General features: G+C 41.6%; 1 protein-coding gene across 1 annotated transcript; it reads right to left on the minus strand.

Moving 5' to 3' along the window:
* Positions 1-11,794: 11,794 nt before the first annotated feature.
* On the minus strand, positions 11,795-60,223 carry Fer1 (48 related 1). Its single transcript, XM_067149608.2, has 2 exons — positions 59,728-60,223; positions 11,795-11,961 (listed from the first exon to the last, which is right to left on the minus strand). Exons 1-2 carry the CDS (start codon positions 60,221-60,223, stop codon positions 11,795-11,797), a joined length of 663 nt encoding a protein of 220 aa, XP_067005709.1.
* Between the last annotated feature and the right edge of the window lie 11,866 nt (positions 60,224-72,089).

Genomic DNA, 72,089 nt, shown 5'->3' on the forward strand with positions numbered 1-72,089 from the left:
GCCTTGAAATCATATAGCCACGTCCTTTTAGCATGTAACTATGTTAATGTGTCGTGCCTCGTGACCGGGTGTAATGAAGAGGAGAATCAATTTATAAAACTAGACAACAGTTCAGTAATATTAATGTCTTAAATACCGAACTGGATTGCGAATGTACTCTGATCTCGTCGTTCTACCAGTATGTTCCCACCAGTGTAGCGTAACGGGATGTGGTTAGGCGTTCGCCTAGCAAACGACGAAATGTACCAGCGGTGGTTCGAATCGTCCATCCTACAAATATTTTTGCATCGGTATCATGTTTGAATACGTAACACAGGCCCACGTTGGCCACATTCAAACAGTAGAATTATGCTGTTATTCATTTTGTGCCCTGCGCATACTCCGCTGGTTAGGGATTGAATGTACTGTAATCTCTGCTATCATTTGGCATGTTTTCCACAGAGGAATACGTTGACATCCTCCTCATTTATGGGGAAGCAAGGCAAAACGCGTGCGAGACACTACATCTGTACCAGGAACGGTATCCCGACAGGCGACACCCGGTTGCTACGACATTCCGCCGTGTTGAAAGGCGCTTAAGGACAACAGGCGTGATTTCCAACCAGCCACCAGTCCTCGATAGGCCCGTTACATCGGGTGAAACAGAAGAGGCCGTTCTGGAGGCAGCTCGTAATTATTCACACATCAGTACAAGGACGATTGCAGGACGGGTGAACACCAGCCAGCCGTCCGTCTGGCGAATACTCTATGAACATAAATTTCTTGGGCGATCGCGTTTCCACAATAATGGGAACGTCAATCGCCACAACATGTACTATTGGAGTCCGGACAATCCTCACTGGGCGTGACAGGCGCCCGCCAAGTACGATGAGGAGTGAAGGTTTGGTGTGGAATCTCTGATTGGACCTTATTTCTTTGAGGGCCATTGGACGGGCCCGCGCTACTTGCACTTTCTGCGTCATGAGCTCCCACTGCTGCCGGAGGATGTGCCCTTGCACGATCGCTTGACGATGTGGTTGCAACAAGATGGAGCTCCACCACATTCGACTTTGCCCGTTCGTATCCATCTGAACGAGGAACTGCCAGGGAAATTGATAGGACGAGGAGAACTTGTTTCTTGGCCCGCCAGATCACCGGATTTAACGCCGTTAGATTCCTTCTTGTGGGGACATTTGCAGAACGTCGCTTACACTCAAGCGCCAGAAAACCCCGACCAGCTCCGGCAACTCATCACGGATGACTGCCGAGCAATTACACCTGGAATACTTCAGCGCGCAAGACGATCTATTGGACACATGGCCCGAATGTGCATAAACCAAAACGGTCACATCGAGCATTTGCTGCGATAAAACATTGTCAAGGCAGTTGTGTTCATATTATTTCCGGTCTGTGTGTGTTCGTCCTGCTAACTGACCAGCCCTTCTTAGGGCCACAAACACATTCATTCACACACAATTTGCATGAGAGTGAGTATTGAACTTAGATTGCGAGCGGTACGTATTAAACGAATATTTCAAAAATTATATAATCTTCCCCCCGGACTCGAACCTCCCACCTGACATGGAAGCCCACCACGCCTTCACCGACCACACTACGGTTCCGTACGGCACACTGGACAGCTTATAGCAAGTATTAGGTTTACTGCGGTCACAGTATCAATTTAGTGTTTCGCCGGCGTGTTAGGTTCATATGATCTAGAAAGCACACGCATGTCTTCCAGTGTTTAATACGAGTACAACATTACGGTGTCCTATCAAGGTGAGGCGGTAAATACCAAGATATCCGGTTGTGTTGTCTGAGCATACCGGCAGGGCCGATGTTTTGAGGGTTGCATAAAACTACATTCGAAGGGGCGGCTGAATCACGCTGTATAACACTATTAACGTCCAGGACAAAGTAACAAACTTAAAAAACTGCGATTTAGGAACTGGATTGAAATAGTTAATAAGTTTAATTGTAATGTTTAATTCATTAATAGATAAATAGTAATAGGGAGAAGATCGCATGTATCAAAATACAGTTTGGATTACAATAAATGATTACCCCTCCACATTAGCAGGTGATCCGAAACTGGGGGATGGGAGTATTCTGTTCTATTCTATACCCATCTAATGTTCCCCTTTGCATTATTAAGGCTCGTTTTCGAACGCATAGCAGTAGGCTGGTATTAGGTACAACAGTACTACACTCACTGTCGACATAACGACAATGTCTCGTTTACGTGAACGAATTCGATCCACGAAATGTCACTGTATTTTTTGTCCCAAATGGAAGATAATAATTGCTTTTACTCAAAGAAAGTATAAAATCTGCGGTAAATTAAGAAAAAGTACGAAATATTTTACTTGTAGAGAATAGTATGGATACATACTTTACTACCTTACAACTATTTTTTCCGCTACGTCGCGGCGCTTCCGTATGTGTTTTGTTTGTCTAACACTTTCGTGTGTGATGTCTTTGCTCACTGAAGTTGTTTGAATTAATTACGTGTCTTTTATTATGTTGCTCATTCGTTTTGAACCCTAACTCATTCATTATCATTGGTCCAGGGATCATGCTATTTTGCTGTTTGAACTGCCCACGCTAGTCATATGGACAAGGATAATGAGAATTCACAGACATACCACTCCCATTCGTTGGTGCTAGCCCCGGACCTCAAGATAGAAACAGAAGACGGCACGCGCAGTGGAATGCAACTTAAGGGAGTCCTGTCTACAGCCTGTAAGTACGTATACATATTTCTCTACTACCGACGGTATTTGTTAATTTACCGCAGATTTTACACTTTATTTATTTGAGTGAAAGCAATTATTATCTTCCACTTGGGGCAAATATTACTATGACATTCAGTGGATCGGATTCGTTCACATAACCGATGTCTGCTGTTTTAGCAACGACGAATACACAGACATAATTTGAATCTATGGAGAGTGTGGTCGGAACGCAGCCGAAGCTCGCAGGCTGGAGTTTCCAAAGAGCCGCCTGCCTTCTATACACATATTTTGAAGAACAGAGTTGCAATTAAGAGGTAATGGATCGTTCAAGACCCATATGAGCAACCCATTGGTGGACTGGAATGTCTGTAAGTGTATATGTATTAAAAACAGCATTCGCAAATACTTCCGTCCGTTCTATTGGACCGATTTGCTTATTATTTTATTATCTACGGAATTACCTGCCAGTGAATCACGAGACATTTATAGGTCTCTAAGTTCAGCCAACTTTGAGCAATCATAAAATCAAATCATTAAATGATTACTCCAATAATTGCAGGCAAAGGCCTACCCTAACGTGCAATACATTCTGTAGTTAGCAGGTTACTAAGCGACTAACACTTTCATTAATATTCTGATATATTATGTGATTTCCATCCTTAGTAATGTTATTGCATGCAGCCATGCTTGATTACTACCTGTCAAGCCAGAGAGCATACACTTCCTCTGATCATGGAAGAATACTATTTCCTGCTAGATACTCTTTGATTCTCTGACCTTCTCCAACTTGTAAATATACTCAACAGTTTGCAGACCGTTCCTAATAACTTACATGCTGCTAAGAGAAAGCAATCTACGTACTTACAGACGGGAAGGTATCGAGTCGATTAGCCTTCTGTATGGCCAGTAATAAAGCGCAGGGACAAACTCTTGAAAAAGTGGGTGTCTACTTACCCGAATCAGTTTTCAGCCACAGCCAGTTGGATGTTGTACTATCTCTGGCAAAATCGTTTGACAGTGTTAACCCTTTGGATGCCGACCCATAATAGGTCATCATATACATAGAATGCCAAGCATTTTTCAATGGATTTTGCATCACTGTATAACATATTTTATTTACTTCTCAGTTTAAATGATATGGAGGTAAAATTTGGTATGTGAGCTTGATATACTCCAAGGAATATAAACATGTGACTTGCATTTCAAAAAACAAAATTTCGTGGAGTAATGTGCACAAAAAAGAATAATTATTTTTTATTAAAAAAAAGAAAAATATACTTTGAAATTAATTAGCACATTATACACTAAACCCAAAGTGACTAAGTGAAGATATTTAATCTTACTCATATCTGGGATCACATATGCCAATTTATGTTGTTAATGTAGGTCTACTAATCAATTTATAAACTAATTTCCAAGAACATTGAACATGTGGAGAGAAAGACACGAACAGTGTAACCTGTCAACGATTGAATATTTTATGAATTTTGGGAGAGTAATAGTTATTATTTGAGAGAACTGTGTCTAATAGCAGTATTTGTTACTAAAGAACAGTTCAGAAGATCAGAACAACATACAAAATCAACTAATAGTGTCAGAAATGAAAGTGTAAAAAAACAGATTGAAATATTCTATGAGCGGAGCATCAGACTGAGGTAGGCCTACGTGTTTAGGCCCTGGGATTTGATAGAAATTGTGGGGATGGACAACATTACTTTCAGGGAATATGCAATCAGTCCAAGAATCATCTAATTCACTGTCACTGTCATTTTCATTAGCACTGTCACTATAACTATTTGACATTGCACCAAATGTTGTAAGCCCATTAGCCAATGGCACGGCTCCATTATTCTCTGGTGCGCTACCTGAAGACCCCAAAAATATCATAATCAACACTTTCTATAAAATTAGAGTCGCTTACATCTTCAAAGCAATCCAAAAGTTCCTCAATTTCTTCTCTCCAATTAGGCCTACGTGACGACATGCCTTGTTGTGATAATTGTACTATTTACAACTTTACTACGACCTAAATAAATTGCTAGGTAATTATAACTGCAGTAGAAATAATAATAAACTTAATATATTACGATAAATAACTCAAATGCGTCAATTAGAACGTAAAATTGTTGAAAACAAGTCACAACAAGCGGACATAAAAAATAAAAAAAAACAAGGAGGCTGCCATATTGGATCATAGATGTCAAGCGCTCACAGATCATACACTCGCAATCGACGAGTAAACTAGCAAAACTGAAGCTGTGTCAGTGCTATCTAATGACATAAGAAGGAATTACAAACATTCTACCTTCTTTCTACTTGATTTGTGACGCAATCTAGCGCCTTACTACATAACTACACCAGTTATAAGAGGGTGCCGATGGAATCGGCATCCTGGCATTTTTCGTACAAAATGTAAGTGCCGATGCATCGGCATCTTGGCACTGTAAGAGTTAAGATCCAGATACGGCCGAAAGGTCGAAGCACACAGAATATTATATGGAAAGAAGTGTTAGAAATAACATTACGAACGAATGAGTACTGAATGTATTGTAACGGGCAGGTAAAACAATGTGACTGCGACAAGCATATCAAGACCTGTTTATAAGAAATGGTGTGGAGCAGCACGGGACCACCAGTGAGTTATTAAATTCCCTTTTCTGCATCTTTGGCGTGTTTACAAATGCACCCTGTTACAGGATGTGTGTAGTAAAATGACTCCTATTTTTTCACATCTGAGATACAGCACGTTGTAGCGCTCCTTTGAAAACCAGCGATTAGGCATCCCATTCATCATTAGTGCATGCGGGACACCTATACGTAGAATGTACCGGGTTGAAGGACCATCTGGTATATCTTGCTGTAGACTCTGATGTCACGAGGCAACGCTGTGTTTCAGCGTCTATTTGCTAAGATAAGGAAAGTGTTCTGTATTGTGTAGGGTCTCAGCATGGAAACTGATGGAATGAATTACCTGTTTGGAGTTTGGTGCAGGTTGGAACACAAATAACGAGAATGTGCAAGTAATTAAAATATCATAACTAGACAAAAGATTTTATTTTCAGGACAGTCGTTGAAGAAAGAATAATCGTTCATGTGGGCAAAGCCAGCAGAGAACTTGGCTGTCTCATTCCACACGCAAGCGCATTGCCACTGTACCCGATGACGTAGTTTGTAGCCCAAGAGAGGCTTATCTTTGAATAAACTGAACCATCCCTCTTGAAGTTCCTTCGTTGGTTTCTTCTGAAAAAGGAGTGTCATACTGTATATCATTTCCGACTCTGAGTTCCCTATAGTAATTTTTTGCTTATTTTGAACCACTTAAGATTTTTACCTCAAATATCTTACTAGTTGATTATAGCGATAGGTAGATTCTCACTTAAGCACAGGGAATATCGTGCAGTATGTTGTTATTGCCTGTGCGTCCCACTAACTACTTTTACGGTATTCGGAGACGCCGAGGTGCCGGAATTTAGTCCCTCAGAAGTTCTCTTACGTGCCAGTAAATCTACCTACACGAGGCTGTCGTATTTAGAGCACATCCAAATACCACTGGACTGAGCCAGGATCGAACCTGCCAAGTTGGAGTTGCAAGGGCAGCGTCTCAACCACTCCGCCCGGCCGAGCAGTATGTGTCCCGGCAAGTACGATGTTGCTTTTTTCATAATGGAGCTGTACCCATTAGCCTATATCCTGGCCAGGAAGTCGAAATATTTAAGATACGAGATTTCCACTTCCGGAGGTTCATATGGCCTTGCGGTGCACTCGGCCTACACCAAAAATAAGTACCAGGTTAATTTCTGGGGGCAAAATGCGGCCGGGCATAGAGCTGAACACTCTACCCCACCAATCAATCAATCAATCAATCAATCAATCAATCAATCAATCAATCAATCAATCAATCAATCAATCAATCAATCAATCAATCAATCAATCAATCACCACTGACCTACACTTAGGGCAGTAGCTCAGGTGGCAGATCCCCGAACGTTTTTACCTAGTCTTTTCTTTAAATTATTGCAAAGAATTTGGACATTTATTGAACATCTCCCTTGGTAAATTATTCCAACCGGGCGAAATGGTGGTGCGGTTAGGAGCACGCGGCTTTCAGCTTGCATCTGGGAGATAGTGGGTTCGAACTCCACTGTCGGCAGCTCTGAAGATGGTTTTCCGTGGTTTTCCATTTTCAAACCAGGAAAATATTGTGGCTGTACCGCTTCTTTTTCCACTCCTAGGCCTTTCCCTTCCCACTGTAGCTATAAAATCTATCTGTGTCGGCGCGACGTAAAACAAATTGTAAAAATTATATATATATATTCCAATCCCTAACTCCTCTTCCTATTAACGAATACTCAAACTTATTCATCTACTAATATCATTCCGCGCCAGCTCGGTACACACCCCTTAGTCGAGCAGTTCTTGTCCTTCCTCCCAGGTCTTTCCAGCCCAAACTTTGCACTTTGCACCTTGGCACTTGTTTGCCATCTTTAAAGATTTCGTAGCTCACAAATTCTTCTTTCACAAGGGTTTGCAGTAAGGATGTAAGGAAGAGGGCATATAAGTCTCTGGTATGACTATAACTAGAGTATGGTTTCAGTGTATGGGACCCCTCATCATCTATCTATTACTCACTGGGCCTTCATGGCCAGTGCGAAGGTGACTTTGCGTTTTTATACCCGTTATGTAATTGGTTATAGATAGCCACATTTAAAACTAACATACTCTTTGGTCGGAAATCACCCAGAACGAATTGAGCTGCTTTTCTTTGGATTTTTTCCAGTCTCGGATAAAATAATCCTGGTTAGGGTCCCATAACTGGAACCATACTCTAGTTTGGGTCTTACCAGAGTCGTGTATGCTCTCTCCTTTACATCCTTACTACAAACCGTGGTGAAGGAAGAATTAGTAAGCTACGACAAATTTAAAGATGGCAAACATAAAATTCTAGGTGCCAAGAGCCGAGGTTACGGATAGTGTTAGCCTTTACCTTCCATTCAGTATCAAGGCCTTCATGGCCAGTGCGAAGATGACTTTGCGTTTTATACTCGTTATGTAATTGATTACAGTATAGACAGGCACATTAGAAACGAGCATACTTCTATACTGTTCTCCTCAGTACCTCGTGTCTGACTGCGGAAATAAATGCATCGCTGAATGTGTCTGTCCACGATCAACTCTGTTCGTTACAGAAATGTTATCATACCTTAGTACCCTTGCCCCTGTATTTATTTAAGAATATGACACACATTACATTGCCCTTCATGTACTCCTTATTGCCATTCACCAAAGTAAAAGTGAACTCGTACCCTCATCCCGAGGTAGTGCAGCTCTTTTCAGGCACACCCCCTTTGGAGATGAGCTGCATGTACCATTTCGACCACATACCAGCTCTCCTGCCATTCTTAAATTTATGACAGTACCTGGAATCGAACCCGAGCCCCAGAGGACGGCAGCTAATAACACTAACCGTTACGCTACGGAGGCGGATATTCGCCACTATTTTCAACTATTCAAAGGATATTTGGGGTGTAAAACATCAGTTTACGGCCAGGTGTGGGATTTTTACTGCGATCTGAGAGCTAGTCCGAGGTTTATTCAGTCTTCATGAGGAAAACTGAGGAGCTATCTGATGATGAAACACAGAGGAATATTTAACCTATATTTTTTCAGTACAGTAACGAGTTTAAAATTCATGAACGCTTCTGTATTTAATGGCTATATATATTTTCCCAAAATGTTTATCATCATCATCATCATCTGTTTACTCTCCAGGCTCTGTTTTTCCCTCGGACTTAGCGAGGGATCCCACCTCTACCGCCTCAAGGGCAGTGTCCTGGAGCTTCAGACTCTTGGTCGGGGGATACAACTGGGGAGTATGATCAGTACCTCGCCCAGGCGGCCTCACCTGCTATGCTGAACAGGGGCCTTGTGGAGGGATGAGAAGATTGGAAGGGATAGGCAAGGAAGAGGGAAGGAAGCGGCCGTGGCCTTAAGTTAGGTACCATCCCGGCATTCGCCTGGAGGAGAAGTGGGAAACCACGGAAAACCACTTCGAGGATGGCTGAGGTGGGAATCGAACCCACCTCTACTCAGTTGACCTCCCGAGGCTGAGTGGATCCCGTTCCAGCCCTCGTACCACTTTTCAAATTTCGTGGCAGAGCCGGGAATCGAACCCGGGCCTCCGGGGGTGGCAGCTAATCACGCTAACCACTACACCACAGAGGCGGACCCCAAAATGTTTAATTTTGTTTTTTATATGATTTGAGGAATCTGGAGATGTCCGCTGCAATGGGCGAAACATGAAATTCTGTGTTTACTAAATTTTCTGTAGCGCGGCTGATTGACTCAGACAGTAGAGCCCTGGTTAGTTTTATGAACGCAAATTGGTGGATTACATCTCGACTGAGTCCGGTAGTTTTTTGAAAATGCTCAAGTCTCGACCGATAGTTTTACTGGTACGTAAATACTCTGGTTTCTTGAGGGATAAAATTCCGGAACATCTCTCCGAAAACTATAAACGTAATTAGTGGGATGTAAAACGATTAGAAAACAACTTATTTGCTTCAGCTCTTGTGTCTTGACTGTTTTGCTTATACAGGGTGTTTCTATATTCGCATTACAGACTTTAAGGGCTTGCAGCGGGGACCAAGACGGTTAAGTTTAGCATAGGAACTTGTGTCCGGTAACGTACCGTCTTCCCGGTACCTGTAAGAAACCACCACAGCATACGTTCAAATCTCCCGCATTGTCGGTGCCACTGACTGGAGTAATACGTCAGTGGACGCTCACGTGAGGTTCATACCTCTACAGGTTTTTTAGCATTTCATGTCATTCAGTTGAGTGTGTGATCCGCACCGAGACGTGTTGTACCTGCTGTTGTGCTTGTGATCTTGCAGCAGTAAGCTGCGCAATAGTAGATAGGTCGTGGTGACCCGATTACTTGGCCTGCACGTTCACCCGACTTGACACCGATATGGGGTCACATGGAAACGTGATTTACGAGAACACTGTGAAATTCGAGAAGACCTACTGACGCAGGTTATGGCTGCGGCGGATGTTGGAGGACCAGGGATTGGTGGCCGTGTGTACGAGAACATGATATGTAGGTACTGTGTCTGTGTTGACGTTGGTGGTCGTCACATCGAACCCCACCTGTAATTGGACCCAGACGACAACCAGCAGGAGTCGGACAGAGCGCCGAAAATGCAGGAGCTGTGAAAGTGTGTTGTGGTGGCTTGTTGCGCGTAGCGGAAAGACAGTACGTTTCTGCACACAAGTTCCTATGATAAACTTAATCGTGTTGGTCCCCACTGCAAGCCCTCATAGTCTGAAATGGGAATTTATAAACACCCTGTATTATACATTGTATACGTTCTTCTTATAATTAGGAAATAAAAATCGTGTGTTCTCTGAGGCTGACAAAAGCAGTAGCACTTGATTGATGCACTCGGTCATTAGGATTATGCAAATATTCATTTTTAACAAATAGGGCCCGGATGTTGATGCATTAATAGGTTAGAATGCAAACTTACTCGTGAGTGTTACAAGTTTATTCTAACCCGATTAACAATCATGTTATGAGGTTTGCATAATCATTAGGAGCTCCTTGGAACACCCTGAAAGTTATGTTATTCTCGTTATATTAGGGGAGAACGGGCTAGACCACACATCCTACTCGACAAATTAGTTTGCATTCTAACCTATTAATCCATCAACATCTGGGCCCTATTAATAAAGAATTTATTATAAAGGTTCCACCCAATTCAACATGTCATTCTTTGTTTAATAGTGCGTGTTTTTATTTCTTGTTTAATGATGTTTTTTACAGGTATGTTATAGCGTAATGTTTATATTTAAATTGTGTGTTCGAGAGACTGGATATTTCTTGTATGGTTGATTAGAAATATTTTTGAATGAATGAACTTCGTCAAAAATTCGTCAAAGAGACGAACGCTTATAATAAACAAAGCAAGTAACAATTACACATTTTTATATAGAATAATGAGCCTAATTATTTCAATATGCACAGAAATGTTTCAATGTGTATATCATGTTTATAATGCGTCGCTGTAATAATTAAAATATTTAATAGAATCTAGCTTAGATGACAAGAACTAGCTGGATTGAGAAGAAAACTAATGAAGCAGTGCTTAGAGAAATAAACACCCAGAGATATTTAATAACAACGATAAAAAGGAGAAGAGCATCAGTTTTGGTTACATTCTCCGGCATAATGACTTCATAAAGAACTTGTTCGAAGGCAAGGCGATGGGAAAGAAAGGCAGAGGGAAACCACGGAAGAAGATCATTGAAGAGGTAGTTGAGTTGATGGGATGCCAAGCTTATGGAGAGATGAAAAGGATCGCAGAGAGAAGAGATCAATGGTTGCAGCGACAAGGCAAAGCCTTCAGATAATGATGATGAGCTTAGGATGACCTCAAGAAGGCCGAAACATTTTCCAGATTTAGGTATGACATTTTAATTTGTGGAGGTCGGTTTTAAGTATTGAAAAGATGAAACATTTATAATAAATTATTTTGTAAGAATTACTTTTTGCATATTCTTAATGTCAATACGGAACCAACTATGAAATTCATAAGTCTTATAGGATATTTTAATAATAATATTTTCAATGTCTTATGCCCAGCGAGTTGGCTGCTTTCCGATTTTCACATCAGACAGATGCTGGGGTTGTGCTTTAAATTAAGACCACGGCCGCTTCCTGTCCAGTTACCAAAAACATATCCGAGTTCTTGCGAAAGAAAAATGCGTTATAACAGTAGCTCAGTTAGACAAATATGTCAAATATATTTGTATCGTGATCCTTTTACTGGCACTGCACTTATTCGTGAGTATCAGGTGCACCAGTGAAGTCACGCATCGTTGCCGACTCTTTTCCACAGCGCTTGTAAGAACGAGACAACCTGTTACTCTTCTGACTTTACATACTTATTACGCAACACTTAACATATTGACTAGAACAACCTCGTATTTACAAGTCTATGACAGGAATGTTTATCATATACGAAGACTAGAAACACACTTATATTGCGCACAGTCAATGTTCCTTTGTCTTGCTGACGTCAACCGTCCAGAGTAAAGGCTCCGCCGCCATGTCTCTGTTCGGTGTTCTTGCTGGCTCGAGGATCTTCCGGCGTCCATACCTTGGCGAACATGATCCCATTGCAGCCGTTCTCCTTGTTGCTCGACCAGGACAGAGAATGAGCCGTGAAGGGCGACCCGTAGCCACCTGGAACAAAGAAATGCGAGGACCATTCAGAAATTAAGTCTCCATGCTTTTTAAAAACGACACCACACAGTAGTTACATAAAAAGCTTTATTGGCACCCAATACCCCAATATATTTTGCTACATAACCACCACCAGAGCTGAGACATTTTTCATATCGTGGGCTCAACTTTCGTATGCCAGTGTCGTAGAAGTCCGCCACCTGGGAATGGAACGAGCGTGTGACATTCGTCTTCAGCTCTTCGTCCGTCTGAAAATGCTGACAGAAGCATAGGAATTTATTGAGGTGTAACAAAAGATGAAAATCACTGGGAGCAAGATCAGGACTATACGGTGGATGATCAAACACCTTCCAGAACAGTTGCTGAGCCGTATGTGGGCGAGCATTGCAACGGATCAGCAAAACACCTCCTCTGAGGATTACACGCCTCTTGTTTTGAATGGCCCATCGTAATTTCCGTAGAAACTTTAACACAGACCGAACCTCGCAGGTGGCGGGAGAAAGAATACGAGCCGCCATTTCGAGCCACTGCTGCTACGCTACTGACACCAGGCGGGACGTGTCCGGCCGGTATATGATTGCTACGCCATAGATTCCTCATATTTCCCGACTAAATGCTTATACTGTACAAGAAAAGAAATAGGGACTCTTAATTGCTGGATGGCCTACGTACGTGTCGAGAATAATTTATTTTAGGATAGTAACTGCTGAAGGCAGGTAAGTCATAGATGACGTTGGCTAGTGGTGTCAGAGGCAGCAATCCCGTAAGGCCGTAACCCGCACAACACAGTGAAAGGCAGGACACGTAGGTCGCATGTTGTGATAGCTGCGTTTACATCAGTATAAACCCAAAGAGTTTAACAAAATGTGCAATCAAAAGAATGGAAGCAAAATAAATAAAATAGCAATAATTCAAGGAGGAAGTTAGTTTCGTGTTTCCTGTATGTATTACATTTTTCATGGTCTATTTATTAAGCCAGGTTTACTTGTTTATCACCTGACTCTAAATAAAAGTAATGGCTTGTTAATTTCTGATTTCTGAAGCTCATGCACTTATTATTCACTTCACTACTAAATGAGAAATATCTTCTTTTGAATCTATTTAAAATAAAATATTCCTTTTACAGGAGAATGATCAATGTAATTTCAGTTTTTAAATACATACAAGTTCTCCCTTCCTGATCTCTCTTTCTGCTTGAATATGAACATTATCTATATATTTATTTATATGTGTCTGTAATATTTTGATGGGGTAACAATTTACACAATAAGGATAATTATTTTCACAGTTTTTCCTCAATTCGATTATATGAAATCTATTTAAATTCGAACGAGAATATAGTTTCTAATTTGACATACAATATGAACTGAATAACGTGCTTTCATATGTAAGTACCCGAAGGTTACAGTGTTCTGTGTGAATAGCACATCGGTGATATAGATATTTATTTTTATCTATTCGTAAATTTGAATATGATCATTATATTTATTTACACGAATCTGTAATATTTTCAGATAAACATATCTATGTCACTGGTGTGCTATTCACAGAGAACCTGGAACTGAGGAGAGAATAATCATTTATTGCAATCCAAATCATTTTTGATACATCCAAGATGTTCTTATTACAATTAATTTATCTTATTTCTTTCTTTCTTTCTTTCTTTCTTTCTTTCTTTCTTTCTTTCTTTCTTTCTTTCTTAATCTGTTTACTCTCCAGGACTGGTTTATCCCTCGGACTCAGCGAAGGATCTCACCTCTACCGCCTCAAGGGCAGTGTCATGGAGCTTGAGACTTTGGGTCGGGGTATAGAACTGGGGAGAATGACCAGTACCTCGCCCAGGTGGCCTCACCTGCTATGCTGAACAGGGGCCTTGGTGGAGGATGGGATGATTCGAAAGCATAGACAAGGAGGAGGAAAGGAAGCGGCCGTGGCCTTAAGTTAGGTACCATCCCGGCATTTGCCTGGAGGAGAAGTGGGAAACCACGGAAAACCACTTCGAGGATGGCTGAGGTAGGAATCGAACCCACCTGTACTCATTTCACCTCCGGAGGCTGAGTGGACCCCGTTCCAGCCCTCGTACCACTTTTCAAATTTCGTAGCAGAGCCGGAAATTGAACGCGGGCCTCTGGGGGTAGCAGCTAATCACCACTACACCACAGAGGCGGACTAATTTATCTTCTACTACATTAAATATTACAATTATGCCTAATCACTATTCACATCCAAACTCTAAATTGTTCGTCCTGCCGTTCCTCCTCAAGACCTTGAGCCTACAGCACACGATGAACCGGGTTAGTGTGCACAAAACCGCGAATGTAACACATCGTTCTACTGGGCAGAGAAGGTTTGTCAAAACGTTATTACTCACGAACACATGCGACTACATTTTTGTGTTTCTTTGGCATTCAGGTTTTCTTACCTTTCCAATTACAGGCAATCATACCACCGAGATATATGCAATTATGGTAATCCTCATTGACAGCAAACCAAATTACATAATATAAATTGTTAATCAGATACCGCCTAGTCCATTCAGTAGACTTGCAACTAATCATAACACCAAGAGGATATCACGACAAGTGGGAAACAGTGCACACGGAAGACGACCTTTTACGAGGATTAAAATTTTAACATTTTAATATTCATAACATCATTCCTACTTCAGTTTACATGTTTTTAACTACAATATGTAATGCCAATTTTAGCAGTCTACTGAAGATGATCCAATTAGGATAGAAACATGTATAGTCACAAATCTATAAGGTACTGAATAAGGAGGATACTGCTCAACAATAAATCATTGTTATAGTGATTTAAAGAATATTAGTTTAGCTATCAATACGGAAACGAAGAATTTATACGTTGTGGTCTTAATTGTAATTTTTAAATTATTTTATTCTTGTCCTCTACGTGAACAGTGTTCTATAGTCTAGGACGACGTGCATCTTATTAATTAGTATTAGTGCAAGTATTTTTGTCACGAGTCGGAACAGATTTATCCTTAGCTTACAATAGACATTATGAATTAACCAAATGACTGCATGAATGAATTGCATGATTGTATTGTATTCATGCATGCATAAATCAATAAACACTCCTATCTCCAAGTGACGGATAGCCACCAACTGCGGAGATAGCATTCATTAATGAATAAGTGATTGAATGATTGAATGGCGGAAAATTTATAACATTTTGATGTATTCTGTTTCAAGACTACGGATTTCTCATTCTATAATATTTTAGCATTATGGAGAGCTGGATATCTGTGAAACCAAGTTCCACATGAGTAACCCATATTATTGTCCTGACTAACTTGATGTTTCTTGTTAACTCCGCTTTGACTTGAAAGTGGTTGTATACCTTGTTAAACAATTGTGCATTTTCTTCCAAAATACGATAATTTTTTTTTTTGCTAGGGGCTTTACGTCGCACCGACACAGATAGGTCTTATGGCGACGATGGGATAGGAAAGGCCTAGGAGTTGGAAGGAAGCGGCCGTGGCCTTAATTAAGGTACAGCCCCAGCATTTGCCTGGTGTGAAAATGGGAAGCCACGGAAAACCATCTTCAGGGCGATAGTGGGAATCGAACCTAGTATCTCCCGGATGCAAGCTCACAGCCACGCGCCTCTACGCGCACGGCCAACTCGCCCGGTTACGATAAAATCCTCAGGAGCGTTCGTACCCACGTAAACATTACTCGCACAACAAAAGCACAAAATGTCATTTAAAGAGCTCTATTGTGTTCGTGAGCATCAAGGCGAGTACGGCTGTGCTAGAGGGACAAATAAATTAGTATCTGATTCCAATTGTTTACCTCCAGCGAGAATAAGAGTCCCTCCATCACCAATGTGCAGTATTAATTTCTGTGTATATTTCATTTTCTTGGAGCACGCTCTCCCACCCACGCGAGGGTACCCACCACACCCCCCAGAATTGATGAGCTGTATTCTCACTTCCGGTGTTATGTGTTATTCAATACTACAATTAGCGTCACACTTGGACACGATTTATGACTACTATTGAATGGCTCGTGAGGGGTGATTGGAGCTACCAGTAGCAGCCGTGCTGACGAAAAGTACTATTTTTGGACTTAGGATTTGTAACGGCAAATAATAATAATAATAATAATAATAATAATAATAATAATAATAATAATAATAATAATAATAATAATGTGAAGGAGAAGAAGAATGGATGATAGCAATTACAAAACAGATATTCAAGTACCTTTGGGAGGAAAGTCAACAACGATATGAATACAGTAGGTTAGAAAGAGTTGTAACACAGTCTAAGGCCGGCCGCAAATTGAGACGCAGGTCCGTGAGTTGACGCAGGGTGGCTCGCGTCCAATTCTTCACGGCAAAGTGAGTCACGGCGACAATCGTCGCAAGTTGGATCGCAGTTTCAGTACTCAGTGTCGCGTAGCCGAACGTTGCAACGATAATCAATTTTGAAGTAAGTTCCGAATGAAGGTATCTTGGGTTCGAACCTGAGTCGTAACTCGAGTCCAATAGAAGATTTGAATTAGAAGATGTCAAATTACAAGTCGAAGAATGATGATAATATTATTCAGCTGTCTAAGTACGTGATACTAACGTCTTAGTAGCTGTTAAGGTACTTATGATAACCTCTGAATAATAAGAAGGATTTTAAAGATATATAATAATTTCGTGTGGCTATTTCTAGCCGAGTGCAGCCCTTGTAAGGCAGACCCTCCGATGAGGGTGGGCGGCATCTGCCATGTGTAGGTAACTGCGTGTTATTGTAGTGGAGAATAGTATTATGTGTGGTGTGTGAGTTGCAGGGATATTGGGGACAGCACAAACACCCAGCCCCCGAGCCACTGGAATTAACCAATTAAGGTTAAAATCCCCGACCCGGCCGGGAATCGAACCCGGGATCCTCTGAACCGAAGGCCAGTACGCTGACCATTCAGCCAACGAGTCGGACATTTTAAAGATGAAAGGTACAGATGATTTAATAGATGTGAAGTTGAGTCCTCCGGCACACGAGCTACAGTACTGATACTCGTATACTGACAAATTTACATAGATTACATTGTAATTTATATACTCTCACAATCGAGAGTGTTTGGCCTCTGGCCTGACCTATTGACTGGTTACAATTAGATATCAACATGTTTATGAGTTTCCTTTTCTTAGAAAGGTGGACCGATGTGGTCATTAGGCTAAGTGAACAAACCGCTTAGGGTTAATATGTTAACAGGATGTAGTAGATAACGTAACTCTTTGACATGTATTGCCGATTTGGGTCATAACACAAATAAGGTATTTACTTCTCTGACATGTATTGTCAGTTTAAGTTGCACAAGAGATAAGGAAATGGAGTCTGGTGAATACCAAAATATTTCTTAATAATACGTACATCCGTATGGGAGAGTTTCTTGCGTGGCTACTCCACAGCAGTTTACTACGGAACTTCAGCTCTGGCTCACTAAAACTCAATTTTTGTTAAGGAAATAAGTTGTTTTCAATTTGCATATCTCAGTTTAGCCATTAAAAAAATGTATTTGTCACATGAATTTTTGTTGGAAACAAAACAATTATTTTTGCATTCTTCAGTAGATAAAACATTTAACTGCAATAAATTGGTATTTTGTTGCTTTATAATGTACATTATTTCTTCCTCAAAACGCAATATATAGTCTATGCTGGTTTAGACAAAAGATACATTTAATATGATTTTTCAAAAAGAATTTCTGAGTCAGCAAAATGGTTTAGCAACGGGAGTTTTAATAACAACCCTGTGGGTGGGGGGCGGTAGAATAACACCCACAGTATCCCCTGCCTGTCGTATGAGGCGACTAAAGGGGGCCCCTAAGGGCTCTGAACTTGGAAGCGTAGGTTGGCGACCATGGTGCCCTTAGCTGAGTCATGGCATTGCTTCCTCCTACTTGTGCCAGGCTCCCCACTTTTATCTATTCTATCCGACCTCCCTTGGTCAACTCTTGTTATTTTCATACTCCGACGGTATTATAGCACTCGAGGCCTAGGGAGTCTTTCATTTTCACGCCTTTCGTGGCCCTTGTCTTCCTTTGGCCAATACATTCATTCTTCGAAGTTTTGGATCCCTTCCATTCTTTCCTTCTGATTAGTGTTATATATAGAGGATGGCTTCCTTTAGCTCTTCGTTTTCAAGTAATCTTCGTGGCTTGTATCATACAGAACTTCGCGCACACGCACGGCTTGAGTTAGTTTTTCTTCCATTTCGAACTACAAAATACAATATGAACAACCGTGAATCTTGCAGGAAACTGCGGAAGAGAGACTGCGGTCCGCAGGGTCACCACGGGCAGCAACTGCGTCACGTCACCCTGCGTCACCTCACGGACCTTCGTCTCATTTTGCGGCCGGCCTAATGGTATAGTTCGTCCAGAGAATGAAAAAAGTGAAAGTAGAATGGGGGCCACATTTTTGAGACAAAATTCTGCAGGAAATTGGTAAGAGGTTTTCCCAGGATACACTTTCTGCTGCTGATTATGTTTCAGATATATTCATGAATTCAAAACTCCTCTGCAACTTCTCTAAATACAATACAATACAATACAATGGATTTATTTTGTCTGGCAAGATTAAGGCCATTAGGCCCTCTCTTCCATCTAACCAGAAAATACAGTTTCTACATGTGCAAAATTGAAATAAATACACTTACAATTGAAACATCTTGCAACTAGTAAACAATACACTATTATGATAAAAATAAAAAACTAGGAAAAAATAGGAGAATGATGATGATGATGGTGATGAAGATGATTATTTACACGATTATGACATGATTAGCTAATTCCTATTATCCTTGGTAATAACAGTGGGATTATATAAAGTCTATAGTTTGAGGAAGGCTAAATCTACAATATTTCCATAGCATTACTTAGTAGGTAGCGGTGACAAAGTTGCCTAAAACTAGCAGGTGAGGCTCCTCTGACAGAGACGGGTAGTGCCGAAGAAATAAAAAATGAGTGTGTGTATTGTATGGTGCGGTGAGGTGGAATAGATAAGAGTGTATCAGATTTTGACCGTGTTCCAAAACTGTGATTGGTTGAGAGGTGGTGAAATTGACTGTACAAGTAGGGAGGTGAGCATGAGGAGAGTATTCTACGAAGAAGGCATAAAGCATGAAGATTACGGCGCTGTTGGAGTTTTAGCCAACCGAGTTAATCGTAGGCAGGTGTAACATGGTCAAAGTAACGTAGGTCACATATATAGCGAACACAGGCGTTTTGCGCGTGTTGTAGTTTGTCGTTAAGAGTAGCAGTCAGGTCGATGTACACGGCGTCACAGTAGTCGAAATGAGGTAATACCAGAGTGCTAATGAGGCGTTCTTTTAATACTCGAGAAAATATGTTGCGGAATCTTCTAAGTGAGTTAAGTGTCGCAAATACTTTCCTGGAGATGCTGGTAACCTGCTGTTTCCAAGAAAGATGTTCGTCTATCATAACGCCGAGATCTTTGACAGATTCACTGAAATCAATGGGTGAATTTTGTAGGTAGAGTTTTAGTAAAATGAATTTGCTTATAATTTTTGAACAAAGCCGAAGATGTGAAATTATTATAGCTTGAGATTTTACGTTATTTAATCTAAGTCCATGCATGTCAGTCCAGTTACAGATTTCTTGTAAGTCTCTATTGAAATTTTTAATTTCATCGGTTAGTCTTTCCGGTTCACAGTGCAAATATAATTGTATACCGTCAGCGTACATGTGGTGTCTGCAGATGTTTACCGACGACGTAATATCATTGATATACACAGAAAATAGAAGCGGTCCTAGGACAGACCCCTGTGGAACACCAACCTCTAAGGATCGCCAGTATGAATATTCATTATGGTTATTTCTTACACACTGCAGACGACCGCAGAGATATGACGTAATAGGGATGAGGAAGCAATTGCTCATATAAATGGTCAGTGCTCTCCTGTCAAAATTATGCATAGGAATTGTGACAGTACTCTTCAGTCTTTCTCAAAAATTGACAGAATGGAAGGGTGTTGCAACGAGATGAAAGATTTGATAAAATTGTGTTTGTTCTTTCTGTGATTACTACACCGGTAGATCGAAGTTTGTCAACAATGAAACTTACCAAAATTACCTCAGGATGACTATGACCGGAGAACGTCTAAGTGACCCAGCAGTGATTTCAATATTGAGAAGTTGGAAAGTTACCCTGACGAGTTCACCTCACAGAAAGCACTCTGACTCCTATTCACCATACAGTGAGCATGTGAGTAGTAAAAATGTACTTCATAATGATTTTATATGTTCATCGTGCTTTTCAATTTCTAAAATTAGACATTTTTTTTTGGTAACTGACAAACCCTGAATAAAAAGAAGTTCATATCCACGTGAGAGCCGTCTGAAATATTTCTCCTATAACCGCCACTCACCTATACCTAAGGAAACAGATGCTGACAAATGTGAAAAGTACAAGACAATTCGTGTATTACCTCGAGTTCATAAAATTCGAACAGAAACAGAAAGTTACTTAAAAATGAAATCAGACAAAATCTATTTGGCTTCTAAATAAATGTGGGAACTCGTGAAGCAATTCTGACTCTTCATATGGTGTTAGAAGGACAAGTATATGGAAGTGTAAGTTCACGTTCATGAAATCAGTAGATTTGGAAAAGGCAGGTGGAAAAGTTCATTCTTACAGAAAGAGTTGTTTAAATACGAAGATAAATAAAACTTTAGTTATAATAATGTAGTAATATTAAAGAAAACCAACTCTACAGCAAAACAAAAAGGGAGTGAGACAGGATCGCAATTTGTTGTTTATATAGAGCAGGAAATCGAATAGAAATTTGGAAGTGGTGGCGTAATAGGCGAGTGACATTGTCACTGGCTTTCCACCAAGATGGCCGCGGTTCCAATCCTGGCCAATTCATTTATGAAATTAAAAGTATGTCCATGTGGTTCGGATCCTACGTTAAACTGTAGGTCTCATCGCTATGATCAAAACATCAGTAGTCACGTAAAACTTGGAGCTTGCTTAAAAGTTTAGAAAAGGAATCGCTGTTCTAGGAAAGAAAATCAAAATTCTGAGATTCGAGGATATGATGATGATGATGATGATGACGATGATGATTATTATGCTTGTTGTTTAAAGGGGCCCAACATCTAGGTTATCAGCCTAAATTAGATGTTAATGTTATTTTGTCAGAGTGATGATGGTGGTGGTGATTGTGGTGATTATTGTTTTAAGAAGAAGTACAACTAGGCAACCATCCTCTATAACACACACTAATAAGAAAAATGGAAGGGATCCGACACTTCGAAAAATGAAGATATCGGACAAAGAATGACAACGGCCACGAAAGGCGTGAAGAAGAAGGGCTCCCTAGGCCTCCATTCGTAATAGAGTCGGGGTGGGTAAAGAACAAGATTTGACCAAGAGAGATCAGATAGGACAGATGAAAGTGAGGAGCGTGGCACAGGTAAGTGGAAGCTATGCCAGAACTCAGCTGAGGGCCCCGTTGTCGCCAGCCCACGCTTCAAGAGCCACTGGGGCCCCTTTAATCACCTCTTATGACAGGTAGGTGATACCGTGGGTGTTATTATACCCCCGCCCACAAGTGGTTTATCAGCGTCTGTTGAAGATCTACATGTTACGTCTCGAAGAAGGAGTACAAGATGAAAATTTATCAGTTTAACACAAAAGTAATAGAAATCAATTCCGTTAAGTCAGGTGATGCAGGGAATATATGATTATGAAATGAAATTTTAAAGGTAGTACAATAAAACCTCGATAAGATGCTGTTCAGAGGATCTAAGAGGACCGCGTATTCAACGGGAAGAAACTAAGCAGAATAATTACATGATATGTATATTTCTCGTTGCAAAGTTGACTATATACTGATGTAACATGTTATTGAAATACAGTAGTTCAATAAAGTAGTGTACACCATTTTGCAAATACAGTATTTCATCCTCCTGACGTCTCGTCTAAGGTGATTGAATCAGCCGGGCTGAGTGGCTCAGACGGTTAAGGCGCTGGCCTTCTAACCCCAACTTGGCAGGTTCGATCCTGGCTCAGTCCGGTGGTATTTGAAGGTGCTCAAATACGACAGCCCCGTGTCGGTAGATTTACTGGCACGTAAGAGAACTCCTGCGGGACTAAATTCCGGCACCTCGGCGTCTCCGAGGACCTTAAAAAGTAGTTAGTGGGACGTAAAACAAATAATATTATTATTATTATTATTATTATTATTATTATTATTATTATTATTATTATTATTAATTGAATCACAGTTCTTTAAATATCGTTCTTAACGTAGACGATGGAATTTCTAACGAATCACTGAGCTGTTCCTTTATAACATTAGTTTTGTGCTTTAGCAAAACATGTCATTTTTGATAAGGAAAGCGCTTTCCTTTTCACACTCATAATGGCAGATATGGCTCAATGCACCGAACGCACCTGGAAGACAATCTAAGAACTGCCCACGTAAACCAGTAAGGCACGTGATGGAAAGGGTCCTTCTTTCACTTCCCAGTAGTAAGTTCAACCTATAGTATTGTAAGTTTTAGTGTTAAGTATTGGAAATGCTTAAGATGTATGTGAATTTGTATATGATGATGCTGAATTTAAAAATTAAACTAGTAGTGTTTCTTCTGCCTAACAATTGTTTTCCATGGAATTGCTTGTTGTAGTAGTAGTTGTTGTTGTTGGGTAATTCTGTTTTAACCTTACTTTATTATAACTTAGCGTTAAGCTTGTAGTAAGTTCAACCCATAGTTTTGTAAGCCATAGTGTTAAGTATTGGAAATGATTAAGTTGTGTATGAAACTGTACATGATGCTGGATTCAGAATGTTAAACTAGTAGTATTTCTTGCAATTTTTTTCCATGGAATTGCTTTTTGTACTCGAGCTGTTCTAGTTGTTGGGTAGTATGTTTTTAACTTGACTGTATTATCACTTGTAGTGTTAACCTAGTAGTAAGTTCAACCTATAGTATTGTAAGCCGTAGTGTTAAGCACTGAAAATACTTAAGTTGTGTGTGAATTTGTATATGATGATGCTGGATTTACAACGTTAAACTTGTAGTAATTCTTGTAATATTTTCCATGGATTTGCTTGTTGTAGGCCTACTCCTGTTGTTTAGGGGCTGCCTAGCCGAGGCGGTAAAGGCGTGCTCGATTCGCCCGGAAGGAGGTGGGTTCGAATCCCCGTCAGGAGGTCGTGAAATTTCAGAAACGAGATTTCCACTTCCGGGGGTGCTTATGGCCCCGAGGTTCACTCAGCCTACACAAAAAATGAGTACCAGGTTAATTTCGGGGGCAAAGGCGGCCGGGCGTAGAGCTAACCACTCTACCCCATCACGTGCCGCGGTTAACAATGGCGGAAGCCTTTACCTTCCAATCCTCCAAGGGCCTTCATGGCCTGTACGGAGATGAGTTTGCTTTTTTACTCTTGTTGTTTGTTTGTTGTTGTTGAGTAATTATGTTTACTGTATTATTACGTTATTGTAAGTGACCATTGCCACCGAGATATTTCCCATTTGCAATGTATTTGTTAATAATAATAATAATAATAATAATAATAATAATAATAATAATAATAATAATAATAATAATAATAACTGTTACGGTGTTTTGTGGTGGACAGAGGTGAAAGAAGGTGCGGGCATGAATGAGTCTATCTACTGCAATCAAAAGATTAATTAAAAGCTTTAAAATTAAAGTTATATTTTTTCTTCTGTTCTTTTTTCTTTTTTCAACTGGAAAATATTAACAAACAAATCGCTCAGCGATGGAACAAGATTTCAGGTACAGTAGTTTAAATACAAAGTCGGAGAAGTCAGAAAATCAACAAAAGTGGTCAATGAATCATCTGAGCTTCAAGCTCTAATTTTACAAGTGTTATTTGAGCACTATTGCTCCATACACCCAAAAGAATTGGTGAGAGAATTCTCCCCATTTCATTTACAGAGTATATCAACAACAATAGGAAGAGCATCTATGCTCTATGGATTGTCTAGGAGACTGAGCTCGGAACCTAATGCCATTACAACCCAAGTATCTTTGCTCACTGAAAATTTAGTTTCCAGGCATCTCGAGGCACAACCTACGTTTAATAGTTCAAACAGATTTCACTGTCTTCAACACTCAACAGTTTAACCACTTAACAGAAATAACTAGGTTTTAGAGGAGTATCGGATACTCATTCTACAGGACCTTGGAGGGAAGAAAAAGCACAGGTCAAAGTTACTGGCCCAAAAATCAAAATGATGTGGAGACAAACACTTTCACTCCTTGACACTGACACTTAGAAGTTTAAAACCCTAGTTGGACTCACTGCCCGACATTACAGATGCTAATCCCATACTACTGAGGTGACTAGATGGAGAAAATTTAAGTTACTAGGCTACAGTTAGAAAACGGTTACGAAAACATAGTCACCTCAAATACAAGTTGATAGGGAATTCGAGAGGGTGTCACACTCTCCATTCCAGAATTCAAGCTAAGTTTCTAGGCGGAAATTTAAAGTTACATTCTTAAAGACTGGAAACCTTCCCCTCGGGTTAGCTTTCAGAGGCTATCACCTAGTTAGTACATGGCTTTCATTACCTTACTGCGCTGGACTGCTCGATAAAGGGCGAAACGCCCCCGCCTCCACTAGTAATACACACTCAGTACACAGGACGATCAAGAAGACAAGGTAGCCCGAAAATTGCCAGCTTTTATATCCGAGGGGAAGGTTCGAAAGAGATGTGGGCTAAAGCTCGACATACCCCCAATTTTTAATTGGATAACTAAATATGCAGAAGAAAGCTCTGATTGGTTGAAAATTAAATACAAAAATTTTCGATTGGCCACTTTTGAAGTTGGCGGAAGGAGGTCGAAGTGTTGACAACTTTAACATACCAAAAACAAAAGACAAACAACTCAGTGTAGTAAATCTAGGAATTAAAAAATTACGTTATCACTTTAGTAGCGACATATGTTGACCAAAGTCCAACTTCTTGCTCTAGTTGTTTCAAGTTTTAAGTGTAAGATGTCATTTCACAAGGCACTTGATTTAAATGAACGGGGCGGTGAACCCTCGCGGTACTATACGTAATAATAATAATAATAATAATAATAATAATAATAATAATAATAATAATAATAATAATAATAATAATAATAATAATAATTCATGAGACTTTCCATTCGTTTATGAATACAGTCACTTTTCTTTCGTTTTATCGGGACTCTTTATATCCCATGTGGAAATCAAAGGATGCATTATGTGCCCCGTGCACAACCAAAGAATGTGTATTCGTTCTCTCGTCATATCCATGATTCTACGCTTTTCCATATAGCGGAGACACTGTACGAGTGCGGGGGTTTCCTGCTATTTGCGTTGTAGAATAACCAATGATGACAGAAATAATGTGTGGCACAACAGGCCATTAGGACCTTCAACTAAGGCGACCGATGCCCAGCCGGTGGCCTGCAGTTACTGGATTTCTGTATCATTAGAAAATATCAAATTCATCTTAGTAACAGTGCTGACGGTAATGCTTATCATTATAATTAATTACATACAGTCGTATCAGCACACTAATTTTAATTCAAAACTGGTTTTCGGACTCTAAGGTCCATCATCAGTCTTGAAATGATTTAAAACATTTCTTTCCACATGTGTGTGTTGTCAAAATGAGTTAAATAAGTTTTAAAAAGTTAAAATGGAGCCCTGTTGAGATCAACTGTAACATAAGAAAAAAATGTAAACGTATGCAAACAATACATACAAATGTTCTATATCGTAACCTTTTACTAGTTCGACACTTATTTGCTTGTACATTTCTGTAAAATTTTTATATAATAGTAAAAGGTAGACTATTGAAAAGCTAATACTTTGCTGCTAGTTATGGTTATTAACAACAATATCTCACATAGTGGCGCTTAAATTTTTGCATAACTACATGTTCCATAGCCCTGAGCATCAACAAGTCAACCGCCTCAGTTTGGTGTTTAGCCGCTTGTATCCTCGGCCCGCAAACTGCAAATACGGCCAAGTTAAATTTGAGAAAGAAAAAAAAAGGAAAATATTGCACTGAATGAGTTTTCTTTTTAATAATCGCATTACACGCACTACATTACGTAAATGTACCAAATACTGATTTATTTTGACTAAAATATACCTTCTAAGATGCTGTTAAATACGAAAACCTTTGAATGCGTTTTGCTTCAAACTAGGATTTGACGCATAGCTACATAACACCGTCAACAGGACATATTCGTGATGACACATTCTACGGTACATGATATATTCCAGTATGATTACTTAATAAATGGTCAGAAACTAAAACGAGTTGACTCGATAAATGACTTAGGAGTAACAATCTATCATTCACCTCACATATTGAAATGACTGTAAATGCGGCATTTAGGCTTTTATGGTTTGTTATCTGGAATGGAAAGGAACTAAATAACATTCTCGTGTTTTCTATAATTTTCTCGTGAGATTGAAATTATATTATGCTTCTGTCATTCGAATTCCATATTATAAATCATATATAAATACAGTTTTATACATTACAAAAACACCGCCAGTCAGCATATAAGATGAGAATTGCTTACCGTCAGTTATGAGAAGAATTCAAGTATATATCATTAGACACTCGCCGAGAAATACATCAACGATTGTTTCTGCACAACATCATAAATGGCCGTATAGACTGTGGTGAATTGCTTACCAGAATTAATTTTAGCGTAATTAAACCAAACATAGCCGAAAATACTTAATCCCTTATCTAATATATTGATTCACAAAAGTTCCCCATTACTAAGAACGTTCTCTGTTTTTAACGTGCTCGTTAAGAACCACAACTTAGATTTCTCAATGTCCTCATCAGAGATCAAAATTTGCCTACTAAATAATATCAGGAAATATAAATAAATAGTTATTTACAAAAGCAAAATAGTTCAATAGGGAAGCAGAATTAACTATGCATACTCGTTCAGAGCCATCAAAATGAACTTAGACTGTGTATAATCTTTGTTACATTAATTTAAGTAATTAATAACGTAACCTTATCTGTCTTTAAACCTCTGTGCCTGCCTGCACATATATACTGTATAACATAGAACTAATAGTAATTAATTGTACATCTAATGTAATATCTTATCTGATCTCTGTATGCCAATTTCTTTAAATCTTTTCTCTATTTCTGTGTTATTTTTCCAAATTGTATTAATGTAATATTAATTACGTAATGCTTGTTTTAATTCGAGTACAACTCGTTACAGGCATACACTGTTTAATAAATAAATAAATAATTAAATAAATAAATATGCGTTTTACAATAGCTGATTTCTACTAATCAGTAAACTACAATATTTTGCATATAGAAAATCGATAGGAAACTTGGGTATATCAATGCTGTATTACGCATGGCACCCTGAACAGCTGCTCGTGGTGCAGGACGTCACAATGTGGCGTGACGAATGTGCTCTTCCAGGCAGTCGTGGAGGGTGGTACAATACGGTCTCATTAGAATGTAATATAGCAGACACCTGCAGCAGGGGTTGAGCTCCCCTAATCATATAAGATATTTACCAGTCACCTCGGTATTAGATAAGAGTTGTTCATAATGCAAGGCATCTTTCTTCTCGCAGTTCACTCTCCGGCTCACGGTCTCCACGCTCTTATGGTTTCAGTACACCGCAGGACACTCAGCAGGAAGGAAATACAAAGGAAACAGTTCGGATTAGAAATCAGTTTCTGCACAATATTTTCCTATTTATTAATCATTACATGTGGTACACCACAGAAACGAGTACTGCCTTTTTATCCGCCGACCCTGACGGGGGTAGCCAGGGATAGGTACATTCACGGCATAGAAAAGAAGAAGCATGACCAGAAGTACATCTTTGGCGCAAATGAAATTAAAATCGAGGTAAATCGTCATACATCCAGTCTGAAATACCATTATTAATGAAATTAATATGATTAGAATGATGTACGGCTCCGAGTGTTGGGCAAGACAGAAAAAGCATGTCACAGAGATGCGGATGTTGCGATGGTCGGCGGGAGTCACTCTCCATGACTAAGTGCGCAATGAACATGTGCGAGGATCCTTTAAAGTTGTGCCCATCAGCGACAAGGTGGAGGAAAAGCAGCTCCGCTGGTATGGTCACGTCAGAAGAAGAAATGAAGACCATTTAGTACAGAAAGCTCTTGCCAGTGAGGAGCCGAAGGGAGGAAGAGGGCGTCCTAAGGCAACACGGAAAAAACCTGCTGAGGCTGTCTTAAGGAAAAGTGAAGTGCCATTAGATCTGGTACAAGAACGTCTGACATACTCTCTCCGAGTAAGACGAGCCGACCCTGAGTGAGGTGGGAGTGCCCGTCTTATGGGTACACATACGGCCAGAAAAGAAGAAGATTATAGTAAAGAATATGAATACAGTATTGTCATTCCCTCCTATTCTAAATAGCAAAACAATTACTGTACCGATATTATAAAATAAATCATTATAATTACCGGGCGAGTTGGCCGTGCAGTCAGGGCCGCGCAGCTGTGAGCTTGCATCCGGGAGATAGTGAGTTCGAACCCCACTGTCGGCAGCCCTGAAGATGGTTTTCCGTGGTTTCCCATTTTCACACCAGGCAAATGCTGGGACTGTACCTTAATTAAGGCATCCTTACCGCTCCTAGCCCTTTCCTATCCCATCGTCGCCATAAGACCTATCTGTGTCGGTGCGACGTAAAGCAAATTGTAAAAAAAAATGCAATTACTTTAAACTAATGTTTAATATTTTTCTTCTTTTGTTAGAAATCACGGTAAGAATATGTTTTTCAATTTCAAAAAGAGATCGAGAAGAATTAGTCTCAATTACTCTTTTCCTATTTTTGACCTCAATTTTCTTGATTTCTGTAGACGTTGTGTATGTATGTATGTTCAGTCTTCAGCCCTAAGGCTGGTTGGATCCTCAACAGCTCTGCCATCAGCTGTCATAGATGGCCTAGGCATCACTGAAGAGGCATACTAGGGAAATGAGGAGTGGGGTAGTTTCCCGTTGCTTTCCTCACCGAGCCAGAAGTTCCTATTGCATATCAGTCTGCCAAGCCTACTAATAATAATAATAATAATAATAATAATAATAATCGTATGACCGGGCGAATTGGCCGTGCGCGTAGAGGCAGCGCGGCTGTGAGCTTGCATCCGGGAGATAGTAGGTTCGAATCCCACTATCGGCAGCCCTGAAGATGGTTTTCCGTGGTTTCCCATTTTCACACCAGGCAAATGCTGGGGCTGTACCTTAATTAAGGCCACGGCCGCTTCCTTCCAACTCCTAGGCCTTTCCTATCCCATCGTCGCCATAAGACCTATCTGTGTCGGTGCGACGTAAAGCCCCTAGCAAAAAAAAAATAGTAATCGTATGGCCTCAGCTACCGTGTGCAGACATTTCAATTTGACGCCATCTGGCTGTCTGCTCGTCAATTTTGACGTTCCGTTTTTCTCTAGGCCCCCACTAGGTGGCAGACCGAGTAAACCGAAACTCTTTTGGGCGTCTATGGCTGAGATTTAATTAATTTTGTCGGGTAAACACCAAATGTGTCACCAGAGATCTTTTACATGCCGACATCGTACGACATGGAGTGTCGAATGGACTTTTTTCCGCCCTTCAAAAATCCGACTACCTCTGCCGGGTTTGAACCCACTATCTTGGGATCCGGAGGCCGACACTCTACCGCTGATCCACAGAGGCAGCTTGCCAAGCCTACTGAAATGCATGCACCAACCGGCCCTATGCACAATGTTTTCACACCATTCATAGCAGGGACTGGCTGCACAAGGAATGGCAATACTAGCATCGCTCATACCTCAGTCACTTTCATATTGTCAAAGCCAAGGATAAGACAGAGACAGATCAGTGAAAGTAACAAAATTGCTCTAGCCTATACCAGAAGATACAGTGCACTGTAAACACTTGGTCCTGCCAGCAAAGGCATCTGTAGACGTTATTTGGAATAAACATAACCTGGTAATGTTATAAACTTCTTAATTCGAAGTGCAGCCTTATTTAATTGATAAGTCCAAAATTTTAAAAATTAACAGAAATTTAATTCCTATGAAAATGAATGTTCCTAACTTCCACTCTATGATCGAGAAATTATCTCATAGTTACTAACATTAACATCCCCTCTCAAGTTTCGAAACCACTGTCAACTGCTACAACCCAGATGTTGTGGTATTCTCTACCTATTTAGGCCTAGGTCTGTATTTGTGGTCACAGATTTCTGCAAATATATTTTTGTGTGAGTATGTAAAAATTCCCGATCAATACCAGAAGCACGCCTTCGTGCTGCGAGCCCTTGGATCAAGCAGCAACGTGACAGACATGCCAGTTATACAACTTGTACATGAGTTATCGCCCATCGAAGTGATCATTAAGTAAGAAGCTTTCTTCTCAAAAAGAAGATATTCGGGCGTTAGCAAATTCGATTAACGTCAACAATAAAAACTATGGTAGTAGGCAGTTCTGAGTATTGACAAGTTAACGTAAGTGAGCATAGCGCCTTCAACCTGTTTAAAAGTTGAATAACCATATATCCTAAAAGGTTTCAGCCATTTTATGTAAAAAGTAGAGACAGTAAATCCTCCGTGGATCGGGCGGCAGCGCGTCGGCCTCTTACGGCTGGTTTCCTTGGTTCAAATCCCGGTCATTCCATGTGAGATTTGTGCTGGACAAAAGGGAGGTGGGACAGGTTTCTCTCCGGATACTCCGGACTTCCCTGTCATCTTTCATTCCTGAAACACTCTCCAATATCATTTCATTTCATCTGTCAGGCATTAACCATTGCCCCAGAGGAGTGTGACACGCTTCGGCAGCCGCCACAGTTCATTCATTCCATTCTGACCCAGTTGAAATTGGAGACAGGCTGTGGATTTTAATTTTCATTAGTTACAGTAAATAAAGTTGTATTTATCTAGAAGCATGAGAAAATTAATTTCTTTTGCTAGTGGTTTTATGTCGCAGCGACACAGATAAGTCTTATGGCGACAATGGAAAAGAAAAGGCCTAGGAGTTGGAAGGAAGCGGCCGTGGCCTTAATTAAGGTACAGTTCCAGCATTTTCCTGGTGTGAAAATGAGAAAAAACGGAAAACCATCTTCAGGGCAGTGGAATTCGAACGCACTATCTCCCGGATGCAAGCTCACAGCCGCGCGCCCCTAACCGCACGGCCAATTCACCCGGTGACAAAATTAATACTGATGTCTGGATTGTCTTTCATTTTTAAGTACCGTACGCAATGATTCACACAAACTTAGGAGAAATCTTCACTGACAGTAATAATGCGGATATAAAGTGGAGCCGGCCGCGTTCGTCTGATAGTGGCGTGCCATGTGGGCAGTTTTATCATTCCAGCGGGGATTGGTTGTTTGATTTAATACTGGTGTAATGCGAAGTTGCTTGCTTGGTATTTCACCACTTGCTAGGTTACACGATGTATCGCATGCGAGGTCACGTCAGGGAGAAGAGTGGGGGATCACCACTTACATATGATCCGACATAAGGTTACAGACGAATACTCATAATCCCGAAGGATAAGGACATGCTGAATCCTGAATGTTAGAATGGCACGTACTGAATAGAATATCATGTGGTGGACAAGGCCCCCACCGCCGGCTGCGCAGTGACTGGTGAAGCGATATCCATGCGCGCATCGCCATGTTGAAGGCAATCCTGAGCTCGCCAAGGAGATCGTAGTGCGGAATACATGCATTAAGTTACATTAACACACGCATGAAAACACCTGTCCTTGTTATTACTGTATTATGACACGAGATAACGCGGTAAGAGCGAATGTTAATGAGGAACTTAGAAAATATTTATAAAAGGGACAGTAACAGGAAATAGAAGAGCCTCAGTTCGCAAACCAAATACACTGTATTGCTAATTTTAAGTCACATGTCAGGCAGAAGTCGTATACAGGGAAGTATTCTGAGGTCTGAAGTGGTAAATTTTGGGCTGTGAAGTGTGCAAGTCTGTGCGTTCTTTCACACTGATTCTCGGTAAATGTCCGACAATGTCTCATTAAGGCCCAGGGAAACTTAGTCATTTCCAAGTAACTGATAATGAAAGCCAACAACTACCGTGCGTGCACACATAAAAACCGAACACATTTTGCATTGTTATTGGACTAACTCCAGTAACATGTTTTAAATTAAGAGAACAGTCCCCGAAAAGAGAAAAAACATCATAATTCATTACATGAAATTGATAACCTTAAAAAAGACCACATTGTTCACAATCTTGTAATGAGCATTTTATAGACTTGGGCCAAGTAAAAACAGCATATTTAACCATTCTTTTACTACAAAACAAATGTGAAAAAGGAGAAATTAGGACTTACGGTACTTATAAAGATTTTTCAGATAATGTTTAATAAATCTGAAGCAATGTATTGCCCTAAAACAAGACAAGTTTTATCAAGCTTTATCAACTAAATTTTCCAGATTCTATGCCCATGTTTTTTTAAATTAATAGTACCGGTACACAGTCTGTAAGAAAAACATTCTTTTTTAGAATAGCTGTTTATTTCTTAAGAATTATCCCCTAATATATTGAAAAAAAAAGGGCAAGAATAAGAAGCCTACAGATTCCAAGTTCCAAATTCCACATCCACACATTCTCTGAATCCACCGTCCTTTAGTCTGCTTAATTCACGATTATGATAACTGAAATAATTTCATAACAGTTCAATTTCACTTGTGAGAAGACATACCAGATCTCTGATAGCGATCTGTACAATTAAAACCTGCACAAGGGCTCAACACCCTTGAATAATTTTCCACTCCACAATTTTGTTTTGTTTTTTTGCTAGTTGTTTTACGTCGCACCGACACAGATAGATCTTACGGCGACGATGGGACAGGAAAGGGCTAGGAGTGGGAAGGAAGCGGCCGTGGCCTTAATTAAGGTACAGCCCCAGCATTTGCCTGGTGTGAAAATGGGAAACTACGGAAAACCATTTTCAGGGCTGCCGACAGTGGGGTTCGAACCTACTATCTCCCGAATACTGGATACTGGCCGCACTTAAGCGACTACAGCTATCGAGCTCGGTACCATTCCACACGTAAGGCCTACCTTAACTCTCCTTTCATATTTCATATCAAAGTAACTACTGCAAAAGCTCAGACTTATTCACTGAAAATATTTGCCTATATTTTATCACTCCATCGTCCGGCTCCATGGCTAAATGGTTAGCGTGCTGAACTTTGGTCACAGGAGTCCCGGGTTCGATTCCCGGCAGGGTCAGAAATTTTAACAATCATTGGTTAATTTCGCTGGCACGGGGGCTGGAAGTATGTGTTGTCTTCATCATAATTTCATCCTCATCACAACGCGCAGGTCGCCTACGGGAGTCAAGTCAAAAGACCTGCATCTGGCGAGCCGAACTTGTCCTCGGACACTCCGGGCACTAAAATCCATACGCCATCACTCCATCATATTTAATACTACAACAGATCCACTAACCGACACGATTCAATATGAAAGCACACAAGGAACTGTAAACATTATCACGTACTAACCATACATTCAAAGCTGAAGTGCCCACAACATGGCGAGGCACGAATATGGCCAATATTCCTCACAGCATCAGCGCGCTCTGTGAGTCTAGATAACTAATATTAAAGTGCTTTGGTGGTGGATTTCTCTTTTAAGAAGTACAATAATGCAACCATTCCATCTGGACCAGAAGGGAGAAAGGAGCAGGCTCGCCATTTCTAAGTACGAAGGTATTGGCAAGAGAAAGATAATTAATTGCGACCAGTATCCAGTATTCGAGAGACAGTGAGTTCGAACCCTACTGTCGCCTGAAGATGGTTTTCCGTGTTTTCTCATTTTCGCTCCAGGCAAATGCTCGAGCTGTACTTTATTGAGGCCACGGCCACTTCCTTCCCACTCCTAGCATTTTCCTTGTCCTATCGTCACTGTAAGACCTATCTGTGTCGGTGCGACATAAAACAACTTATAAAAAAAAGAAAAGGAAATAAAGAAAGAGAAAAGACCGTGAATTGTGTGAAAATCAAAAACTCCCTAGGGCTCACAACCTAATACCGTCGGGGTTGGAAAAGAACAAATGTTGGCTAAGGGAGGTCGGAACGAAAAGATAAAAGTGAGAAGCCTGGCACAAATACCGTTTTATACGCGAATACTCCGCACATATTTTTCCGGAATTTAGTGAAGAAAAACTGGAATGTGCGCATTATTATCTATATATTTAAAACAATAGGCTAATTTTTGTTTACCGCGAGTTTGAGAAAATGGCTGGACTGGTTGGCATCGTAAAGCATTCTGACAAACGTTTTCGACCAATTCTTGCCGCATACTTTTACGTTTTTAAGAAAAATGTAGCATTCTGATTGGCCAAAGCGCTCGCCAGTACTTGAAGGCCATCCGGACTGCGGGAGCGCTGAGATATCCGATGCGAGAGGGGAGGTGAAAGGGGACAAGCGCACATGCGCAGTTGAATGTCTTCCTGGTCAGCTGTTCCAGTCTGCGCTGTGTTGCAGAGAGTCGCTTAGTCGAGAAGAAGCTATTCAGCGCAATGTCACTGTCTCTTTGCAGCTCTCCCTATATCTTCTATGTATTCAAAACACTAGGTTGACTTTTGTTTGAGAGAACAGCTGAACCGACTGACATTTTGGTATTTAGTATCACAATGAATAAAGCTTAAGGGGAAACAATGGGACGTGGAGGTTTTTATTACCTCGGCCCATTTTCAGCCATGGTATATGTTGCAATGTCAAGAGTGCGAACTTTTATCGTCCTTAAAATTGTAGTAGTGCCAAAAAATAATTGTACAAATCCTTCACTAAATATTTACCCTATTTACCGTTAGTTTTTGACGGGTTTCAGCTTATTTGAAACAAGGTTCGTACTGCTTCACCTCAATGATCGCCATATACTGTACAAAACTGTAGGTTGGATAGGCAACCCCGCTTGGATTTGACATGCGGTTTGCTTTCCTTCCCCTGATATTTGTAATCTGCTATACCGCCGTCAGCGAGAAAACCAGTCATGCTGTAAAAATGAGCATGTGTTCATGTTAACGTGTATTGGATGATACTACCGCAGAACATCTACGCAGAGACATCAAAATAGTTCGTTATCCACATCATAGCATAACGCGATCCTACCTGCACAATGTCCAAAATAGCTTATAATTCCTCAAATAATTTCGGTCAGAATAATATGCAAGCACCGATTCATTAAAATCCACAGCCTGTTTCCAGTCATTCGACCGGATCAGGAATGGAATGAATGGAGCCCCCATCTAGCGGCGAGGATAGGAATTGTGCCGGCTGCCGAAGCTCATTGTCAGTAATATAAGGGAGTAATTCAATCTGAAGAATGGCGCGGACCCATGCCCTCAGGCTTGACCTGCCTTGTTAAATCTCTAGCGTCTATGACGTCGATTCGCACCGTATTGGATCTTTAACGACGGTGACATCGTGCGTTCGCGAAGGCTTGTTGGAAACTTTCACCTCTAAAGAGTTGGTCTGGTGCGTGGTAAACGGATACGTCGCCCGTAATAATAAAACTCGTAGAAGTCGGAACATTAACGAGACTCTGTGGCGTGCCTTTTATCACGTGGTGTCGGAAGAGCTGAAATTCTGGAAATCGGGCGGTCTGTGTGATGTAACTGTCGATCGTCGTATCATTAATGATACGAGCAATGGTGAGAAAGAGGAAAGAAAGAGAGAGACGAATCCGAATTGGAAGGAGTTCATCCTTTATCAGATTCTAATTACGTAAAGTGCTTTTTTAATTATCTTTCATATTGCCTTTTCAAAACTATATTTCATTTCCAGAATTTAATTTAATTGAAATATTAAATATAAAATGTGAATTTTTCCTTATTTGTGCTGCAACGTATTTACATTTTAGGCATAACCTCAAATTCATCAACTTTCCGTAATTTATTACTTTTGTGAGGTGTTAAATATCCAGATGTAATGCCGTTCGCTTGTAGTTTATTCATCGCGGACAATGAATATTAATTTGCTTTCATAATATCATCATTGCATTTAATCTACATGTTGACGTCAGTGGCATCCAGCAACAGTCTGATGCAGTTAAATTACATTATGTGGGTTGTCCGTGGGACTGCGATAGCGAAGAACTTAGTTTGGTTTATTTAGGATGTCCTTAGGTCTACGGTAGCGCAGTCCCTCGGTGTCATAATTCCCCAGGCTGGAGATGAGGGGGTTGGTGCTCAGATGGAGCTTATTGTAGAATTTGGTGGCTGCATGATAGATTCTACTGAGGATGGTGGTTAGCTGGTATCGATCATGCAGATCAATATTCCTCTCAAACCATTGGGCACCTGATAAGGAGCGCAGGGCACGGTTTTGTACACGTTGCACTGCTTCCAGGTGTGCCTTGGCTGCGCCCCCTCCCAAATAGGACTGGCATACTCTAGGATGGGCCTAACCATTGATTTATATAACAGGAGCCGGTTTTCTAATGTGAGCCCATTATCGGCTTTTATCACAGGAATAATTTGGAAAAGGCGCACTCTGATGCAGTCGCGACAATCAGGCAAGGTAATGACAGTTCCACGTGGCTCTTGCGATCTGCGATCCAATCAACGTGAAGACCGCGGATGGATATGTGATGTTCTTTGTTTACATCAGTTTCGGCCTCACGATGACGACAGAAAGTTCCGTCAGTGTTGTAATGAATGTACTGTGTCGTGGACCACACAAACCGAGGCCGGACAACCTTATTAATTTGACAGAACTGAGGACGATGCTCTGTGGGGGCAGAAGTGACGACAAATACGATTCTTCTGCTAGCGATGACGATAAAAGCGAAGATGAATAGAAGTATGGGTGCTTGCAGTTACTCTACTGACTATAATATTGTATTGCACATATCAGCATTAAACTGATAAGAACTGTAGATATTTTTTGTTATTGTAGGTAGAGTCCCGGATGTATTGCAACAGCATGCGAAGATTATGACGAGTTTCTTAAAATATGTATACTGTATATTTATTCAGTTTTGGGGTACATTCTTCTCTTCTTCTCGTTTTATGACCACATAGGATCACTTTAGTTAGTCCATTGTTCAGGTCTCTTTGAAGGGATTGTTCGGGCTTTGCGGTCCTCCCAGTACTTCTTCAGACGCTCCGATCTTCGTTCCCTTTCCTCGGTTGAAAATGTGCGTGTTGTGGATTTGTTTCGCGTAAGGGTAAAGTGGACGTTTGTATTCTTGAGTTTCGTATTCAATTTTATCTTATTTGTGGTGTCTTCTGTTGTAAGGCCTATTTCCTTCAGATCCTCTCATAGTTCTCTGATCCATTTGCATCCTGTTGTGGTATTTTTTGAGACGAGATTGTGTTGTACTAGTTGTTTCAGAAGTCTAGAATCCTGCATCCTCTTTATATGTCCAAATAATCCCAGTCTCCTCTTACGCATAGTATCTGGAATCTAGCTAGCTCTTTCAACACGACTTTGTTACGTATTTACCGCCACTGTCCATTTTCCTGGTATTTTTTGGAATACATTATTATGTAGGACCAATTTCTTTTAAATAAAACACAAATTAGTCAATTTTCCTTTTTTAATTCTCTCTCCTAAAACTTTTTTTTTTTGCTAGTTGCTTTACGTCGCACCGACACAGATAGGTCTTATTGCGACGATGGGACAGGGAAGGGCTAGGAGTGGGAAGGAAGCGGCCGTGGCCTTAATGAAGATACAGCCCCAGCATTTGCCTGGTGTGAAAATGGGAAACCACGGAAAACCATCTTCAGGGCTGCCGACAGTGGGTCTCCTAAAACTAGGGTGCGCGTATTATTTGCATATGTACGGTAAGTGGAAGCAATGCCAGACTCAGGTAAGAATCCCGTGGTCACCAAACAACGCCCCCAAGTTCAGAGTCCTTGGAGTCCCACTTTAGTTGCCAGCGCCATCTACTCCACCTGCCGGGGAAGTAGCAGGGGGGGGGGGGATAATTACACGTGCCGGACAATTTTATTAACATTAGGCTCAATTAGAAGTGCATAATCTACTGCACTCGCCGCAGTAATTCCTGATAAGAGACGTGTATGATAGATGATCTTGTAAAAGGTGACAATCGATGTTAGTCACTGGTTTCTCACCAAAGCTACCGTGGCTCGAATCCAGCCGATATATATCGGAATTTTTAATTGACTATTAAACTCATGAATCCATGGCCAATCCAGTATACAGTAATAAAATTAGGAATTCCAGCCAATCACAGCTGACTATCACCACAATTTCATCGCTTACGTAGTCCGCCTCCGCGGCGTAACGGTTAATGTTATTAGCTGCCGTCCTCGGGAGTCAGGGTTCGATTCCCGGTACTGCCAAAAATTTAAGAATAGCAGGAGGGCTGGTATGTGGTTGAAATGGTACATGCAGCTCACCTCCAATGGGGGTCTGCCTGACAAAAGCTGCACAACCTCGGGGTGAGGACACGAGTTTATCTTGTCCCACTAGTTGGCTGAATGGTCAGCGTGCTGGCCTTCGGTTCAGAGGGTCCTGGGTTCGATACCCGGTCGGGTCGCGGATTTTAACCTTCATTGTTTAATTCCAGTAGCTCAGAGGCTGGATGCTTGTGCTGTCCCCAACATCCCTGCAAGTCACACATCACACATAACACTATCCTCCACCACAATAACACGCAGTTACCTACACATGGCAGATGCCACCCACTCTCATCGGAGGGTCTGCCTGCCAAGGGCTGCACTCGGCTAGAAATAAACACACGAAATTATTATTAATTATCGCTTACGTTTTATCATTCTCATTTTATCACAACTATTTGCAATTGTTCTTATGTAAATTCGTCAGGACAGCGTCAGCAATACTCTTGGCCACAAAGTGCACAATCTGTTTTCATTATTATGAAGACGACAGCCGACATATTGACAAGTTGTGGTCGAAAGAATTTAAATGAAAAAAAAAAAACACTATATTTGTGTGCTGGAAATTTTAATAAATAGGTTACAGGTCCGCCTCTGTGGTGTAGTGGTTGGTGTAATTAGCTGCCACCCCTGGAGGCGCGGGTTCGATTCCCGGCTCTGCCAAGAAATTTGACCGGGCGAGTTGGCCGTGCGGTTAGGAGCGCGTAGCTGTGAGCTTGCATCCGGGAGATAGTAGGTTCGAGCCCCACTGCGGCAGCCCTGAAGATGGTTTTCCGTGGTTTCCCATTTTCACACCAGGCGAATGCTGGGGCTGTTCCTTAATTAAGGCCACGGCCGATTCCTTCCTACTCCTAGGTCTTTCCTATCCCATCGTCGCCATAAGACCTATCTGTGTCGGTGCGACGTAAAGCAAGTTGAAAAAAAAAAGATATTTGAAAATTGGTAGGAGGACTGGAACGGTCCACTCCGCCTCGGGAGGTCAACTGAGTAGAGGGGATTTGATTCCTACCCCAGCCATCCTCGAAGTGGTTTACCGTGGCACCCCACTTCTTCTCCACGAAAATGCTGAGATGGGATTTAACTCAAGGCCACGGACGCTTCCTTCCCTCCCTTCCAACATTCCCATTCCCCGCAAGAGCCCTTTTCAGCATTGTAGGTAAGGCCGCTTGGGAGAGGTGCTGACCCTCAACCACAGTTGTATCCCCGACCGAATGTCCAGAACACTGTCCTTGATACGGTAGAGGTGGAATCCATCGATGAGTCTGAAGGAAAACCAACCCTGGACGGTCAACGGATTAAATAATAATAATAATATGTTGCACTCAGACCATACAGTAACAAAACAAATACTTACCGGTCTGTATTTGATCCGTTTTAAATTTATTCACGTTTATTGTATGTACGTCTAGTCCGACTCAAGGTCCCGGGTGCGATTCCGCCGGGTAGGTGATTTTAATCGACTCTGATTAATTCTTCTGGCCCGGGGACTGGGTGTTTGTGTTTGTTCCAACACTTTCCTCTTCATTTTTTATACAACACCCGACACTACTAACCACCACCGACACACGCAATAGTGATTACATCCTTCCATATAGGGTTAGCGTCAGGAAGGGCATTCGGCCGTAAAACAGGACCAAATCCACATGTCCGACACATTTTACACCCGCGAACCCACAAGGTATGGGAAAAGTGGCAAAATAATAATAAGAAGAAGATTATAATTGCCCACATACTTATGTATTTACACTTTCTTTCTTTCTTTCTTTCTTTCTTAATCCGTTTAGCCTCTAGGGTCGGTTTTTCCCTCGCACTCAGCGAGGGATCCCACCTCTACCGCCTCAAGGGCGGTGTGGTGGATCGTGAGACTTAGGGTCGGGGTTATACAACTAGGAAGGAGGACCAGTACCTCACCCAGGCGGCCTCACCTGCTATGCTGAATAGCGGCCTTCTGGGGGGATGGGAAGATTGGAAGGGATAGGCAAGGAAGAGGAAAAGAAGCGGCCGTGACCTTCAATTAGGTCCATCGCGTCATTTGCCTGGAGGAGAAGTCGTAAACCACGGAAAACCACTTCGAGGATGGCTGAGGTGGGAATCGAACTCCCTCTACTCAGTTGACCTCCCGAGGCGTAGTGAACTCCTTTCCAGCCCTCGTACCACTTTTCGAATTTCGTGGCAGAGCCGGGAATCGAAGCCGGGCCTCCGGGGATGGCAGGTAACCGTTTGTCCATTTACGATTAAAAACATCACGAAATGAAAATCCACAGCCTGTTTCCAGTCATTGGACCGGGTCAAGAATGGAATGAATGAAGTCCCCATCTAGCGGCGAGGATAGGAATTGTGCCGGCTGCCGAAGCCTGTCGCACTCGTCTGGGGCAATGTTTAATGACTGAGAGATGAAATGAAATGATATTGGAGAGTGTTGCTGGAATGAAAGATGACAGGGAAGTCCGGAGTATCCGGAGAAAAACCTGCCCCGCCTCTGCTTTGTCCAGCACAAATCTCACATAGAGTGGCCGGGATTTGAACCACGGAACCCAGGGGTTAGAGGTCGGCACGCTGTCTCCTGAACCACGGAGGCTGTTACAAAACATCACGAAATACCTGTCTGAAATTTGCCTTTATACTCATTAAAAAATGAATTTGACAAGATGCAAATAACAGGCAGACAAAGACGTGCAGGTAAAGTAAGAAGAGGTTTAGGCAAGTATTCCGTCTGGCAGGACTGCGAAATACTCAGACAAGAAAACTGAAAGAACACAGTACTGAACAACGGAGCAGTCTGATAAGGTAAAAGTCGCATAACCATAAAATTTTGGCACTGCATTGCTCATGCGAACAGCGGTGTAGTGCTGCTTTTCGGACTCATATGGGACGCGATTTATGGGGTGAGGCTTCAAAATTTGCGAGATGTTTTCGAGAACGCCTAGCGCGCAGGCAACTCGCCAACTATATGTATTGCATCTAGTGTAGAATCCTCGTTAATTTCATATACTAGCGTCCTCTGAAGATAACGTTATGAAACGATTGTGAGTAATTAAGTATACACACATGTAAGCATAAAATTAAAATTAACAACTACAGTTTATAATATTCCACTGATTGTATTAAAAAATCAACTCCCAAGGCGCAACAGCCCCGAAGGGCCATGGCCTACCAAGCGACCGCTGCTTAGCCCGAAGGCCTGCAGATTATGAGGTGTCATGTGGTCAGCATGACGAATCCTCCCAGCTGTTATTCTTGGCTTTCTAGACCGGGGCCGCTATCTCACCGTCAGATAGCTGCTGAATTGTAATCACGTACGCTGAGTGGACCTCGAACCAGCCCTCAGATCCAGGTAAAAATCTCTGACCTGGCCGGAAATCGAACCCGCGGCCTCTGGGTAAGAGGCAAACACGCCACCCCTACACCGCGGGACCGGCTAACTGCTGATTGTTTTGATGTTCAGTATTTTTTAAATAGGCCCGATATTGTAAAGGAAACCCAAAAAAATATACGTGCAATACATACAGCACATAACTCCTACCATGGAATTGAGCTAGAGTGCACATTATTGAAGATTTTAACGAAAAACGCTAACAAACCAACTGAGGGATATGGTAGCTGACAAAATACCAGAAGAATATTTAAATTTAGAAGAGATAGATCGACAACTCAGGCAATAAATTGATTGAGGATATACAAGGAGCACTACAGCTACAAAATAGAAAGCTATATGCGATGTTTGTCGACATTCGCAAAGTCTTTGACTCCACAAACAGGAGCCTGATCCTTCAGAAACTGGAAGAGATAACCGGGAAAAACTGTTTAAAAAACTGATAAAAATATAGTATCAGAAAATTATGTGAGCATATGCGATGAATTAGCAAAGTCGAACCCAATTCATTGGACTGTAGGGGTCCTTCAAGGGTATTCTTTGAGTCCACTTATTTTCAATCGAATAACACGCGAATCTATGCTAGAATTTACCCTCGTCGCCATAAGACCTATCTGTGTCGGTGCGACGTAAAGCCCCTAGCAAAAAAAAAAAAAAAATTTACCCATTCGCGGACGATATCGTAATTACGTCGCCAGACCGGGGTGAACTTCAAAAAGCAATCATTAGCCTGTCAAAATGGTCCAAGGAAAACAATTTAGAAATTAATGAACAGAAGATGGTTTTTAGAAGAGGAGGAACGCGAGGAGCAACAGGTACACTCAGAAATGAAGGATCGCCTTTAAGAATGGTAAATACATTCAAATATCTCGGTATGACTTTTCAGACACCTGGAACTACATTTACAGCTCTCATGAAAGGAAAGGACTCTGGCACCAATAATATCAATAAACGACATAGAACATCTTAGTCAAGTGTTGATCAAAACAGCCTTGAAATTTTCCGTCTAAAAATTACACCAATCGTGACGTACGGCATTGAAATCATATGGACCTGCCCGGAAAAGAAGGACCTAAAAGAGATAGAAAGGGTGAAAGCAATTTTCCTCAGAAGGGTACTGTACTATGTGTATATAAACACACAGCCTCAAGACTTGTGTATGAACTGACTCGAGTTTTCTTTACCGAGGATCTACGACGTACTATGATTCTACAATCGACAACGAACGAACGAATGAAGTTTTTCATTCCTGTCCTGGTAGCTCTTAGGCCTTTGATTGTTAGTTGTTGATTGACTTGGGTTGGCTGGGTTTGTATGTGTTGTACATACATTGTTTATTATTGTTGTATGACTCTGACGCAGAGGCAGCCGGACCCCCAAGGGGGACAACCCAGAGAGAGGACCCGCACCGCACCCTTCCCCCTCCATAGATTTCCCCTACCATCCCCCGTTTATTAAAATCTTTGCTTTTTGTACATGGTATTTACATAATTTACATGGAGTTATATACATTTAATAAATTTATTTTGTTGTTCCTTGGTGTGGCACTTGTTTGGCTTAAGTCTTTGAGTCTATTTCTTGCTGTGAATTTGCGTATGTTAAGGTAATCGTTGTGACTTCCCCTCTTGGAGAACAATCATTGAACGAGAAATGCAACCATGCAAGCTAAGGGCGCCAATCTTTAAGTTGATGACTTAAAGATAAAAATTTATAATCAAGCTTGGACGGACTCTTATCACAGGGGTGGGGTGATAGTGCACTAATCATTAAGCAGGAGAATTAGAAATCAAAAGGCTAATTAAGGCAGATTGATTAAAGTGAACTAGGAAAATACTATTTATTATATTGAATATAAATGACGACGGTTTAACGAGAACTGAATTTAAAATAGGAAATGAATTTAACAAAAAGTTGAATGACTCTACTTCGCGAAAACTTGCAATATTTTTAACTCGCTTGCTCACCATGTAGTCTTGTTCTGCTGGTCCTTGGAAAGCTTCCATCCTTGTAGCTGGAACATCACCGGTCGTCTTTGAGATATCTTCATCTGCAGCTAAGTACCATTCCTGCCTTGCTAAGTGCACCGACCACTAATTGGAAGATGGCTTCGACACTAACACTCCCTATTATGCTCTATCCCATATATTGGAGATGAGCCCTAAGTCATAGTTAGAAAAACCTCCTTGGGTTATGTGGAGAGGATACTCAATTAATAATCCTTCCAACTTTACTGAAAATGTGCCCTGAAGTTTCATTTCTATCTAGTTTAATACTACCTATTGTCTTAGACTGGTACAAACCGGTCTAGTAGCCGAGCTGTACGTACTTCCTGATGAGAGTGGCTATACACCCCTCATTCAGAAATTCCTAAGTACCACGTCGTGGTAACGAAGTAATTAATGTAGAAGTGATAAACTATCACACTAGTCCACTATGGTACAACAACCATAAGACAAGTTCTCAGACCTACAGCCAAATACAAGATCGAAGAATCAAGAATCCAGAAGAATAATAATAACGAATGCAGAAGACGAATAAAGCCAAGAGCTCCAACACGCCCTTTTATAACCTTCTCTGGCTCTAATTACAGGTCGCTACACGTGGTCCAATCAGTTGACACGTCTCTCCCCACTCCAGATATTAGAGTTGATGGGTCCCAACCAAGATATCAACTGTTCTTCTATTAGCCCTTTCACTCAGTATCCATGGCAACATGACGCTCCTTTGAAAATATAGGCGGTGATCAGTTTGAATTATTCTGGTCGAAATACGGTAGCTGTCGTTACAACGCTTGAACACGTGCTCGCTTTTCCCAGAATTTGATGTCTAAATTTGTCCTTCCTTCTTCCTCGGTGATGTGGCAAGATAGAGGAAATCTACTGCAAGTTAAATTTAAACGAATGTCGCAAGAATCTAAGTGAATATTAGGATATTCAGCCCTCGTTTACAAGTCGTAGTTACAAAGTAATGAAATGATAGTGAGCAAATGATCAACCATGAATTATAATACAATTACATACCAAGATAAATATCATGACGTTAAATTCCTGAATTAATTACACATAATAAAATTAACATAATTACACTGTGACGTCTGGAACGTTACATCGTTAGTAGTATTTAACATAATTTCGTCAAGTATTTCAATACAATGATATAGTATTTGCAGAATTTACATAATTTTACATACGATTATATAATTATTTTCTTTGCTTTGAATGCCTCTTGTTTAGCTTGAGTCTTTGTGTCCATTTTTTAACGTTATTTGCGTATTTGCAAACAGTTGTGGTAGTACTGTTGAGCATATATTGCTTTGGAATGACATTCATAAGTCATAGTGGTCACCTACAATCAACAATAGATTCTCTGCCATATTTTCTGTTTGGACACCCCCGACGGGGTGCCTAGTGCGGTGCCAGTACCGGTGCGCTATGTAGCGCTCCTCACCTGGCCTGTTTGTGAAAATAATAATAATAATAATAATAATAAAAATAATAATTTCTCTGCAAGTTATACAGTTGGATTTATACTTGAAAATGTAATCTCATTATCATGAATTTTCTAGAAAAGCTATTATTTCATTACTATCGTATATACTGTAATGCACAGTGCCCACGGTAAAATGTTTCGTAAAATTTGTTTTACAAGTAATTTTATAAAAAAATATCAGGAAAACAAGTCGTGTTGTTCACGGTAAAATTATTTTATAAAATTTGTGGAAGCATTGAGGTGGCCATCTATGAACTAAATTCTGAACTAAGATGTGTATGCGCTGCCAAGGATTGAGTTCCAAGCCCGTTTATCTTGGCCTTCACATCAGCCTGGCTAGTGCTCGCTCGGCCAAGCTTGTGAGACAAATTCGGCGACTGAGTTTTCTGCCTCCCTTCTTACATTTCTGTTGTGATACATTGGCGTTTTTTGCTATTTTGCTTTACGTTGCACCGACACAGATAGGTATTATGGCGACCATGGGATAGGAAAGGCCTAGGAATGGGAAGGAAGCGGCCGTGACCTTAATTAAGATACAGCCCGAGCATTTGCCCGGTGTGAAAATTGGAAACCACGGAAAACCATCTTCAGGACTGCCGACAGTGGTATTCTAACCCACTATCTCCCGGATGCGAGCTCACAGCTGCGCGCTCCTAACCGCACGGCCAAATTGTCCGGTCAGCTTCCTTAGTCCACCCGGATCCTGCCATTTTAGAAGTGTTTGTTTATGTTTACGAATGAGCTTCACAATCTACTCACGTCGTAGAGCCAGCATCATTGTCATCATTGTCATCATCATTCTTCGCTAACTGGTTCATTCCGCAAAATGAATATTACGGAATAGAACATGTTCTATATTATGAAAAGTTTTATCAAAGGTTTTATAAAACTTGAATATTACCTTTATGGTTACCCTCACTGGACGTATGATTTATTTCCAATAAATCTTACTACTACTGCTTCTTCTTCTTCTTAATCTGCTTACCCTCCAGGGTCGGTTTTTCCCTCGGACTATGCGAGGGATCCCACCTGTACCACCTCAAGAGCAGTGTCCTGGAGCTTCAGACTCTGGGTCGGAGGATGAAACTGGGGAGGATGACCAGTACCTCGCCCAGGCTGCCTCACCTGCTATGCTGAACAGGTGCCTTGCGGGGGGATGGGAAGGTTGGAAGGGACAGAGAAGGAAGAGGGAAGGAAGCGGCCGTGACCTTAAGTTAGGTACCATCCCGGCAGTTCCCTGGAGGAGAAGTGGGGAAACCACGGAAAACGACTTCCAGGATGGCTGAGTTGAGAATCGAACCCACATCTACTCAGTTGACCTCCCGATGCTGAGTGGACCCCGTTCCAGCCCTCGTACCACTTTTCAAATTTCGTGGCAGAGCCGGGAATCGAACCCGGGCCGCCGGGGATGGCAGCTAATCACACTAACCACTGCACCACAGACGCAGACAATCTGACAACCACACTGAATTAAAATCAAAGAAGATAGAAATTTGGAGTGAGTTTTATATAACGGATGCAATGACAACAGGCATTTGGTGCCAAAGTTCCTTCGACCTCAGTTATACAGTGACTCGTGCAGCGGTCCGTGGTTTCCATCATAAGGCATGTGTTGTACTTAATTATCAAAAACCGAACCGTGAATGTGTGTGTCGATGACGTGAAAAGTTTTGTGGTCGTTACCACGCCCTGGAGTGCCCGAATGGGCCTTATTCTCTGACAAAACTTTGTAGTGTATTTATTCCAAAGAGTCCATACAGAACTATCCTCCAACTTAGACCCTGTTTTGTTAGTAGTGAACACATCAAATCTAATATACAGTTATGAGAACTAAACAAGCCCTCCACTCGCTAATCACTGTGCGGTGGAGTCTGGTGATTACCAGATATTCGGCGCTTGCCAGGAATCGCGAGGCTACTCACGATACTAAAAGGACGACAAAACTTTGTAGCGAATTTTTCTATTTAACATCTTTGACTGAACCGTCAGCGTAGTAACCTTACGTTTAGAGGGTCCTATACTCGATTCGTGGTTGGACCGGGCTGGAGATTTTAGATGTGATTGGTTGATTCCTGTAGCTCCGGGATTAGGTTTTTGTCTTCATATATACTTCTTCATTTAAACTCTCCGACTCGTTGGCTGAATTGTCAGCCTACTGGTCTTGGGTTCAGAGGGTCCTGGGTTCTATTCCCGGCCTAGTCGGTGATTCTGACATTCATTGGTTAATTCCAGTAGCCCGGGGGCTGGGTGTTTGTGCTGTCCCCAACATCCCTGCAACTCACACACCACACATTACACTATCCTCCACCACAATAACACGCAGTTAGCTAGACATGGTAGATGCCGCCCACCCTCATCAGAGGGTCCGCCTTACAAGGGCTGGACTCGGCTAGAAATAGCCACACGAAATTTAATTTATTTAAACTGAGCTGACTGTATGCCAACCACCACAGGACCACGTAATACTTGCATATATTCCAACAAACATGATTGCTGCTTGGAAGGGCATCTGGCTGGAAAATTCGGCCAAGATATAAATATATAAATATATAAAGATATAAATTACTTCCCCCACCCCCCAGAGTGAGATAAAAGCGGTAGAAGAAGGATAATATATTTAATGTAGCAGGGACATGTAGAATATTGTACGGGGTAGATATTTGGAAGAGCTGAACAACATGAAAATTGTCAAGTACTAGATCAAGTTGTAAACAGAATTTTTAAAATATTAACGGATCTTTCTGTGTTGTTCATCTTCTTGTAGAAATGTATTGCTCTCTTGTAAAATGACCATAGAAAAGCTTCATTGCTATTATAAAAATAAAGCTGTAAGTTATTCACTATATTCTGAAAATCTGGCAATTCCCTCTATTCCATGCATGTTTGCGAAACTGGATATTCATGGTGTGTGTGTTGTGTGTGTGTGTGTGTGTGTGTGTGTGTGTGTGTGGTTATTTTTAACGCAGCATTAAAATTTGATTTGAGTCCTGCCAGAATACGTCAAAATGACATGCCAAGAAGAATAATTAAAAATAATAGTAATATTATTATTTGCTTTACTTCCCACCAACAACTTTTACGGTTTTCGGAGACGCCTAAGTGCCGGAATTTAGTCCCTCAGGGGTTCTTTTACGTGCCAGTAAATCTACCGACACGAGGCTGGTATATTTGAGCACTTTTAAACACCATCGGACTGAGCCAGGATCGACCAGTCAGGTTAGGGTCAAAAGGTCAGCATCTCAACCGTCTGAGCCATTCAACCCACCAAACATTTATTTATTTATTTATTTATTTATTTATTTATTTATTTATTTATTTATTTATTTATTTATTTATTTATTTATTTATTTATTTATTTATTTATTCTAGTCAGAATGCAGGGATGCAATCACTTCGTCTATGCTATTAATAAAAATGAGATGGGGCTCTGTCTGACTGTCTGTCTGTTTGTTTGTTTGTTCGTTCCGGACAGGCTCGAAAACTTCTGGACCGATTGAGCTGTTATTTGGCAAGGATACAGCTTGAAATCCCCAGTCACGTAAAGGATATTTTTGATTGCGATATATTTCACCGTTTCGAACTAGAGGGCGATTTTACAGGGGGTATGTTCCACATTGGGCAATTTTTTACCTACATCAAGTAAAGTAACGGGTAAATGGTTGGCCCTATCGTAAAATAAAGTGCACCGTGTGACCTTGAAATAAATTTTCTACAAGAATCGTCATATGCATTTTCTTCGTAAGTCTAATGGTTTTCGACAAAATTCAACTTTCTTGATGCTTGCCGTTTAAATGGGCCCAACAACTTGTGTTTTTGCTGTTGTCGCCTTCACTAATGAATAGACCACTCATTTCGCGCGGAAGTAGGGGTCACGTGACGCCATATTCGTCATCATTCGTCACCATTCGTGTAAAACCCGTGTCCGTTCCGCAACAGAATAGCTGAAGAACGAGCGCGCCATTCCACGGAAGGTGTTTGGATTCTATAGTTGTATCGTTGAGAACTGCTGAGGGCTGCAGTGTATTTAATCAGCCATTTTAATTATAAAAATTGTAAAAGTAGATATAATTATGCCTGTTTCGAGTGAACATGACTTTAATATTTACTGTATGTCCGATGAGAAGGGCGTAAATATTCCTTACAAGAGCGTTTTGTAACACACACATACATACACTTGCAGGCCAGCTAAACTTTTGCTAGTGGCTTTACGTCGCACCGACACAGATAGGTCTTATGGCGACCATGGGATAGGAAAGGCCTAGGAGTTGGAAGGAAGCGGCCGTGGCCTTCAATATGGTACAGCCCCAGCATTTGCCTGGTGTGAAAATGGGAAAACATGGAAAACCATCTTCAGGGCTGCCGACAGTGGGATTCGAACCCACTATTTCCGGGATGCAAGTTAAGAGTTGCGCTCCCCTAACCGCACGGCCAACTCGCCCGGTAACCCAGCTTAACTTAACCACATTAATCCTTGCTTATAAATCCGTACGAAGAGCAGGTACTTTAGCTAGTATAGTAGGGCCTAATAGAATTAAAATGGAAAATGGCTAGACTCTGGATTTCTAGGCTGTAATAGATTAGAAAGCAAACTAATGTGGTTATTAGGAAATGTCGGCTAGCCCGTTCTCTCGTTGTATAGCGAGAGTAAAATAAATTCTATGGGTTCTGATGGGCTTTACCCCTAATGTTTCTGCAAAACTCATGACATAACCGTTATGCAGGATGGTCTACACTTGGTACCTGCTCTGCATTCTAACCTATTACAGCCTAAAATTCCGCCAGGCTGAGTGGTTCATGCCTTGAGGCACTGCCTTCTGACCCCCACTTTTTTTAATAAAGAGTATATGATTTTTTAGACTTTTTTACTGATATATTTTTCTTATTTTTCTGATTCTCTCTTTGTTTTTCTTGAATTTTCTGTTTAAGGACGACACACACACACACCCAGTCCCCGGGCCAGTGGAAAGAACCAATTAAGGTGAAAATCCCCGACCCGGCCGGGAATCGAACCCGGAGCCCCTTGAACCAAAGGCCGGCACGCTAACCATTTATTCATGGAGCCGGACACCACTTGTCCGGTTTAAACCTGTCCCAGTCCGGTGGTATTTGAAGGTACTCAAATACGTGAGCCTCGTGTCGGTAGATTTACTGGCACGTAAAAGAACTCCTGTGGGACTAAATTCCGGCACCTCGACGTCTCCGAAAACCGTAAAAGTAGTTAGTGCGACGTAAAGTCAATCAATATACCTGGTCGGATTTTCAGTAATTAAAGAATGTTTCGAGAGGAATGGACGGCTATGTTCCGTACATCTCAAGAAGCCATGTAACGGAGTATAATGGCAAGGGATGTTGGGATTATGCAATTAAGAGCAGGTTATTACGAACAACCAAAGGCATTTATGTCGACGATTGGGAAACAGTGGAACTTGATGGTACAATCACTTCCTGTTCAATGTATAAGATATACAAACACTGTTTCCAGATTGAGGGAAACTTCCCACGGAAGAACGAAACATGGACGTGGCTGTGGAATTGTTGGAGAAAGGGAAAATGTTCAAGAATATCTGAAAAAACATGGGAATTTCAATATTGCTGCCATCTACGTATACTTTCATAAAATATTATACCGTTCTTGTATACGTTTGGATAAATGAGCCGTTCTCTTAAAATGTTATATCATAGTATATTTGATGCACCCTATTTTTGCTCAAACTCAGAAACTACCAGCAACATTCTGGTCAGTCGCCGAACAAGAAGTTGTTATAATTAAACCTTTAAAATTTTGAATGCATTTGCATTACTTGAAAATGAAAATCCTCAGCCTGTTTCCAGTCATTCAACTGGGTCAGGCATGGGCGCCCGCAGGATCTTTTCCAAGGGGGGGCACATTAACAATTTTCTTGAATATAAATACCGATATAACGTAAGCAACCTTAAATTTTTTACAGAAATTTGCGAATATAACAGATGCTAGATGACTGTCAGTAAGTTCAGTTTATGAAATAATCTGGTATGATATTAAACAATTGAACATCAACTTTTTAGAATTCCAGGGGGGGGGGGGCAAGCGTCCCCCCTTGCCCCCCCTTGCGGGCGCCCATGGGGTCAGGAATGGAATGAATGAAGCCCCATCTAGCGGCGAGGATAGGAACTTTGCCGGCTGCCGAAGCCTGTCGCACTCCTTTGGTGCGATGATTAATGACTGACAGATGAAATGGTATTGGAGAGTGTCGCTGAAATGAAAGTTGACAGTAAACAACCGGAATACCCGGAGATAAATCATCTCCTGCCTCCGCTTTGTTCAGCACAAATCTCACATGGAGTGACCGGGATTTGAACCACGGAACCCAGCGATGATAGCCCGGTGCACTGGCGTCTGAGCCACGGAGACATATTGCATTATTTATAAATAATATTTAAATGAATGTACAAGAAGCATGTTTAATACCACAATGAATACTAAATATGAGTGAAAAATCTTCCATAATGATGCGCATAATTATTTGATACTTCAAATTTTAATAATGCAATCTGTCTGGAACTTTGAGTATTAAAGTAAGTATCGCCGCGACTGCACGAGAGCTCCGGTTCGTCAGTAATTTGTAGTGGTTGCAGCAGCGCAAATATTAATATTGAGAAGAGTGAAGTTTTTATTATTAATGTTATTACTTATTAAACATATCCCGCTGGAAAGGAAAAGGAGGAATTGGGATGTATTATCGCCCGAGGAAGCGGAAGAACAAGTGGTATATCACTGTTTCTGTCTAGTTTTCCGCTGTCCTTCAAATCACTATTTGTTTGCTTTAATACGTTATAGCAATGTGAAGTTTAATCTGATATTTAGGATTATAAATATCAGAGATGTTAGGAAAATGTGGTATATAAGGACAATTTTATTAATATGATGGGAATTTCAACTGTAAATATCTGACAACACTTATTATTATTATTATTATTATTATTATTATTATTTGAAGACGGTTATCAATACATTGTAGGGTATATTCACTCTATTACGAGTTGGAAATGGCGTATGGCTTTTAGTGCCGGGAGTGTCCGAGGACATGTTCGGCTCGCCAGGTGCAGCTCTTTTGATTTGACTCCCGTAGGCGACCTGCGCGTCGTGATGAGGATGAAATAATGTTGAAGACGACACATACACCCAACCCCCGTGCCAGCGAAATTAACAAATGATCGTTAAAATTCCCTACCCTGCCGGGAATCGAACCCGGGACCCCTGTGACCAAAGGCCAGCACGCTAACCATTTAGCCATGGAGCCGGACTATTGCGAGTTGAGGGTAATGCGGACAACGCACATATATATTATTTTGAGTAAATATGTATTGCCCTTCATGTTTGGGTCATTTTCTCGCTCAAACTCATTTCTGAGGATTTTTTTTTTTTTGCACATTTTTCAACATTTATTTGGTCATCAAAATCCGGGCACTGAGGATTTCTATCCGAAGGGATCAAAATCTTGAAGTCACCTGCCCTGAAGCCGAAGTAATATGGACCTGGTCCACCTCGGATAAGTGAAGACTCGGATAATACGTACGACAATACGGAAATAAAAATTTCGTCAATAAATATCGTACAGAATCACTAAACTTGTTCTCATATCTTTGTGAATTTTGTGTAATTTGAAAACAAAGAAAAGCACATTCACGTTTAATTTTGCAGTAAATAGTATGGGCTTACTACAGTTTTTAGGGTTTTACACTTACCGGTTTGGCCCCTGTAATACGGTGCTTGGAATAATCGGGCCTTGAAAATAGGGGTTCTGCTGTACTTATAAATGAATGTTTTGTATCTTTTGGGTGAACTTCTAAGTATGTCCATTGTAATTGGGTTAGGCTACATATAAGGGAATATTTTAAGTTATTTTCCGCAAAGTTCGTTATGATTTCTTTGGGAATACTTTTAGTTATTATGTTGCACTACCCGTATGTCACTTTTAATTTGTTAGTTTTTGACATAAATATGTTTTGTGGATGGGAGTCATCTGATAATTTGCGTTACGAAATTACCGTCTCGAAATGTGTAACGGAAGTGTAACCTAGCATCCGTGCAGGCTGTGATGTAAGGTATAGATGGATGGCCAGACAATGTTACCTAGCAACCGTGCAGGCTGTGATGTAAGGTATAGATGAATGGCCACACAATGTTACCTAGCAACCGTGCAGGCTGTGATGTAAGGTATAGATGAATGGCCACACAATGTTACCTAGCAACCGTGCAGGCTGTGATGTAAGGTATAGATGAATGGCCACACAATGTTACCTAGCAACCGTGCAGGCTGTGATGTAAGGTATAGATGAATGGCCACACAATGTTACCTAGCAACAGTGCAGGCTGTGATGTAAGGTATAGATGGATGGCCAGACAATGTTACCTAGCAACCGTGCAGGCTGGAGTGTAAGGTATAGATGGATGGCCAGATAATGTTACCTAGCAACCGTGTAGGCTGTGATGTAAGGTATAGATGAATGGCCAGACAATGTTGTCTAGCAACCGTGCAGTCTGTGGTGTAAGGTATAGATGAATGGCCAGACAATGTTGTCTAGCAACCGTGCAGTCTGTGGTGTAAGGTATAGATGAATGGCCAGACAATGTTGTCTAGCAACCGTGCAGTCTGTGGTGTAAGGTATAGATGAATGGCCAGACAATGTTGTCTAGCAACCGTGCAGTCTGTGGTGTAAGGTATAGATGAATGGCCAGACAATGTTGTCTAGCAACCGTGCAGGCTGTGGTGTAAGGTATAGATGAATGGCCAGACAATGTTACCTAACACGCGTGCAGGCTGTGGTGTAAGGTATAGATGAATGGCCAGACAATGTTACCTAGCAACCGTGTAGGCTGTGGTGTAAGGTATAGATGAATGGCCAGACAATGTTGTCTAGCAACCGTGCAGTCTGTGGTGTAAGGTATAGATGAATGGCCAGACAATGTTGTCTAGCAACCGTGCAGTCTGTGGTGTAAGGTATAGATGAATGGCCAGACAATGTTACCTAGCAACCGTGTAGGCTGTGATGTAAGGTATAGATGAATGGCCAGACAATGTTGTCTAGCAACCGTGCAGTCTGTGGTGTAAGGTATAGATGGATGGCTAGACAATGTTACCTAGTAACCGTGTAGGCTGTGGGATAAAGCATAGATGGATGGCTAGACAATGTTACCTAGCAACCGTGTAGGCTGTGGGATAAAGCATAGATGGATGGCTAGACAATTTTACCTAGCAACCGTGTAGCCTGGGGTGTAAGGTATAGATGGATGGCTAGACAATTTTACCTAGCAACCGTGTAGCCTGGGGTGTAAGGTATAGATGGATGGCTAGACAATGTTACCTAGCAACCGTGCAGGCTGTGGTGTAAGGTATAGATGGATGGCTAGACAATGTTACCTAGCAACCGTGCAGGCAGTGATGTAATGTAAATATCATCCATTTCCAAACCGTGGTCCAGGGACCCTGGGGGCCGCGACTATAATCCAAGGAGTCGGCAATAATAATGTAGGTTGTAGGTATTTGAAGAGTGAAATTTAATTTACACAGACACAATTCATAGACCATTATACTAGACTCAGGAACTATGTCTTCACTCTTGTATAACTTACATAGAGTTTATGAAACTCTGAATTTGGCTGGTAGATGGTACAAGTTAGCAGCGGCAAAAGAAGAAATATTACAACGCAATGTAAGTGATGCAGTTGTCAGACACTTGGAATTGCCAGTATCCACACTCAGACCGTATTTCCCCCCTCTGGTTGAGAAAATCTCGTGGATCAGAAATTCCCTCTATGAGACTGAACATGAACTGCCCTCTCTTGAGGAATATCAACTAGCCGAAGTATCTTGACAGAGAGAAGGTGAAAAATAAATTGTTATGGGTGGAGAATCAGATGGAGTGGCATGTTTATCTCCATGAAGTTCCATGAACATATCACAACTCCACGTCTCTGGTCGACTTTTGGTTCCATGACATCCCCTGTACCCTACAATTTCTAAAAAGGAAATAAGGAAATACAGTTAAATGCCTTACATGATACCATACCCGTGTGAGTGTACATTTTCTGCTCTCACATAAATGCAAACGAAGTACAGAAACAGAGCTAATGAGAGGCTGATATTCGGTTCGAGTGACTACGCTTGTAAAAGGCTTGGTCTTTGGAAAACACCGGGCTAGTTGGCCGTGCGGTTAGGAGCGCGCAGCTGTGAGCTCGCATCCGGGAGATAGTGGGTTCGGACCCCACTGTCGGTAGCCCTGAAGATGGTTTTCCGTGGTTTCCCATTTTCACACCAGGAAAATGCTGGGGCTGTACCTTAATTAAGGCCACGGCCGCTTCCTTCCCATTCCTAGGCCTTTCCTGTTCCATCGTCGCCGTAAGACCTATCTGTGTCGGTGCGACGTAAAACAACTAGCTTTAGAAAACAGCACCATCCATCCCATTGATCCAACAACCGCAACAAGTATTCAAGTAACTTTCCAGATTCAGACTGCTATAATTATTATCCAAGTGTCACATTGCTTTATAATTTCTGTGGTCCTGCTCTATGGCTAAATGGTTAGCGTGGTGGCCTTTGGTCACGGAGCTCCTGGGTTCGATTTCCGACAGGGTCGGGAATTTTAACCATAATTGGTTAATTCCCCTGGCACGGGAGCTGGGGGTATGTGTCGTCTTCATCATCATTTCATCCTCATCACGACGCGCAGGTCGCCTACGGGAGTCAAGTCAAAAGACCTGCACCTGGCGAGCCGAACATGTCCTCGGATACTCCCGGCACTAAAAGCCGCACGCCATTTTTTTCACCTGAAATTAGCAGCTGTTGATGGATGTTCATGAGCGGGAGACGTATTTATGATCATTTGATTTTTGCAGAGACAAAAGTGGTTTCATTTTTGTCTTATTTCAATGTAGTTTCTTTGTATTCTTCTTTTGCTATCGTAAAATTTCTTGTTTAGATGTGATTTTTCTGTTACAGTTGGCTTTACGTCGAGGTGGGGTTCAAACCCACTAGTTTCCCAATGCAAGCCACAACTGCGCGCCCCTAACCGCACGGCCAACTCGCTCTGTATTTCAATATGATTTATTGTAATATATGGTTTTCATGGAATTGTTGTTCTTGTTGTGTTGTAATTTATGTTTTAATCTTACTTTATTGTTGTACAGCTTTTAGTAAGCATTGTCACGAGGATATCTTCCAATTACTATGTATTTGTCAGTAATAATAATAATAATAATAATAATAATAATAATAATAATAATAATAATAATAATAATAATAATAATAATAATAATAATTCAATCAGCAGCGATAAATCACGAAGCAGAAAAAGAAGGAACTGCTAAACTGCAAAGAGCTTGTAAAATCATCGGGAAGAGATGTAACAGAAAAACGATATTTTAAAAATCCAAATTACGACACTACATCACAGTCGTAAAACCATATTTCTTTATACATCGGAAATCCTGATAACTGGCGGCAGACCACAAATAAATAACATCGAAAAACAAGAGACAAAAATTCTCAGAAAAATGAAAAATCCTAGGGCCAATAAACGAAAATGGGATTTGAATGGTAAAGAAACCACAGGAAAATTATCAAGTCGCATACAAATTACAGATACAATAGTAGGAAAAGGCGATTAAATTTCTGAGGACAACTACACAGAATGGATAACAACAGCCTGACTTAAGACATTTCTAAACCTAGCACTAGCACAGTTGGTTAATGAAAATAAACATCTTGAAGAAACTGGTATTACTAAGAAAATATTCAAGATAGAACAAAGTTTAGAAGCTTAGTAAACAAATATAAATTTTCACTGAAGCCCAACAGGAAATATACAGGATGGATAAAAGAACGCAGAAAGGCACTCAGTGAGGGATTGAAGAGGTATTCGGACGAAAAGAAGAAACACTGCGTTAAATAAGTTCAATTTAGACTGGGCGTAAGGAAAGAATAATAATGGTGTGTGACTCCCGTAGGCGACCTGCGTGTCATGATGAGGATGAACTGATTATGAAGACAGTACACACACTCAGTCCCCGTGCCACGGGAATTAACCAATTACGGTTAAAATTCCAGACCCTGCCGGGAATCGATCCCTGTCACCAAAGGCCAGCACGCTAACCATTTAGCCATGGAGCCAGACAACGAGAGAATGATAATATAAAATAATAATAAGAAGGAATAAGAAAATATAGGCTACCACCAAAAATTATAATATAATGTCCGCGTCTATGGTGTAGTGGATAGTGTGATAGGTTGCGATCCCCGGAGGCCGGGTTCGATTCCCGGCGCCACCACGAAATTTGGAAAGTGGTACGAGGGCTGGAACGGCGTCCACTCAGCCTCAGGAGGTCAACTAGAGTAGAGGGGGTTCGATTCCCAACTTGATGTGGTTTTCCGTGGTTTCCCACTTTGCCTCCAAGCAAATGCCGGGATGGTACCTAACTTAAGGTCACGGCCGCTTCTTTCCCTCTTCCTTGCCTATCCCTTCCATTCTCCCCATCCCCGCACAAGGCCCCTGTTCAGCATATCAGGTGAGGCCGCCTGGCGAGGTACTGGTACTTCACCCTAGTTGTATATCCGACCACATGGGTAGGATCCCTCGCTGAGTCCGGGGGAGAAACCAAAAACTGACTAAATAAGAAATTATTATTATTATTATTATTATTATTATTATTATTATTATTATTATTATTATTATTATTATTATTATTATTATTATATGAAAGTATCAGTCGCCAGATCATTTTGAATCATTCCCTGACGTTGCCCATGGTACGCCCGATTGTTGTCTTTATCTTGAATATCATCATCGCAATCTACGGGGAGGCTTCTTTCGTGTAGGCCTACCTGTACCACTTTAAACAAACCACTAGCAATAACACGTCGTGACCTGCAGCGAAGTAGAATACAACGCTTTTCGGAGTGGATGGTACCTCATGAATCTCCACCTACTGGACATAAGCTCAGCTGGGCTACTTGGAGATCACTTAATCGTTTGAGCAGTGGTAGCCTGCTGGAAGATCTTTTTTTTTTTTTTTTTTTGCTTTACGTCGCACCGACACAGATAGGTCTTATGGCGACGATGGGACAGGAAGGGCTAGGAGTGGGAAGGAAGCGGCCGTGGCCTTAATTAAGGTACAGCCCCAGCATTTGCCTGGTGTGAAAATGGGAAACAACGGAAAACCATTTTCAGGGCTGCCGACAGTGGGGTTCGAACCTACTATCTCCCGAATACTGGATACTGGCCGCACTTAAGCGACTGCAGCTATCGAGCTCGGTACTGGAAGATCTAGGGACAACCACAAAAAGTGAGGGTATTTAGGAAATCAAACAGAACTTTGCGATTGTTGGGGGAAAAAACAAACTACCCCACACATGACTCTCAACTCTGCCCTGTCCAATATAACCTTCAAGACGTCGTTCAAGTGTTCGAAGAGGGAATTGCTGTCGCAGATAAATGGATGGACTCAGTGTGACCGAACCAATTATATCTGTACCTTGGTGTGCCAACGTATGTATTTTATGTAATGTAATGTATGGTTTTTGTATATCTGTCTGTAATGTATCGACGCTCTGACACGAAATAATAATAATAATAATAATAATAATAATAATAATAATAATAATAATAATGTTATATTATTTGTTTCTTTCTTTCTTAATCCGTCTACCCTCCAGGGTTGGTTTTCCCTCGGACTCAGCGAGGGATATCACCTCTACCACCTCAAGGGCAGTGTCCTGGAGCGTGAGAATTTGGGTCAGCGGTATACAACTGGGTAGGAGGACCAGTAATTCGTCCAGGCTGCCTCACCCGCTATGCTGAACAATGGCCTTGTGGGGGGATGGTAAGATTTGAACGAACAGAGAAGGAAGAGAGAAGGAAGCGGCCGTGGCCTTCAGTTAGGTACCGTTCCGGCATTTGCCTGGATGGGAAATGGGAAACCACGGAAAACCACTTGGAGGATGACTGAAGTGGGAATCGAACCCCCTCTACTCAGTTGACCTCCCGAGGCCGAGCGGACCGAGTTCCAGCCCTTGTACCACTTTTCAAATTCCGTGGCTGAGCCTAGAATCGAACCCGGGCCTATGGGAGTGGCCGATAAACACAATAATCACTACACCACAGATGCGGACTTTACATAATACAATTTATTTAAATTATTATTATTATTATTATTATTATTATTATTATTATTATTATTATTATTATTATTAGTATTATTTTGATTGTGAGAAATTAACAAACAAATTCAATCCAAATAATGTTCAAGGTCAAATGTCGAGTGGGTTTGGGGTGTAAACCCAGAAGCCCCTTTTCGTACATCACTGCTCCAAGGTAATCTCCTATCCTCCGTTCGCGAAGCCTGTTTATACGCACAATTCATCCATCGAGTTTATTCCTAACTTAGCCTTTGCTACCTCACTTCGCATTTCACTACCAGAAAACAGGAAAGAAAATTACTGGCTTACCCCTAAGGATGATCTTCTTGGGCTCCTCCCGGGGTGGTTGGTGGTGAGGTACTCCTCCAGCTCCCTGTCCAGTACCGCGGTCAGTGGACACCAGGTCGCTCAAGAAGTTGATGTAGCCGATGGCCAGTTTGAGTGTATCCACCTTGGACAGCCGCTTCTCGTAGGGCAGGGTGGGGATGTGGGCGCGAAGACCCTCGAACGCGTCATTGATACTCTGCATACGTCTCCTCTCACGAAGGTTGGCCGCTTGGCGCTGCTGTACCTGCTGCTGAGGACACTTGCTGCGCCGCCTGTGCCTGTGGCGCGCCCGCGGCGGGGTACACGAAGAACTGGCACTGTTCTCCTGATCACTGGAGTACGTGGAGCCCGAACTGCTCGAGTCATCGTACAAGAAGAGGTCGCTGCTAGAACTGCCGCTACTCCCGCCATAACCGTGAGCCTCCAGCAGGAGTTGTCTGTTCACTGCCTCCACATCGAGGTTCTCCATGGCGAACATGGCGCAGCAGGGCGGAGCAGCTGCTGGGGGCCAGTAATTGTATGCTCCGGGTCCGGCCAGTTTCACTCAGACAACATCTCAACACTCAGACACGTGGCGACTCTTGTCGGCGACTGCTCGATTAAACGCTGGCGGACGCTCGGGCGTCGTTCGCGCACGCGGCGCTAAGCACCCAATGGGGGAGGAGTACGAGACAGGGGGAGAGCCCGCACAGAAGGCCACGCCTCCTGTAGGGAGATGGACAGCCTGATAGGCTCAGCATACAACGGCCCATTTCAAAGGATGTCGTAATCCCGTAGATCATTATCAGTCTGATGCCCCCGCTCGACAAACCACAGAAATTATTTAAATCCGATAACAGCTTTATTATATAACTACCTGGGGTGGGCGCTTCATCCCACAAACCACAAACAGATTTTGTTTGTTCACCTTTAAAAAATCTCTGAAGATGTAAGCTTCCGGTAATCTTTATGACGGTACAAAGCTGACCGTGGAATTTAATATCATTGGAAGGGAGTACTGAATTTCGTTTGGTTCATAGCGCCTCAGGTTCGATTCCCAGTTGGGCAGGGAATTCTAACCACGTCCGGTTAATTTCTCTAACTCGGGGACCGAGCATGTGTGATCGTCATATATCTTCATTCACATACCGTAGAACACAACACACTACAAACCACCATAGAAACACGGAACATAGCGTTGGTGTTAGGAAGGGCATCCGGCCGTAAAAGTAGATTTAATGTACTTGGGTCGGTGATACAACTGTGGTGAAGGACCAGTACCTCGCCCAGGCGGCCTCACTTGCTATGCTGAACAAGAGCCTTGTGGGAGATGGAAAAATGAAATGAAATGGCGTATGGCTTTTAGTGCCGGGAATGTCCGAGGACAAGTTCGGTTCGCCAGATGCAGGTCTTTTGATTTAACGCCCGTAGGCGACCTACGCGTCATGATGAAGATGAAGTGGTGATGAAGACGACACATACACCCAGCCCCCGTATCAGCGAAATTAACCAATTATGGTTAAAATTCCCGATCCCGCCGGGAATCGAACCCCGGACTCCTGTGACCAAAGACCAGCACGCTAACCATTTAGCCATGGAGCTGGACGGAGATGGGAAGATTGGAAGGGATAGACAAGGAGGAGGGAAGGAAGCGGCCGTGGCCTTAAGTTAGGTACTATCCCGGCATTTGCCTGGAGAAGAAGTGGGAAATCACGAGAAACCACTTCCAGGATGGCTGAGGAGGGGATCGAACCCCCCTCTACTCAGTTGACCTCCCGAGGTTGAGTGGACCCCGTTCCAGCCCTCGTACCACTTTTCAAATTTCGTAGCAGAGCCGGGAATCGAACCCGGGCCTCCGGGGGTGGCAGCTAATCACACTAACCATTACACCACAGCGATGAACTATTTATTTATTTATTTATTTATTTATTTATTTATTTATTTATTTATTTATTTATTTATTTATTTATTTGAAAATATGAATGTACACAGGCCTAAGCCCAGTTATGTTCCTTCTTGACATATCACATTAAAACTCTAAATACATCAAAATAATAATAATAATAATAATAATAATAATAATAATAATAATAATAATAATAATAATAATGTTATTTGCTTTACGTCCCATTAACTACTTTTACGGTTTTCGGAGACACGGAAGTGCCGGAATTTAGTCCCGCCGGAGTTCCTTTATGTGCCACTAAATCTACCGTCACGAGACCGACGTATTTGAGCACCTTCAAATACCACTAGACTGAGCCAGGAACGAACCTGCCAAGTTGTGGTCAGAAGACCAGCGCCTCATCAGTTCTGAGTCACTCAGTCCGGTTAAATAATAATAATAATAATAATAATAATAATAATAATAATAATAATAATAATAATAATAATAAGAGGAAGGAAAAGAAGAAAATGAATATTAAAAACACAATTGAAAAATGAAACATGCAATAAGAAAAATGAGTTAAAGTGTATATGGGGCTATACCTCAAGCTCTGGGCCTATTTATGTCCGGTTGCACACACAGTGTTTTGAAACGTAGGTAATCTCTGCTTGATCGTGTAACGTAAGATTACAGAGGGAGAAATAATTCACCTAAAGCATGTACTTCTTCCATCTTTGTGATATCTCAATTGCCTACAGTAGCAGGCAATCCAGTCTGCCAGGCAATCGGTGGAATGAATCCCGTGGTGAATTATGTAACGCGAAGGAGAATTCTAGATGTTTTAGCAGAGCTGTAAGAGTTGTAGAAGAGTTCATTGTGACATGAATGTTCCTACCTACTTGTTTTACCCCACCTACCTTCAAGTAAACACAGGTGTTTATCAGGAAGGTGCCTGATAAAATTTCTAATATACTGGCGCTCCATGAAACAATATTACGACTCCTCTTAGCAGAGGGATCATGGGATCAGAAGATCAGTAGAGTAGGCCTTTAATGGAATAAAGATATGTATACGCAGTAAACATGGTGCTGGTGGTGATGGCGGCTATTACTGTTTTAAGAGGAAGTACAGCTGAGCAACCATTCTCTATTAACACTAATTAGAACGAGAAACGGAAGTGGTACGACACTTCGAAGAATGAAGGTATCGGCCAAAGGAAGACAAGGGCCACGAAGAGCGTGAAAATGAGAGGCACCGTAGGCCTCGAATGCTCTAATGCCGTTTGAGGTCGGAAAAGAACAATAATTGACCACGGGAGATCGGACAGGACAGATGAATGTAAAGAGCCTGGCACAAGCAAGTGGAAGAAATACCAGGACTCGAACCCCGTGGTCACCAACCCAAGTTAAGAGACCCTGGGGCCACTGTTAGCCGCCTCTTACGACATCAATTATACGAATGGATTATAGAAAATAATTTATATTTCAATATAAAGAAATATTGCTTCATAAAAATTACACACGGCATATCCCCTAAAGAATACGTGTACCCTATCAACAATGAATTACAATAAATGATCTAGGATTGCGCATCACAAACAATTTGTCGTTTAACCCACACATTTATGACACAATTAATGATGCCTACAAAAATGGGCTCTTTAATCCGACACACCAGAGACATGAATAATATGTTAACAGCTGAGAGTGAGACTGGCTACTGACGCTAGGTCGAACACGTGCACGCTTCTTGCAAGGCCAAGAATTATGTGCGCGCTAGGGATGGGCGCGACTGAAGCCTGGAATCGAGAGCGTCGACTCCATCGACTCCGAACGCCGGTCTCGGTTCGCATGAAGCCTCTCGACTCCAAGTTACCCTGATGCGCATTGCGGGGCCGCACGGTCGCTTCGCATGAAGCCTCACGACTCCAAGCGAACTTGACTCATTTCGGGGCCGCTTGCGTTTCGAGGCGCGGAAAATATCATACATGTTGCTGCTCATTTGCCCATTGGTTTTTTTAAGAGTATTGTAGAGTGAAGTACGGTGTCGTTAACAAAGACGACGAGCGTAATGGTGTACTTGAAATAAAACTAAACGTGTCAAGTCAGAAAGTACCGTCATAGCAGACCACGGACATTTAATTTCACGTCTTTATTTGTCGTGATCAGGAAATTGATAAACAGACATCGATGGTACATCATTATGAATTCCACATGAACGATGAAAACAAATCTAATATGGGTAAATCCACTAACATAATTCGAATATAGATCAAGCCATCTAAAGCCTCCGTGGCTCAGGTGGCAGCGCGTAGGCCTCTCACCGCTGGATTCCGTGGTTCAAATCCCGGTCACTCCAGGTGAAATTCGTTTTTCTCCGGGTACTCCGTTTTTCCCTGTCATCTTTCATTCTAGCAATACTCTCCAATATTTCATTTCATCCGTCAGTCATTCATCATTGCCCCAGAGGAGTGCAGCAGGCCTCGGCAGCCGGTATAATACCTATCCTTGCCGCAGGATGGGGGCTCCATTCATTCCATTCCTGACCCGGTCAGTGACTGGAAAACAGGTTGTAGGTTTTCGTTATAATTCAAGGACCACGTGAAGTCTTGTTGCATTATTATTATTATTATTATTATTATTATTATTATTATTATTATTATTATTATTATACACAAAAGCCCTTTTTCGCGACAGCCAAGGCCTACCAAGTGACTCCTGCCCAGCTCGAAGGCCAGTAGATTACGAGGTGACGTGTGTTCAGCATGACGAATCCTCTCGACCGTTATTCTTGGCTTTCTGGACCCGGTCTCTACCTCACCGTCATCTCGAAACCTGAGATACAGGTAAAAATCCCTGATCTGGCCGGAATCGATCCCGGGGCCTCCCTAGACTGCGGAGGTGGCTGTTATGACACACAATGTTTGGTAAAATATTTGTTGTAAAATCATACTCTAAGCACTCGCTTCTTTTTTTCTGTTTTATTGCTCCAGGCTAGAGATATTAATCATTTACAATTTAAAAATCCTACCCGGCCGAGAATCGAGCCCGAGGCCGCCGGGTGACAGGCGGACGCTTTGCTCCCTACACCGCGGGACTGAACTGACTGAAGATAATATTGGCGATTATGTAAACGTATACTGTCAGATTATTATTACCACTGCTATTATCGTCATCTTTATCATCATCGTCACCAAAATAGACCTACAACATTAACACCAACGATGATAAGATCCCAAAACAATATTTAATGTTTGCTGGCTAATAAAATCATCTTGTATTCATCGTATCACAAGTTACCAAGAGACGAACGTGGAACTATAATTCCAAGCAGTTCCGACAATACTTGTTAGATGGCGTTAGTGCATCAGTGGAGTCGACACTGGAGTCGAGAGTGTCGGTTCCAGAGGTAGCAGTCTCGACTCTTCGCGACTCCGTTCGCAGCCCATCCCTAGCTGCGCGCCTCCCGTACACCTGCTTAGGTCTTGGAGAGTAGAAACGCCGCTGGACGGTCTGGATTTATAAGAGAGACCCTGTAGGTTGAAACGAAGTTGCTGCTTTCATTCACATGTCTCAGTCTCACCTTTGGCTTTGACAGTTTGAAAGTGACCGAGGTATGAGCAATGCTAGTACAATGATGTAATTGGTCCCTCTTATGAATGGTGTAAATTGTCCCTTATAGGGCCGGTTGGTGCATATACAGGGTTTCCATAAAAGAACTCCGGGGTTTTAAAAATTCATATCTTAATAACTGTAGAAGATAGCAAAATGTAGTCAATTTCTCTGAAACGAGTAGCTCATCAAGTTTTACTCATACCAATTGGGAATGTTTTCATCAACAGTTGGCAGTGCTGCAGAGCATTGACCTTGAAACTACGTAGTGGCAGTCAGTGCTGTCTGGATTGCCGCGCTATGGTGACGCCGCAACAAAAGGCTCAATGTGTTATTTGGCTAACAGAAACTCATTCTGTTGTTACGGTACAAAGAAACTTTTGACGTAATTATGGTGTTGACCCGCCTATGGATAAAACCATTCGCCAATGGTTAAGTACTTTCAAACAAACAGGAAGTGTTTTAAAACAAAAGTCGCCGGGTGTCAGAAGAGAATGTGGACAGAATCCGAGCTTCATGCCTTCGAAGCCCTAAGAAATCATTGACAAGACGCAGTCTGGAGTTGGGGTTACCTAGATCAACAGTTCATAAGGTAGTTCATAAAAGACTTCGTTTAACTGCTTACAAACTTCAACTGTTACACCACATTAAACAGACAGACAAGATTAAGAGATTTGACTTTTCTGTTTCTATGCTAAATGAAATCGATTAAAATAACGATATATTATGACATTTTTAGTGATGAAGCGACTTTTCATGTGAACGGGTCTGTAAAACAGACATAATTGCAGAATTTGGGGATCAGAGTTGCCTCATGCGTTCGTAGAGTATGAACGTGACATGCCAAAAGTGAATGTTTGGTGTGGTCTTATGCATGATAGAGTAATAGGTCCCTTCATTTTTGTTGAAAGAAATATCAATGGTAATGTCTATTGTGACATGATAGAGGAATATGTTTTTCCTCAGTTAGATGACATTGAGGCGGAGAAGGTTTAGTCTACTTCCAACAATATGGGGCACCGCCACACTTCAGTTTGCGTGTGCGTGAGTCACTTGACGCTCGACTCGACAACAGATGGATTGGAAGGGAAGGACCTATTCCATGGCCTCCAAGGAGCCCTGATATGACTCCGTTGGACTTTTTCTTCTGGGGGCATATCAAGAATCTTGTGTATGCGGAGAAAATTCGTGATGTTGGCCATCTCAGGGAACGAATAATCAATTGTGTGGCAACCGTCCCCCCAGACATGCTGGCCAGGACATGGGAAGAGGTGGAATACCGTTACGATGTGTGCCGTGCCACTAAAGGGGCTCATATTGAACTTCATTAAATTGTTAAAAGAAACTTGAAAATGCAACCTTTCCAACCATGTATTAAACATTAATATAAGTTTTTTACTTCATTACAATATTTTGCCCCAAAACCCCGAAGTTCTTTTATGGAAACCGTGTATTTCAGTGGGCTTGGCAGACTGATATATAATAGTACCTTCTGGACCCCGTTCCAGGCCTCGTACCACTTTTAAAATTTCGTGTCAGAGCCGGGAATCGAACCCGGGCCTCCGAGGGTGGCAGCTAATCACTACACCACAGAGGCGGACTAAATGTCATTACATTTCTAAATATTTCAGTATGATTTGATAGAATCTGGTGATGTTCTTTCAAGAATAAAGCAAGTCTTTCTAGTTTAACTTGAATTCTGGACAATTTTCGGTAGTGACTTTGTGCGATAAACGTGATTGATATCTTCCTCTGTACCAGAGGTGCTCACGCTGAGTGTTCTGTCCCGCGGGTGCCCAGCACTGTAAGTGGGCGGGATGGCAGGCGATGAGCGTGGCGGCTACGTCACAGGCCATGAAGGTTGGGCAAAGTTCTGTCAGTCACTCGTGGTCACTGCGGCAATACCGGAGTTTGAAATGGAGACAGAAAGTAATGAAAGGAAGAGTGCAGGAATCCAAGTAATTTTCAATTTACCTTGTAAGAAATAAGTTCATTTCAATTTATGTATTTTGACCGAATACAATAAAGAGTTAGGACTACAACCTTAAATATTTTTATAGTGTACGTAATGAATTACAATTTTCACTGTTCAATTTTAAGAGGAGCTTTTGAAACATTTGTAATATAATACGGAGTTAAGCTGTGGCTTGTGGTTGTTTTGGTTTAAATTATCTGATAAAATTACCAACTTACCTAATTCGACGTAAGTTTGGCAAGCTTATGAGATAATTTTAACCCAACCAACACGTCAAAGGCAACTTATCGTCCAACTCCAACTGTTGGTTGAAATTCTTGCTCAAATTTTGAAAATTTTCGTTCTTATTTCTAAAAATTGCACAAAACGGGACACAAAAGAGAAAATATGAATACAGACTTGGATTCTACACCCCTCAATACCTGACCAGACACTTCAGGTATATTCTTTCATTAAATTAGCCTATATGTATATTTTTTAATGATGAACTTAGCCAATTTTGATGTTTTTTTCGATTTTATTTTCAAAATTCAGGGCACTTTAGTTAACAAGAATCAATAATATTTTCCCTTGTATCAGAAAAAACTTTGAAATGCATATCAGTGTAGTTTAAGATCTTAGAATGAAGGCTACTAATTTAGAAGACTTGTGTGCACACCAAGTCCCCCTGTGGTGCGCTATGAGCGGATGATTGCCGCAATGTGGTTGCGGTCAGGGGGCCGTGCGGCAGGTGATCGAGCCGTGTCCATGAGGCCGTGACCCCTCTCCACCCCTCTGATGGCTCTTTGTTGTCGAGCAACAGGAAACAAAATGCAGCACGCACAATCAGCATTTAGCAGCAGATATGATCTGTCGATAGACCTCCCGACACCTCATAGACAGTGCACACACTAAATTATGTACAATTACTCTTTAATTACTTCTTTCTTTGTTGATACTCTCTGCAGAAGTTTTCGCTCAATTACCTCCATTGTCCCATACATCTCTGGTGCTTTACCATCGCAGCAACTCAGTTAGGTCTTTTGGAGAGTATAGGAAGCGGTTTTTTCTTTACAATTCACTTCACGTCGCACCGACACAGATGGACCTTATGGTGACGATGGGATAGGAAAGGCCTAGCAGTGCGATGGAAGCGGCCGTGCTCTTAATTGAGGTACAGCCCCAGGATTTGCCTTGGGTGAAAATGGGAAAAACGGAAAACCATTTTTAGGGTTGCCGACAACGGGGTTCGAACTGCTCTCTCCCGAATGCAAGCTCACAGCTGTGCGACGCTAAGCCGCGCGGTCAATTCACTCGGTGCGATAGGAAGCGTCAGTGTCCTCAATTAAGGTACAGTCTCAGCATTTGCCTGGTGTGTAAACTGGGAGGCCGGCCCCGGGGTGTAGGGGTAGTGTGGATGCCTCTTATCCGGAGGACTCAGGGTTCGATTCCCGGCCAGGACAGGGATTTTACCTGGTTCTGAAGGCTAGTTCGATGTCCACTCAGCCTACGTGATTACAATTGATGATCTGACTGACAGTGAAATAGTGACCTCGGTCTAGAAAGCCAAGAATAATGGTCGAGAGGATTCGTCGTGCTGACCACACAGCTCCTCGTAATCTGCAGGCCTTCGGACTGAGCAGTGGTCACTTGATAGGGTAAGGTCCCTTGGGACTGTTGCGTTATAGGGTTTGGTTTGGGGTTTGAACCCCATCATATATCGAAAGCGAGTTTACACCTACGTGACCCGGATCATGTAGCCAAATTAGTCAGTAGTTCCATCCTATGGTGCTACAGCACTTATAAGGTGAGATGTATGTACAATTCTAAACATAAACCAGCGCTCCTGCCTTTCTTAAATCACCGGCTGTACCGGAACTGGAACCCGGGCCTCCGAGAAGGGCAGCTAATAGGGCTAACCATTACGGCGGCCAACGTTCCATACAATAATAATAATGTTATTTGTTTTACGTCCCACTAACTACTCTTTAAGGTCTTCGGAGACGCCGAGGTGCCGGAATTTAGTCACGCAGGAGTTCTTTTACGTGCCAATAAATCTACCGACACGGGGCTGTCGTATTTGAGCACCTTCAAATACCACCGGACTGAGCCAGGATCGAACCTGCCAAGTTGGGGTTAGAAGGCCAGCGCCTTAACCGTCTGAGCCACTCAGCCCGGCACGTTCCATACAATGACATAGGTCGTTCATATTCGGTTCCTAAGAGATTCGTATAACTTTTCATTCATGTTCTTATGCGGGAGGCCGTCATCTGGCAGCACGCTGACGTCACACACAGCCGAACATAACCGACTCCGCTTCGACCCGAAACAGTATATCAAGCACCCGATAGAGGCCAGCGCGCGCGCACTGGGACTCGCACTATTGTTATAATGTAAGAAAATGATGAAATAACACTTTCAGTGTGGTACTCATGTTATAAATTATGGCATGAGATCATCCCCATTGGTCATAATTATTGAAAATAACTGTAAGAGTAGGCTATTTTAGCATTCGAAGGATTCTTTTTTAAAAATTTAAATACAAATTACACAATAAATTTGATATTAAATATCACTTTGTCAGAAACATAAATTAAGGAATACACCATCAAGTAATTTTATTCAGAACTGTTTTTTTAGTTGTGTCTTTAATCAGAATCCTTTGAAAACTCTCTGTAAATAAAGAATATTGAACCCGAGTGACTTAGGCCCATAATCAATCATGATTTGATCGGTAAAATAATATGATACATTTATTGAAATACAGAGGAGTGTATTTGAAAATATTTCGTTTAGGTAATGTCGAAATCAGAGCGAAGGAAGGACGACAGACTGGAGCCTGACGGATTAGCTCAACCCGACAACTTTTAGCTACATCACAGCAGGGAATATCATTAGTTGGCGTACAAGGAAATACAGAGTCCACAAATAAGTCTTGGTCAGAAAGAGGAAGGGGGAGAGTCATACAAAGAAAACCCACCACATGAGTAAGACCTTGGGATATTTTTGGTAGGACGGAAATTCCATGACCTCATGGAAAAGTACAGCGGCTGAGTGTACGTTCGCTAGCCTAAGTTCGAGCAGGTGGAGATTTAAATCACGTGACCGCTTGCCGGCCAATAGTAAAAATTTGATGGGAGACTCAGTGATACCATCTTAAGGAATGATGGATGAGATATTTCGTAACTACAAAAGTATTCAGTAATAAATTAATATGAGTACGCGGATGGATGTAATGAATTTATTAGGTGTCACGCATGGAAAAATAATCAATACTTATTGGCAAATTAATTAAATTGAAGGCTGGATTTCTTGGAAACCGGACAGCTTGAATATCATTGGCTGAAAGAAGACCACGTTGTCAGGGACGCTTACAAAGGCGCGAAATGTGAGGAGCTAAATCCACCCATATCTCCTAAATCTGTGATCACCAGGAGTTCATATTTTATCCAGCAGATATGCTAGCGGAGTGGATTAATTTGATGTAAATTTTAACTTCCAATTCGGAGTGCAAGTACCGATATTAAAAATCCACCCCCTCCCTAAGGGGTATGACGTCAACGAATCCGCGGGAAAAAGGCTTCATCCATATATACGGGGCAATTGACGGTCGCCAGCACACTTGTCTTGAATCGTTGGAGCTGAATTGACGGTCGCCAGCACACTTGTCTTGAATCGTTGGAGCTGAATTGATGGTCGCCAGCACACGTGAATTGAATATCGGGAGTTGAACTGTTGGTCGCCGGTAACTTAGAATTCTACGGACGTACAGTCATTTAATGGCGCGAGCATCCGCCAGTGTTTGTAAAGTGTGATCGCGCTCAAGCAACATGTTAAATCTGGAAATAGTTAACGTAGGATAGTGTTTTTTTTATTTATGAATAATCAGTGACGTAAAGTAATTACCCTGCAAGAGAGTAGTATAAAATATATCACCATAAGTACGTACATAATAGACTGTGTGACGAACAGTACTTTAAGGAAGTAGTAGCCTGTACTTAGCTATACCGAACCGATGTCATGAACACGTCAAGAATGCCGTATAAATCGGGCGTATCGCGGCGGGCGTAATAGTTGACACCACGTCGTACGTGTCCAGGTCCATTGTGCGGTAGGTGGACGAAGATTAAATAGTGTAAATATATTAAATTCTTGGGTCTAGGATAGAAATTTGTTGTATCCAAATTAAAGTATACAGTGTTAACGTAGTAAATGGTGAAGGTTTGTGGTAATCAAGATATGAGTGTAAAATAATAATGTGCCAGGAAATCTTTTGTGAAACTACGCCATCAAGGATGGAGGAGTAAAACGCAGAGAGGGGCTGGATGAAGCCTCTCGTCTGCAAAGCTGCAATGGAATACCGATAACTAAGATGAGTACTAAACTGTAAAATATATTTGGGAAATGTTATCGTGATGGGAAAAATGGGAATAATTTGATTATACTTGGTTACCTTCTGTAACAAGATGGGTCGCTTAACGACCCCATCATAAATTTGTAGCACGGACAGTAGTAAATCATAATAATGTAAATAATCGGGTCTTTTATGTATTCAGTTTGTTGGAGATGTAAATTTGTATATATAGTGTAGTACGTTAAGTCATGCATGCATTCATATTTTCTTTGTAGTCGATAATTTTCTTTACATTTGATTTTGATTATGCTAGTTAAATAAGACCCGATATGTGCTTTTATGTTTTGTCATTTTAACGAGCCATTTAATGACATGGAAGGAAAATCCAGCTTCGCCATACCAAGTGTGTGTTGTTGAAATTAATATGGTCATATTTTCAAAGTGAAGTTGTTAAATTTGTGAGATGCGATTAATATAATATTTCCAAGTAAATCATATCTGGAGTGATTAGTGCCAGAATAAATTGACTTTGTACAAGGGGTTATGCGTTAAACATAA

This window comes from Anabrus simplex, chromosome 6 (assembly GCF_040414725.1).
Source record: "Anabrus simplex isolate iqAnaSimp1 chromosome 6, ASM4041472v1, whole genome shotgun sequence".
NCBI lineage: Eukaryota > Metazoa > Arthropoda > Insecta > Orthoptera > Tettigoniidae > Anabrus > Anabrus simplex.

Excerpts from the sequence above, each read along its gene's own strand:
- Fer1 (XM_067149608.2), bottom strand. The coding sequence starts at position 60,223 with ATGTTCGCCATGGAGAACCTCGATGTGGAGGCAGTGAACAGACAACTC. Across the intron at positions 11,962-59,727 it reads CAAGAAGATCATCCTTAGGG|GTGGCTACGGGTCGCCCTTC; the intron begins GTAAGCCAGTAA and ends TCTTTGTTCCAG.